Genomic DNA, 60,948 nt, shown 5'->3' on the forward strand with positions numbered 1-60,948 from the left:
TTTGTACAAAGGTGAGAAAGAGGAGCCGGAAAAGCGTGCGGTGGTTCTCCGCAAATCCAGCTACGTGTACCAGCAGAAGGGTGGACTCGAGGGCCCTCCCCACGCCGCCCTCCTGCCCCAGAGCCTAGGATGCTACAGGCTGAGCTGGGCTTGCAAGCGCGCGGTGGGCTTTCTTGCCGGCCTCTGGCTGCCGCTGGCCCCAGGGAGGCCCGGGACACGGGCACTGCAGAGGCTGATTACCCCAGAGGAATCTCCCCGACCCGAGAGGCCGAGGACAGAGACCCCGAAGGACTGCGGGGTGAATGTCGGCTGGGCCGAGGGACAGCTGGCTGGTCTGCAGAGGCAGGTAGGTGCAGAAGGAGAAGCAGGGGAGCCGCTGGGCACGCAGCGCCATTACAATTGGGCCCCATATGCGGGGGGGCCTCCGGTTTTGCAGGCCTGTCACTTAGGGAGACTCCTGGGACCATCCGTTCTGGGACTTTGCCCAGCCCGGCCCTCTGCTCTGTGTACCAGAGGTGGGAGGGAAGACCAGTTTGAAGGCCAGGCCATAAGCACCACTGCCCTTGGACATCCTGGCTCCGGAGAGGCTCAGACGGTGCATAACACAGGCAGCCTTCGGGGTCCTGCCCACATGGGGGCCAAACCTGGGGAAGATGTGCTCTCCCGCTTGCAGCCGCCTCTGCAGAGGCCGGGCCGGAGAGGTGGGTTTCTAGAACGCGGGGGCAAGGAGCAAGGGATGTCCCTCTGAGGAATCACCGCCAGCTTCCGTGTCCCCCGAGACCACTCTAAGGCAGAGAGGCCTGGGAGGGGCCGGGAAGGGAAGACTCAGGCCTCAGCACGTGGGGGTCTTGGCAAATTTTTGAGGTTGTGGCCAACATGAAGGGGGCAGGAGGACGTGGGTGGAGAGTCTGAGAGAACAGAGGGAAAGCACACAATTTGAAGACAGTCCCACATAAAACATGAAGGTGTCCGAGAGAGAAAGGGGACTGGGGGGAGGGGGAGCTAGACCAGCACCCGAAGTGATAAAGCAGACCTCTTACTGGGCGTGCCACAGATACACTCAAAATGCAACCTGAAAACCCATTTTGCTGAGTTACATTGAAGCAGAATCATTTTGAATTTGAAGCATTTAACACCGAACACAAGTAAAACGTTTTATATAAAATATTTTATTAGCAGTCTTGCTTTCTTCAAAGCATCTAACTTCACATTCACACACCCTGCACCTCCCCGCCTTGGGCGTTCGGGGACGTGACGAAAGCCTCAGCGGGTTTTAACTACACTCGCAACCATCTGCTCGGCAGGCACAAAGTGAGGGGATTTCTTCTTCTGGGAGTAAAGGGTGACCGAGAATTTAGAGGCGAAGCAAATGCTGCAGAAAAACACTACAAGACCCACACCTGGAGCAAGCCCGCACGTGTGTGTGCACGCGTGTGCACACACGCACACACCGCAGCCCACCCCAGCCCGAGCGAGTCCTCGGGCACGCTGCATTAAGAAGCCAAGACCAGGGGCAGCCCGGGTAGCTCAGCGGTTTAGCACCTGCCTTCAGCCCAGGGCATGATCCTGGAGACCTGGGATCGAGTCCCATGTCGGGCTCCCTGCATGGAGCCTGCTTCTCCCTCTGCCTGTGTCTCTGCCTCTCTCTCTGCATCTCTCTGTGTCTCTCATGGATAAATAAATAAAATCTTTAAAAAAAAAAAAAAAAAAAAAGAAGCCAAGACCAGGCAAGGGCAGAGGGAAGCACCTCTCTGCAAGACGGGAGTCAGTCAGCCTCCAGGCCGGTAGGGACACCCCATGCCAGGTGACTGGGGGCTAGGGGCATGGGCCACCCTCCCACCTCAGCCTTCTGCTTGGTGACAGCAAGTCCGTGATGAGTAGCCACTAAGCTAGTATTGCACTCTATGCTTTACAACATATTTTCATGTGTATTTGGACGTTACAAACAGGAGGCAATAAGGCAAAGTGGAAAAAAAAAAGGCTCTGGGGTCAGACCGTGGCTGAAATTCCAGCTGCGCTCTTCCCTGGGGTGGGACCTGGGACCTCACCTGCCCTCCCGCAGCCCTGGGTTCTGCACCCCTAGAATGAGTACATCCCCTCCTGCCTGCGGCACTGGAGGCCAGGCCACATCTGGGTTCCCTCCTCTGGGTCCCCGGGGCCTGGGACAGCACCACGCATGTGCGGAGCGTCAACCACCGTGTTTGCAGAGTGAGCGGATGAGCAAAGGACCTGGGTGGCCCTGGATGCAGGGCCCGGGACATCTGACGGGGAAACACCACACCTGTCCCTGACCTCACCTGTCCCTGGTAGCGCCCTTCTCAGGGTGGGGCCATGGCCTCTCTGTGGGGCTTTAGGAGGAGCTTTTACCTAAAAGCTTCAGTTCTGTTTGCTGGCCCAGAAGGCCCCTCACCCAAGACGACTTTGGCAGATTCCAGCATCTTCTATGTAAGATGTTTCCCCGGGTTGCTTCCCACGGCACCCACACAGGACCCTTTGAAGAGCTGACCTCTCTGGCTCATACTCAGCGAGGGCAGGAGCAAGGGTGGCAAAACGTGCTCTGAGTGTGGACGCAGGCGGCAGGTCCCAGAGCCCCGGCCCTGCGGCTGGAGCAGGAGCAGGACTGGGAGCAGTGGCAGGTGTCCCGGCTGCCCCCCCGCCTTCTCTCCCGACAAACTTCACTTAAAAGTGATGTCCTTCGGCCTCACTCCCGCCTCCGCTAACAAACACGGGAGAGGCTGCTCGTCGTTCATGCAAGATTTCATTCTTCCTTCTAAACCAAGAACCGCCAGCAGGGATGAAAGGAATATGTTGGGGCGTCACGTTCAGGAACCCGGCGGGCGGCCTGCTGTTCGTCCCTGTGCATGAAAGACAGCGCGCGGCCACCTACCTCTTCACCACGGCGATTTAAAACAACAAATCAGAAGGGTGTTTGGACGTCACCCTAGGCCACTGGAATGAGATGTTTTATCTGACTCCCTGGGGATGCAAACCACACACCTTTGCATCAGTGCCGCCGCCACCGAGGGTTTGTAAGAGAAGGTGACAGCAAGGGGCACTTGCCCATGAAGAGGGAAGAGGGGGCATCCCAGAGCTGACACAGCCTCGCTCCACACCTGAGCACCTGGACCGTCTTTCTAAGCAAATCCTCCTGCCTGGCGACAGGGGCATACTCGCCACACACCAGTCAGCGCCCTTCAAAGGCCACCCTGTTACTTCGCATATGTGTTTCCCTTGAAGCAGCCGACAGCCTCACGTCCCCGCTTGTTCATCTATTAAAAGGGACGAACGCGATTTATCAACCGCGGAAAATTGAAATGCGAGAGGCACGAACTCCTAGGGAAATGATTCCTTCTGAGGGCGCAGGTAGAGTTGGAAACCAGAGCTGCCATCTCGAGCCATCTCACTGTTTGCTTCTGAAATGGCTGAGACGGGACACGGCGGGCTCGGTGCGGGGGGCGAGCTGCCTGTTGGCGGGGATGGCGGCGCGGCTCCAGGCTCTTCCCTCCTTGCAGCCCACGGACCTGCAGCCCACGGGCCCACCCGGAGGGATGGAGGTCCTGACCGCACCTGCTGTGACGCGGAGGGTGGTCGCCACAGTCCCCCTGCGTCCCCCTCCCCATTTCACCAGGCTGTTCCTAGACGGGTCTCCCTACCTGTGACATCTTGCAAGCAAATCTATCGTGCAATTAAATGAAAGCTCTTTATACCCCCTAAATTAGATCGGGGGTAGATGACTTAATCTGGAAGGTAATGCCGCATTTGCGCAGAACACTGAAACCATAGAGGATCGAAGGGTGAAGGAGGGATCGCTAAGCATTTGCCAGTCAGATCTGGATGTGAGTAAAATTCGAACTCTTTCCCTTCTCTTAAAGTGGAAAATAGGAGCTTTGGGAACAAAACCAAGGAGTCGAAGAGCCTCGTAGAGCTGAAAGCGGGCTGTTCAGAGGAGACGGAGACTCAGAGAGGAGACAAGCGCGCCCAGGAAACAGTCCATCGCCAGGAGACCCCAGCCCCCCGGGGGGTGAGTTTCCAAGCGGGAAGCAGCTGTTCCCTCCTTGGCCTTCCCTACCTCTCCCTACGGTCGCCTCTGACAGCTGGCAGGCACACAGGCGCCAGTCAGCAAGCCAGGGGCCGCCGACCTCACGGCTGCACCTGCCACCGCTGCCCCGCAGGGATTTTGCTTCTGTGATTCCATCACCGGGAAGAAGGAGCTTCTGGTCTGTGACATCGACATGAGCGCAGCGCCAACGAGGAGGAGATGTCACGGACACAGGAGCCGGGAGGTGGCACCGCCCAGGACCCTGCGCCCTGTCTGACCAAGCCGCGGGCACCGGGGCCACGCGGTCTATGCCGGTTGCTCCTGAGGCCTCAGATGCCTTCCACCTGCCTCCCCCACCGCAGTGGGCTCCCTCCCCCCACCCCCGCACCCCTGCCGCCCTCCGTGGGCCGCTCCCGGCTTTGCCGCCCACTCAGCTTCCCAGCTCCCGCGGAGGTAGTTGATGTGATACGCGAGCAGAGGGACAGGTGTGTAAAAAAATCAACACGGCTAATCTTCTAGACATTTTTTAGCAAAATTCAGGTGTTCAGAAAGTTAGGAAGAAATAAACGATATATTTTTGCTTAAAATAAGCGGCACGGGGCGGGTGCAGGGGGCAGAAAAGGCTTTGGGAAGGCTGGCCGATGGCACCCTCCAGCTTTCTGTACTTTCGGAAACGCGTGCAGCCCCAGAGCCCCCTCTCTGCTGGGGACCCCGCCTGCGTCTGTCACAAGTCCTGCCTGAACACGAGACCAGCTCCGCGGCTTAGTTACACCCCTCGTATCTCTAAGCAAAGTGTGTTATTTACCCTGAATAATTTCCTTTAACAGGTACTAAAAAGATACAGTTTCTTAAAATGAATGAGAGTTATCGGCTTTTGGCTTGGAAAATGACTTCTCCCCGGAGAAGGAGGCAAACCGTTAGGAGGCCAGGCCGCCACCGGCGTGGGCCTTCCTCCCCGGCCGCCCGGCCTCCGCTCTGCCGCCGGCCCCCGCCTCCCTGGCCGCCGCGGCGTTCAATTCTGCAACGAGGACACGGCATCTTTCTACACCTTCTTCCCAGGTGAAGCCGGAAAGGGAGATGGAGACAGGACCCCAGCCGGCTGGGCGCGGACGGGCAGCACGACACCCGCGGACGGAGCGCGCGGCCGGGGGCTGGGTGGCAGGGGTCCCTGTGGCTCTACAAGTGGCCCTGGGCCGCGATGTCTATGTTCATGTCTCCTGGCACTCGGGTGTTTTACCTCTCCGCCCGGATTTTGTATCTCAGGACGAAATAGGCGATGAGGCGCAGGGAGATGAAGAAAATCCCCAGAACGATGAAGTCCAGGTAGAGCTTGGCATCCTCCACGTCCAGCTCCCTCAGGATGGCTTCCGACTTCTGGAAGTGGCACGTCTCATCGATGCCACAGTGCAGGTCCTCTCGATCCAGGCCGTAGATGGACAGGATGACCCCTTCGAAGCCGTACCTGCGGAGGAAGGCACCGGGCGTGAGCAAGGCCCTCCCGGCGGCCAGCGGACCCTGCGCCCTCGCACCGGCCTCCATCTGCCGAGGGAAACGGGGTCCCCCGCCTTGCCTCCCCAAGACCTGTCTTCACGGAAACACTTCCCAGACTCCCAACAGCCTCTCAAGACAAGCGCATCCAACGGCCTGGCTAAGGTTTTTCCCAATTTTTGTTTCCTCCAGAGCCTCTACCCACCAAGTCAAACTGAACAACAAATAGAAGGTATTTGTTCAGTGGGGAAATGAATCGGAAAGAAAACTCTTTGATCCTCTGATAGAACATATTTATTTTTTTTAAACAGATATAATAAAGGGCCTGAGAGCCTTCAAAGGACTCCGGAGCATTTAAATAAAACCCTTCTGCGCCATCCCATGTCTCATTCTGCTCCAGCCCTACAGTGTCAGAACAAAAACACCAATTTTGAGAAGAAAGACATGGGTGTCTGATTTTCTGGCCCTTGGAACGCGCACGGATTGTTGAAACTCTGTACGAGTGCTTTGTTTTGATCTTGTTTTCCTGAACAATACATCTGGGTCTGAGCTGACATTCTAGAAAAAGGAAGCTTGTTCCTAACTTTGGATTTTATGTGTCACATGGGTCGGCTACAGCTGGGAGCGAAGAGCTCTTGAAGACAGGCGCTGCCCAGTGAGGCCGGCGTGCCAGGACCTGGGGCCGAGAGGATGAGGTCCAAGCGCTGAGGCCCCAAGGGGCCCAGATGGTCTTGTTCAAGGATATTAGGATGTTTAAAGCACGACTGGGTTTCCACTGGATTTATAGTCAGAACCTTGGTGGGAGCACCAGTCACTCCAGAGAGGAATGAGGTTCGTGAGATGGGAACACGCCCCCCCCCACGCAGCCCTCCACAACATGCAGAATGTGGGGGTTCATTGCAGTTTCTTCCAGGTACAAACCACTAGTATTTATTCTATGCTTGGGTGCATGTGTGTGCACGTGAGCATGTGTGCATGTGGGTGTTCGTGAGGGTGGGGACACTCCAGACTTAGGAAAAAATGAAAAGCACCAATGGTCCTGGACTCATGATGCAAGCCGCACACTGGTATTCAGCTGGTGGCTAAGAAGTGGCTTCTTTCCCTTCCCTCCTGTCCACATAGAGCTCCCGGGCCACGAACGCTACCTGACGTAGGAGATATATGACATCCACTGCAGGTAAGTCGGGATGGTGTCGAAGCTGACGAAGAACCCCGAGAAGAGGAGGACGGGGATGGCCGTCACGGGTCCCACGAACGTTGCCACCTGGGGGGACACACACGGGACTTGCTCAGGGGCAGCAAGCGGGAAGTCCAGCCCGGTTTCCTCACGTGGCCCCCGGAGGCTGTATCCCACGTGTCTGGGGAGAGTCCCCAGCAGCTGGGAACAGGCCAGGGCTGCAGGCGGGTCACCCCAGGCCAGGACGCAGCCTGTCCCCGTGCAGGGGGGCGGGGGGATGTTGTGCTCAGAGGTCCCCAGCATAGGGGACGGAAGGTGAAGAGAGAGAGCGCCTCTCACAGGAGGCAGGGACCAAAATGCCCGGATATGAGGCTGCAGCGCAGCCTCTGGAGGGGCGGACAGCCAGGTGCTGTCGCCGTGTCCAAGGGAGGAAGAGGCCATGAACACCATCCCCCAGGCGCTCAGAGAGGCAGGCAGGGCTGCACACTTTCCATGGCGATCAGATGGACACCTCGCTGCGCCTATCCACGGATGAGGGGACCGCCCGGAGGCTAAGCAGTCACTGGTAGAGGGCTCTGGAGACGGAAACGGGGAGTCCATCATACCCAGCGGCTGGGCAGGGGTGTGTGTGTTGGAAGGCCTGGGGTGCACACCAGCTCTGTGGCTTTGCTTTCGGAGGACAGAACTGAACTAAGCACCCCGAGGTGCAGAAGCTGCAAAAGCACACAGGTTTGGCAGGCTGGGGGCAGGACACGTGAAGCCCCAGGGCAGCGTAGGGGCACGGTCTGCATTTGGGGGGCCAAGGGATGGCGGAGTGGATCCCCCAGAGGCAACAAGACATAGGCATCGAGAGCTTGGACTCCCAGCCAGTGGCATGATCCCGACCAGGTCATGCTGCCTCTCTGGGCCTCAGTCTCCCCCACTATGAAATGGGGATAGCACCACGCCGGGCTGGTGGGTGTGCCTGGGGGGTCAGTGAATTAAGACGTGGAAATCCCTGGGAAAGCATGTGGTGGGCAGGAGGTGCCACCCACGGGCACTGTCAGTGCACCAACCCCGACTAGCCACGACAACACGATTCCTTCCCAGGGGATGGATCTGGTGAAGCCAATCTGGGAAGTCAGGGCAGAGCTAGGAGGAGGCGTTTCAGGGAGGAGGGGCCCCGGCGACCCTCGGGTAGAGAAGGACACCCTCCCGTGCTGTGTCCTCAGCTGGTACCTGCAGGGACGTGGATGCAGCTCCGATCAGCAGCCCCAGGGACTGCGCCACCAGGGACGTCATGGTGCCCAGCGCGGCGAACAGGACAAACCTCACGGCGTCAGACGGCTGTGACGTCATCCAGTACACGATGCTGCAGTAGGCCACGGGGAACATGATCTGGAAACACAGGGTCCGTCAGCCCTCGTGGAAATGCGTGTTTCCCACCCCGTCTACGGGGAACGGTGGAGAATTCGTGCCCCTTTGCTAACACACCTGGAAGGGCACGTCGGCCATGGTCTTGGCTAGGTAGTAGGCCTTCAGGCTGTACCAGTAATTCAGGTGTTCCCGAAGAAATACTCCCATCTCCAGGGGAACTAGGAGACAGAAAGAGGGAGAAGGGGTCAGGCTGACACACCCAGGGAGCCGGATATTTGCCCAGGACACCTCGGGCTGAGCTGAGAACGCGGTGTGACCTGCAGAGCGTGCAGCACTCGGGAGACTGAGCTAAAACACAGGAGATGATCTCCCAGCCGGGTGACACCGCCGACCATTCTTGTGACCCAAAGAGTCGCCAAGCGGAAAATCAGTGGAGAACGCCGACATGGGTACTGGGCATTGTTTCAGCGACTCGCACAACTATTTCCTGCCAACCTCAACACTAACCAGTGTGATTCCTTCCACGGGCAAGAGCCCCCAAGCCGGTCCTGAGAATTCAGGGCCATTTAGGGTGGCAGCGCCGGGGGAGTTTAATGCTGGAGTTCACTGTCAGCCGGAAGTGAGCAAGGGCAGCGTGCTCTGCAAACAATCTGGAACCCCATGGACATCCATCTAGAAATAGCTTTATCCACTCGCAAATTCGGCCACGCCAGGCTGGCTTACTAAGCCAATGAGGTGACATTTAAACAACAAGACGCGAGGGATTTCTGATTAGAAAACCTTCGGCCTTCCGCAATGCTCACAGGTCTTCCGTTAGTGATTAATTCCTTTAGCTTAGACATGGGATGCATTTTCTCATCTAAGAGAAAACACGACAGGACCTGTCCACAAAGAAAATGATGGTTCGAGAAACCAAGACGTTATGTGTCAGAAAGCTCATCTATTGGCTGAGCCAGGACCTCAGTGCCCCGTTGATGGGAGGGTGTGCAGGGCCAGGCACTCACACGTGAGAACGGTGGGCATGAGGGCCGCAAACATGAGGAAGAGCATGGAGAAGAAGAGGAAGCCGGAGTTACTCAAGACCTTCTTGGCCTCGTTCCCAATCCCCAGGTACAGCAGGCCGATGAGGAGGCCGATGCCAATGTGAGACGTGATCCGCAGGTGCGTCAGGACCTGGGGGCACACACGGTTCTCGCTGATGTGCGTTGGGGTCGGGCAAAGACCGCGGGGCCGAGGCCTTCCGAGGCATCGGTCCCCGATTTCTCCTCCCGAAGAATAAACCCGAACCCTAAGCCAACTCTCTCTCTCTCACACACACACACATGCACACACACACACACGCACACATGCACACAGCAGTTTACTGCTGTTCAAACAGAAGCAATTGGCATCCTCTGTTCAATCCCCTTCACAAATGGCACGACGGGCAGTCTGCCTTCAGAGGAGGGAGCAGGTGAAACAGTGCTGGGGGGGCGGGGGGATGGATACATCCTGGCCCCTCCTCGGACGGCTCTGGCCCGGCCAGCCTCAAGCCCTCCAACTTTCAAAGTAGGTCCCAGAGGCCCCACTGGGCACACTCAGCCCTTCCTGGCAGGTAGCCTGCCAGGTTGTCCGCTGTGACGGGTGGATGTGATCACAGCTCCTGGTCACTGGCCACCTCCTGCTCGACCACGCTCTGGGCCCCTGGGCCCTCAGAGCCTCCCGGAGTGACGAGCACACTCCCACTTGGGCTTGGCCAGAGGAATGCAAGCACAGGAGACGTTTGCCGCCTCCAGCAGGAGGTTTTACAGGCTGGCCCCTGCCATGTTCCAGGAAAGGAGCTGTGTCTCCATGCTGGGTCCCAGGATGAGACGTGTGGGGCAGGGCCACAAGCCACAGCTGCCAACACACAGCACCAGTGCAACGTATGTATTTACTGTCATAGCCACCGGCGCCTGGGGAGTGTTTGTTGAGCAGCATCGAGGACGGAAGGCTGACCGATGCAAATGCAGGGAAAACAGCCTGAAAGTTCCGTCGGGGTGAATAAACCAGAAAGTGATCCCACAGCTTCCTTTGCCATGAAAAAGTGCTTGCAAACAGCCTTACCGAATCCCTCATGATACTGAGGAAAGTCCTTTTGAAGAGGATGCAGAACTGGGTGAGGCAGCTGGCCGAGAAGCTGTGGCAGCCCTCCATGGAGGTGGAGTCCTGCGGGCGCACACGGGAAGGGGCGAGGTGAGCCGCCAGCCCTGGCCGCATCTCCCCTTGGCTAAGAGAAAGCCCCCATGCAGCAGGGTGCAAGATGCAGCATGCAGCTGTCCCGCGGGGGGCCGGGGGTTTGCATTACCTTTCTCAACCCCTGCAATCGTTTTGTCTGCTTTACCTCTTCAGAGGGCCGGTGCCAAAGAAAAGGGTTCACCTCGGCATCCCCCCCAGGCTCTCTCCTGTGCTCAGAGTCACACATGCCCTCCCGGACGGCTCTCACCAGGCGGCTGTTCTGGTCGCCGTATTCGCCGGATGCGACCTCCATGACTGCGGGAGACACAGACGGGTGAGCCCCGGGCTCCGGGGAGGAGCCCCCGTGTTGCTAACGTGAACCCGGGCCTTGTTCATTCGGTGACAACACAGCCTCGAGCCTCGCGGGAGTACTTTTAGTGGGTTATGGGGATGTCGCATGATAGGATAAGATCATTCCACCACCAATATTTCTTCAGCTCTAGGGCCCCCAGGGAGGGCATTTATCACATCAGGATCCTAGAAATGCAAATTCAGACGGAGACGCCAGGGAGCCCGAGAGGTAACCAGCTCATGCGTCTACTAACTTATTCACCCACTGATGTCTCTTGGGTGCCTGCCTCAGGCATTCAAGCCCCGGGACTGGAGCCAGGAGATGCGTGGAAGGGGGTTTGCGTGTCACTACGGGCTCAGGTGGGAAGGATGGGAGCAGTGACCGTCCTTCAGCACCACGGACAGCCCTTCAGGCCCACCAGCCTGCTTGGGCCCCTCGGCCCCCCTCCTGGTCCCCGAGGACTATGTCCTCCACTGCCCCTGCCCCTCACTCCCACGGCCTCTCTGTGGCCCCTGGTTCCACACCCCACACGAGGGCTGCTCCTTCCCACTCGTGACCTGCGGTCTCCCATGCTGCCTTCCCATGGCCCCTTCCCTCACTGACGTCCTTGAGGAAGCCCAAAGTCCCCGGCCTTCATCTTTTGGCCCCCGCCCTCTGGCCACACCAGCTATCTGCCTTCCCTGAGCCTGAACCAGGGCAGCCAAGCCCTCTTAGATCCTATCATAAACCAGGACATGTTGCCACAAGAGAATGTCATCATCAGTGACGCCACATGAACCCAGCACGGCCGGCTCACGTCGCCACTCACACTCGCCATGCTCCAGATTGCCACTCTCCCCTCCTTCCATCCTCTCTCTGGTGATGCACAGGGAAGAGAAGCTGCCAGAAGAGAACGCTCTCACCTTCCCGAGACCTTTCCCACAGTCCCATGTGCCCAATTTCCTACCCCCTAGGTTCTCTCCTCTTTGCAGATGCTGGACCTCCCCACTCTGCCCCTGCTCCGTGGCCCCTGTCCCCACCTGCCTTCTCTCTCCGGGGAACACGGGTGTGATGGTCATGGGCACCGGCCACTACCTTCACAACACACTGAAGCCTCCATTCAGGTGAAGCTCCCCTGCCCCTCAGCCCCTTCCATCACAGCCCACTTCTCAGAAGACAGAAGCTTGGCCTGGGAACCATGTCTCATGGAACACAATTTGGGGGATGACGTTGTAGAGATATGGAATCCTAGCAGTGCTGTGGGGGAAAACATCTGGATGGGAAAGGCTGACGGCTGGGACAGAGAAGGAGGGTCACCAGGTTGAGAACATCCTTCCTCACACACCAAATTCACATTCACCTGGAACCTCAGAATGTGGCTTTATTTGGAAAATGCTCTTTGCAGATGTAATTGGTTATGGATCTTGAGATGAAATCATCCTGGATTTAGGGTGAGCCCTGAGTCTCATGACTGGTGTCCTTATAAGAGTAGGAGAGGACACCCAGAGACACAGAGAAAAAAGCCATGTGAGGACAAGAGCAGAGTATGGAGTGACCCAACCACAAGCCCAGGAACGCTAGGGCCTGCAGGAGCTGTAAGAGGCAGGAAGGACTCTCCTCTGAGCCTTCTGAGCCAGCATAGCCCTGCCCACACCTTGACTTTCAGCCCAGAACTGCAAGAGGATGAGTTTCTGCTTTTCAGGCCACCCAGTCTGTGGGGCTTCCTTGCAAAAGCCATGGGCAGGATATACCTGCAAAGACTAGACCCCAACACAGGGACCAAGGTGGGGGAACGGGACTGAGTAGGGGGTGTCAAGCACTTGGCGGTCTAGTAAATATGAGGCTCGGGAGAAAAGGAAGGCAAGAGGGATGCCAGGCTCTGTGGCTTGCAGAGTGGGATGGTGGGGGAAGAATTGGTTTTGGAGATGCGGCCTGGAGAGGCTGTGGGGTTCGCTGACAGACGTGCAGGGTATGGTGTGCAGGAAGGGTGCTGGGCCCAGAGACCCAGTAGGGGAAATGTGATGACCGGCAGGGGCGTCATGGCCCTGGAGCGCATGGCTGAGAGGAGAAGCCAGGGGAGGCACCTGGAAGCAACGCCAGCGTGCAGGCTCCTACATCTCAAGGCCCGAGACACGGCACACTTGGCTGCCAAGCTCGGGACCAAGCTCAGGAGAAGGAACTCGGACCATCAGCTTGGTCTCTTGGTCTCTGGACTCTGAGCATCACCTTTTTGTTATGTTTGGTAGAAATCTAAATCAGCATTTTAACAACTTGGTGAATCAATGTAAAAGGGTCGTTTTTTAAAATTTTTAAATGTTATTTATTTTCAGAAATAACTTCGTTTAAATCAGAAACCTAACACAGCACAGCATTAGGAAAACCAGCTCCTAACAACAGCATCCTTGTTCTAGTTCCCAGATATCTTCTCTGGAGGAAGGAAAACCTCTTCACTGTTCTTAAAAGCTCCACCACAGGACAGCGGTCGAACCATGTGTGGAATATGAAAGGAATTTCTGATTTGGGGGCTTCAGGTAAAAGTAGAAACCCACTGAGTGTGGAACAGAGCTCCCTTCTTTCCCCTCCAGCTGGTCAAGGCTCTACTTACCAAAATCAGCTGGGTTGTGATAGGTTGGGCAGTTCAGACCTAAATCCCTCAAGTACGGTACAAGATTTGAGACTTTTCCCCGGTACACACATTGTCCTTGACTAAGGACATAAAGCTGGAAAAAAAGAGAGAGGGAGAACATCGACCTTGTCCCACCTTGTAAAGCAACAGGAGCCGTCAATCCATATACCCCTTGATCCACTGCCCATTCAACCTCCACCCATCCATCCATCCATCCACCATCTTTCCACCCACCCATCCATCCACCCTCTCACTTATCCACCCATCCACTACCCATTCAACCTTCTATCCAACTACCTATCTACTCATTAATCTATCCATCTACCCATCCATCCATCACCCATTCCAGCTTCCATCCATCCATCCACCCACCCACCCTTTACCCATTCAGCCTTCCATCCATCCATCCATCCATCCATCCACCCATTCATCCATCCACCCACCTACTTATCTACCCATTCATCTACCACCCACTCAACTATCCATCTACCCATCCTACATCCATCTACTTATCTACCCACTCACCCACCCACTCATCCATCAGCCAATTTCTCTCACTTTCAGGAGAGCTTTCCATTACATCCCCAAAATGTGAAAGTTCAATGGGAACTTTAAGTCAGGAAAGATATCAAATGGACAGGCATTACTTTATTATATTGCTTTTCTTCCCCTTCACACTAACCACCTGCTAGGAAAGATTTTGAAACTATACACATTTCATCCCTGGGCCTGTGCGTGTGTGTGTGTGTGTGTGTGTGTGTGTGTGTGTTTTGCTTACAATATCAAAACCTAAGATTTATAATAAAAGAAATGATGTTGCACACATAGGATAACCTATCATTTAATTCTGTAAAACAGGTGTCCCCCATTGTTACAAGGGCAGGGAAAATGAAGCTTTAGCAATGTCTGACCCTGTGGCTGGATACCAGCCCCAGAGGGAGAACACTGGCCAGCTCTTTCTACCCACTACCGCCCTGCCGCCTTAGCTGCTTATGACTCTAAAGTCTTCTGGAACATAATATTTAAGGCCACTCAGAAATGAAGACACCCCTGGGAACTTACAAGAAGCTGTGAGTCCCTGGGATTTGGTGTCACTTGGGCTGTCACCACACGTACCTGGTCAAAGAGTTCGAAGAGCTTGGCGCTGGGCTGGTGGATGGTGCAGATGATGGACCTCCCTCCTTGAGCCAGTCCTTTCATCAGGGAGACCACCTGGAAGCAGGATGCGCTGTCCAGGCCACTGCAAGGCAAGGGGCACCGTGAGACGCCTGTGGGACCCCCCCCCCCAAACTTTAGCCCACATTCAAAGCACAGGGAGGAGGTCTATCCTGCAGCCTGAGCCGTCTTGTCTTCTAGAGTCAGACAGGGAGAGAGGGAGGGGAGTCAGGTGGGACAACGGATAGGACAAAAAGGGGCAGGCAGAGCTTGTGCCTCCCCCTCCTGGGGCGACTCAAGGGGCCCCTATAAGAACCCTGGCGGAGAGCGCAGGGCTCTTCCCTCCACTGCCCTTGAGTACCTGGTGGGCTCATCGAAGAACATGACGGGAGGGTTGTTCACCAGCTCCAGGGCGATGGCCAGGCGCTTCCGCTGGCCACCAGAGAGGCTTCCGGTCCGCGTGTTGGCGCAAGACAACAAGCCCAGAGCCGTCAGGATCTCCTTGACCTGCAGGAGCAGCAGAGCCAGAGTGGCCGTCAGGGCCTGCCTGCCACACCTCACCACCTCCAGGCTCACGCGGAAACACCTGCTGCCGCCCCCAACCTGCTCGTGGACACACGTGGATGGGATTGCATATCAGGGCCCTTCGCAGGCTGCCCGCTGCCAAGTGGGCAGGTGTCTTTCCAAGTCCGAGGTCCTGGTTTGGGCCCCAGGGGCTGGGAAGGGGCACTGGAGTCCCAGGTCAGCCTCCTGCTGGTGACGCTCCAGGCTTCCTCCCTTGTAAGCCCCGCTCAAGGCCAGGGTTCTCGGAAGGCGCTCGATCGCCAAGTGTAGAGTGGCGGGATTGACAGACACACAGACAGGATGATCAAGCATCTTCCTTCTTTTTTTTTTAAGATTTTATTTATTCATGAGAGACACACAGAGAGAGGCAGAGACACAGGCAGAGGGAGAAGCAGGCTCCCTGCGGGGAGCCCGGTGCAGGACTCGATCCCAGGACCTCGGGGTCACACCTGAGCCGGAGGAAGACGCTCAACCACTGAGCCATCAGGCTTCTGGCAGCACAAAGGGGAGGGCCATCGTGGCGGTGCAATGGGAGACGCAGTGAAAACAGCCAGCGCAGCGCTTGGCACGGAGGCAGCAGTGTGATCCATGCAGCTGCTGAGGGCCCGGGAGCTCCTGCACACACACACCACACAGGCCTCTCGGGAAGAAGGAAAGCCGCCCCGTTGGCACCTGTCATGGCAGAGCCAGGTCTCTGAGGTGGCAGCAAGGCCAGGAAAGGGCTTGAAACAGTCACTGCCTGCACGGGCCCTGCCGATGCCTGTCCCCACCCCGGGCACCGGGATACAAACAGTCCGCTGTGACTAAGCTTCCGTGTCCGCTCCAGATTATCGGCCTCGTATCGACTCGGGGAGCAGAAAGTCAGCAGACTGGAGCGCAGCGGTCAGGTGTCTTCCTGGAGGCAGCCCTCGGGGCGCTGGGGGTGGGTGGCCACCCGCCCTGCCTCCACCCCAGGCTCACCTCCCAGGGCCGGCCCTCCTGGAGGTCCCACGAGAACGTGCCCGGTCCCCATCTCGGCCTCTGGTGGCGGACCCCAGGCCAGTGGCTTCTCTGGGGAGATGAGGTCATCCAAGAGGAGAAGGAGCTCACAGGGAAGAAAATTTCCACTCCAGCTCTTGAGTTACTGACGTATGGTCGGGACAAAATGCAGCCCCGGTGACAGGATGAGCCAGGACACTACTCCGCAGGCCAGGAGTCGGGTCAGATGGACCCAGGTCCGAATCCACTAGGCATCTTTCTTATTGATCTGTAAACCCAACGCCCTGCCCTTCTAGAATGCACGCATTTGAGGGATCCCAACCGGGAAAGAAGGTCAGAGAGGTTGCCCGGGAAGGGCCATCAAGGCGGGGCAGGTGCGGAGGGCTCTTGGCACACCTTCCCTCCCCTGCTGACAGCATCTGTTGGTCTTCCCAGAACCACCAAGCTTGCGCGGAACCACAGGCCGAACCCCAGGTTCTTCTGGAACCACAGGCCAAACTTGCAGAATGAGGGGTCGCTCCGCTCACTTCAGGCTTGCCTTTGGGGCCCCCCGCGGCTCAGCACGGCACATGCCGGCTCCTTTCCACCATCTGTCCTCGCAGGGCCCCTCTTTGTGGCTGGGGGTGCCCCGCCCCACATGCCCTCGGCCCCCATGGACGGGATGCAGGAGGTGGAGGCAAATGTCGGCACCAGCCCTTCTGCTGCCCTGTCCAGCCCATTTCTCCAATGTTCTCTCAAGAGTGATGCTCCGCAGGTTGGTTCTGTTTTAAAACTAGTCAGAAAGAACAACGTCCCAGCCCTGGGAGATGTCGCTCCAAAGCAAGCCCCTTGCTGGGGACCCTCAAGGGTGGAGGCCGCTTTTCTGGGAACCGAGGCAGGCTGTGGACCACATTCCATTACCTACTAGAACATTCCATTCTATTGTTTCCATGAGACACAAACAACCGCAGCCTGGGTTGGAGGGAAATGAGTCAGGGCAGGCACTCGGCCGCTGTTTCATCCTTGAAATAACCGCTCAATCCTGCGGATGCTTTCTGGGGGGAGGCAGGACCTACGCTTGGCTGAGGACCGGAATGGGGGCTTCCGGACAGCGTGCGCAGGACCCAAGACCAGCGCTAAGCCCCACAGGGAGGGCTCACCGCCTTCTCCACCCAGCAGGGGACGAATCTGAAGAGGGAGGCAAGGCTCCGGCTCCTTCGGGAGGACTCGGCCACACAGACGGCAGTGAAGCCCTCGCTGACTTGACGTCGTTGCTCCTGTAGAGCCAGCTGAGAACGCATGTGGCTGTCCTCACGTCCTTGACTTAGGCCAGGCATACGGAGGACGTGCACACGGGCATGGCCGGCCGGGAGACGCCTCCTCGCCCTACCGAGAAGGCCACCTTGCCCCATCCCTTCTGCTATAGCAGGAGGAGTGGGCCGCCGTGGGGCTCCCCCAAGACCCTGAGCGGCGACGGGGGCCCCGTGATGTAACAGGCAAAGCTGGCGCAGGGGACGAAAGGCCTGGCTGCCTGTGTCTGTCACTACAGCACCCGTTGCCCTCCGAGCCCTTCAGTGAGAGCTACGTCTGTGTTCCCCTTCCACGTGGAAAGGACGGTCCACGCGGGTCACGCTGCAGGAAAATCACCCCATGTCTGTTCTGCGGGGTCATTATCTAAGCTTCACTGCGCCCCGGAAGGCAGGTGCAGCCTGGCCTCTCAGCCCTTGCTATGGCCGGAGGTCCAGAGCGCTGCGGACAGTGGCCCGAGGTTACCCAGCGGGTCCCAGGGGCCAGGCCTGGTGGGGTTCCCCTGTGGACCTCGCTCCGCTTCTCTGTGTCAGCAAGACCCTCGGCCTGCCTCGTGCACTCAGCACCGAATTGTGCAGCTGGGAGTGGGACCCTAACTCAGCCCCCATTGCTGCGAGGGGTGTTCCCGTTGCTGTTGTGGCTGCTTCCTCCCAACCCCACCCCCACCCCAGCCCCACCACCCCGGGTCAAGGTGGCTGCTTGGGAGGGACTAGGGTCCTGCAGGCTTTACCCACTCGACCTGCACCAACGTCACAGCCCCCTCCCCACCATCCAAAAGGGACTCAGCGTGCATGACCCCCACATTTGCATGTCTACGTTCTGGGTTCTAGCAATCATTTCGTTCCTCTGGAATCAGAATAAAAGCTCCCCAGGAAGCACCCCCGACAGCACAGGGGTCGTGTGTCCTTCTCCTGCCTGCATGGGAGGCTGACTCTGGGCTCCCGGGCTGATCCTGAGGGTTCCAAAGGCTGCAGTCTGGGCCGGGGGCCATGGGGTGAGGTGGGGGGCGGAGAGGATGAGCCCCAGTGATGCCCGGCATTGTTTTCATGACACATTTATGTAACGTTAACTATTATGCACCACCCAAAAGGAACAGGCACGGTAAATAGAATTTCTGTTAAAATATTTCCCGGGACGCCCGGGTGGCTCAGTGGTGAGCGTCTGCCTTCGGCTCAGGGCGTGATCCTGGGGTCCTGGGATCGAGTCCCGCATCGGGCTCCCTGCGTGGAGCCTGCTTCTCCCTCTCCCTGTGCCTCTGCCTCTCTCTCTGCATCTCTCATGAATAAATAAAGTCTTTTTTTAAAAAAAAATTTCCTGTGTCTGATGCATCACTCTGGTTTACAGCAAATGTGAAGCCAAGGTGCACCACCAGTGCTCGCCCTGCAGATCCTACCCATTACGCTGCTGGACCATTGTCTTCCAAGAAGACAAGATAGTATTGCATAAGTGCGATTTCGCCCAATTTTACTCTTCCATGGAAACCCCACCAGCGCCAGGCTAGCCCTGCAGCGGAGGAGGGAAGCTGAGTTTCCCCCAGATGATGTGTAAACATAAACTGGTCACACCTGCTGAGTGGGGCTTCCCGGCTCCCAGGGGCTCCCAGGGACTGCTTCCCTGGCACCCTCCCTGGGCCCTGGGTTTTGGGGGAGCGGGGAAAGGGGGATGAAGAGGATTAGAAGGTCTCTGGCATCCTGGAAACTTGAAACTTGTTTATTTAATTTTTTTTAAGGCCGCTTAATAACGGGTAAGAACCTAATTTCTTCTTGTGAGTGCGTGTGGGTGGAGGCTGGTTATTTTTAAGCGAATGACTAACCATGTTCGTTGTGTTTTATAAAAAAGCAATGGAGTATAAAGCATGTTGAGCACCAGAAGGGGCAGGCGCTTGCTCTAATGTTGAGGCTGGTGTGCTCTGGCCACCTAAGCTTTCCTGCCGTGTCCTTGCTGGTTGGTGGCCTCACCGAGATCTGGACGTCTCATGGCAAGGAGGCCACTCCTGGACCCCCAGCTGCCAGGCCGGAGCACACACCGAGATGTCACCGTCCCCACACCCAACACTAGGTGACAAACCAGCAAACAGAACCAGTGCCAAGAAGTCCCTCCCCACACGTTTGCCAAATGGATTACGTGAACTTTCTGGACTGTCTGTGGCCCAGGCACACACTTACCATCTCCCTCCTGCCCTCGTCCTTCTCTTGGAGCTTCAGATGTGCAGATACCTGCAGGGGGAGGAATCAGAACAGATGGCAAGCCTCACTCTCACGGAGGGGAGCCCGGAAACCCCTCGGAGGTCTTGGCGCCCACCCCCCTTGGTTTAACAAACGGAGGGCCCAGGAGAGCACTGCACAGCTGGGAAGCTTCCTGTTATCTCCGAGGGCTCCCCTGCTGCGCCTGCCACAGACGGGAGGTGTGGGCAACTGACAGGCCAAGGGGCTCCGGGCTCAGGGGCCTGAAGATCCCTGTTGTATGTCTAGGAAGCTCACGGGCCATCTGTCAAACCACCGACAGATTAAAATGCTCCGCAGTGGAGGGTTTACACCACACAAATAGGCCAGTGCTAAATATAAGGACTCCAGCTTTGTTGCTGTTTTGTTTTGGGTGAGATCCTGAGGAGCCGTCAGCACTCAGTACTGTTACCGGCTAACCAGACGCTTAGGTGGTCAGGGCCAGAGTCCCCCACAGGGAAACAGGGAGCAGGGCAGTGAAGACAGGACCACACTAGCATCCTGATTGACAGCTTAGACAGGACCACAAGAGCCTCCTGTCTAGCAGCCTCTGCAAGAGTGACATTTGCAAAACATCCTGAAACAACACAATTAACCATAAAACACTGGCCACTGTCACGAGTTGGGGCAGCTAGTCTCCAGCCGTTAGCCTAACACACCAGCAACACGTGAACCATAACCCACCAGGTAGACAGGTGTGTGACCGAAGTCCCGATCGGCGCACCTCAGCGGCCAACCCACAGGGGCCACACTCAGGATGCTTCAGAGAGTTCCCCGAAAGAGCTCGTAAAAACCCCTAGATTTAAACGCCAAAACAGCCACCCTCCTGGGCCCCTCCCTCTCTGGGAACTTTGTTCTATCACCAAATAAACCTCACTTTGCTGCCCACCACCCTTCGTCTGGTCTACGTCCTCATTCTTCAATATGGTACAACCAAGAACCCGGGCAGTAAAGGGCCCCAAACCCTGTGGCAGCATCAGCCCTGGTCCTGCCCTGTCCGGTTGTGTGGGTGACCTTGGCGCACATGGAGACTGTTTCCTCATGGGCACACTTCCCCAGCTGGTGAGCTGGGGAAGAGGCCCGGCCTGGGTGGCTCTCGGGGCAACACCCAAGGTCACTTGACCATCCACCTTGTGGTCATGAGGATCAGAGGCAGCACGTGGAAAAGCACAGCCATCCTGACACGGGACTGGGGTCGGGGGCAGGTGCCCAGTGTCATCCCTACGCCTGTGGCAGGACCTTCAGAAGTAAAAAACAAAAAAGCAAACAAACAAAAAAATGACTCCCTCAAGTGAGGGATGATTTTCAAGGGTTTCATAAAAATTCTCAAAGTCAGAATCTAATTTAATTTCACTCTGAAAAGGAATTTGACAGCGGAGACTGGTGACAGGTTGGGGACAGTCACTGGTCTTGTCTGCACAAGAAAGCAGTGATGGGGCTGGAAGTCATCGGTCAAGAAACCCAATGAGTAGTTCAACAAGCGGCCCAGAAGCTGAACTCTGGTCACCCAAGAGGAAGGAGAAGTAGCAACTGAAGAATTCACCAAGCTCGAATTTTCTAAATTTGCTGTTCTATTGGCAACTCCTCCTAAGCTCCCGGTGCCCCCGTCAGAATGGCTGTTTGGAGGCAGGATAAGTTCCCAGGGGCTCCGAGTGCAGGTGCCAGGCCCGGCGGAGAGCTCTCCCCGTACAGGACACTCGGTACCAGGGAGGACGTGAATGAGGACACCCTGCGGAGCAGGTCAAGGGGGCAGATGGCATATCCGACATCTTACGCTGCTTCCCTTTGCCCAGATAAGAACCCCTTGGGGTTGGCCTTCAGATGAAACGCCAGGCAGCTACTCTCCATCTCCAGCCCCGCAGAGAGGAAGCTTTGCCCCCTCCGAGTCGGAAGCACAGGGCAAGACCTCGCTTGGCAGGAAAACCAAGGCAAACACCCGCTCATCGACCAGAGGGAGCAGCTGAGAACGCTCCCCGGGGTGCCAGGGGGGCCTGGAGGCCGGGCGCCGTCTTCTGCAGCGGGCCAGGGGAGGGCAGAGAAGCAAGCAGCCCCAAGCACAAAAACGTGTGGGCTGCTCCAGACCCCGTCGTGCAGGCGCCCGGGGCTCACTGCCTAACCCTGGGAGGTGCCCTTTCCCCTGTGCTTTGCATATTTGGTGACTGCGTGGGCCTTTGTGCATACGGGGCCCGGGATGCAGGGTGTGCAGCCAAGGCTGGTTCCACTCCCCACCGACCCCAGCCGGCAGGGGGTACCGAAGACCAGACCCTCGGGGCCCTAACCCAGGCGCCAGACGAAGGGTGGTGGGCAGCAAAGTGAGGTTTATTGGGTGATAGAACAAAGTTCCCAGAGAGGGAGGGGCCCAGGAGGGTGGCTGTTTTGGTGTTTAAATCTAGGGGTTTTTACGAGCTCTTTCGGGGAACTCTCTGAATGTGGCCCCTGTGGGTTGGCCGCTGAGGTGCGCCGATCGGGACTTCGGTCACACACCTGTCTACCTGGTGGGTTATGGTTCACGTGTTGCTGGTGTGTTAGGCTAACGGCTGGAGACTAGCTGCCCCAACTCGTGACAGGGGCCAATGTTTTACGGTTAATTGTGTTGTTTCAGGATGTTTTGCAAATGTCACTCTTGCAGAGGCTGCTAGACAGGAGGCTCTTGTGGTCCTGTCTAAGCTGTCAATCAGGATGCTAGTGTGGTCCTGTCTTCACTCAGGCCCAAAGCCACAAATAAGCGAGGACACCTGATGGCCCACAGCAGAAGGGCTGCGGCCACCTCGAAGGAGTCGCCCACACAAGGTCTCACACACTTGACCACGATTTTGCCATCCAGAGTCTATGAGAACTCAGGGTCTTGGGAGTTTGTTGTCGATGACGCTGTCCTAACAGCGTGCCTGGCGTCGGAGCCCCACCTGACTGTGCTCGGGTGACCCGCAGCGCCCCCAGCCCCACGCCGGGCACTGGTCGGTCGCATGCGGGCGGAAGGGAGGCCTGCCCGGGGCGGGCACGGGCCAGCGGGAGGCTCACCATCATGGCCTCCTGCACCGTGAGGTGTGGCAGCAGCATGTCGTCCTGCATGATGTAACAGGACACTTTCCGGAAGCAGCGCAGGTCCCGGGGCAGGCCGTTGATGAGCACGGCCCCCTTCATGCCGGTCTCCCTGCAAAGCCAAGAGAGCGCATGGTCAGTGCCTCCTCCGGGGCCTCAGGGAGGGAGGAGGCCCCTCCCAGCATCTTCCCAGATGAACCCATTATCGATTATCGATTATGGCAGGGACGTCAAGGGACAGGAAGGGATGGGGACCCAGAACAGCACCGGGGCTCCCGGAAAGGAGCTGTGTGGAGAGCGTGCTCAGGATGGAACCAGTAAGGAACAAGTGCTAGTAAGCGAAGATATGTGTGGGTGTTCCCACCTGCCAGCGCGTCACTCAGCCCGGGGTGTCCCCCTAAGGACCTGCCTCCAGCCCGGGGTGTCCCCCTAAGGACCTGCCTCCTGGACGTCACGGAGTGCAGAAACACCAAGGGGCTGTGGAGACCAGTGAACTAACAGCTGGTTTCTCACTTCATCCCGGCCAGTACTGCAACCTTGGGCTCTTTCCTCCTGGGGATGGGCTGGGATCCCCCGGCCGCCGTGGGGCCCAGGCGTGGGGCCCAGGCACCTGCAGGCAGCGGTCAGCAGCCCCAGGCTGCCCCAGGCAGGACATCAAGGGCTAACACAGGCCCAGGCTGGAGCCCGTGAGCCCTAGGCCCCACCTGATGCTGGTCTTCATTTTTTTTTTTAAATCTTTTGGGGTTTTTTTGAGAGAGAGAGCAGGAGTGGGGAGGATGGCTAGAGGGAGAGAGAGAGAACCTCCAAACTCCCCGCAGAGCAGAGAACCTGACACGCTCAATCTCAGGACCCTGAGATCATGACCTGAACCGAAGCCAAGAGTTGGGTTCTCAACTGACTGAGCCACCCTGGAGCCTCCATCCTAAGCCTCTTACTGCTCAACCCTGAAGGCCTCACCAGTGTCTGTATGGAACCTTCAGAAGTGACAGGACAGAGGGAGGTGGCCTCACTTTTTCTGAACGCTGCCCCAGGCCAACAATGGGACAAGAACCCCGTTCTCCGCGGCAGGTGTACTCACCTGTATCCAGCCAGGATGTTCATGAGCGTGGACTTCCCAGCCCCGGACGGCCCCATGATGGCCACCAGCTCCCCGCTGTTGAACTTCCCGGAAATCCCTTTCAGGAGGGTCTTGTATCCTGCAGAAAGCACATCACGTTCATTCTCGGCCTTTGCATGCTCCGTGGGCTGGGCCGCACACTGTAGGGGCAAACCCACCCTTGATGATACAACCAACAGCCAAAACTTCTCATGTGGGGCATAAAATGCTGAGTTCTGGGTGAGAACGTCGGCCCCCCATGTGTCTTCGCGTCCTGCCTCGACTGCATCTCCCAGGTTCCGTCAGCAGCACCAGCACGCGTGTGCCTCTGCAGGGTGCACAAGGCGCTTGCACGCACGTTTTCTGGCCTACAAGGAATCCCCCACCCCATCGTGGGATGAGGAACCAGGTGTCTGGAAGCGGAAGGGGGGGCCTCCAGGACCCCACAACCAGTGTGAACAGATCTTAACACGCGGCCACCCACCGGCCACGCTGACGGTGAAGCAAATGTTTTCCTTAATTGCATGATTATCATTTCACTTACTTATAACGTAAATAGATCTAAATTATTCACGTAAAATGTATTCAGAAATCATTATCTTGTCATTAAGTAAAACAGCATTAATTAATTAATAATGAGGAGTTTATCATTTTGCAGCCACACCAGGTCGCTTCGGAGTTCCTGCCAAGTCTCCATCCGGGAGTTTCATGAAAGGAAAACACCCCCGTGGCGCGCAGAGCCACGTTCGTCTTTCAGGTGGACCGTTCCACGTGCTGCGAACGACGGAATAGAAGCGACCGGACTCCCAGGGGAAGACGCCCCATCTGCACACATTTTCTCCCTTCCTGAGAAACATCCTCAGAGCAGACCCTTCAACGATCACAACCACGCAAATGAAGCTTCTTACCTCCCGCAGCCAGTGGTTAGAGGGGCCCGAGAGGCACTCTGCGGACCCCTGGCTCTGGCCTTCCTCCCCGGGGGACTGGCTGCATGCTCCCGGCACCCCCAAACCTGCAGGGCCCTGGGGCGTTCTTGCCGGGCCATTGATGCGTCTCTCACAGATGGGCCGCCTCCACGCCCCACCTGTCACCAGGTGCCACCTCGATTGGGACAGGGAGTCCCCGAGGATGCATTTCATCAGACAGAGCAGCGGAAGCAAAAGGCAGGAAGCCTGTGGCCCCGCGATCTGCCTCATTACGGAGAGCGGAGCGCAGCCGTCGCCTGGGGAGGGCTGACTGTCACCGGGTGGGAAGGGGCAGAGGAGCAAAGCACGCACAAGGTCTGGGGGAGGAGCTCACGTTCCTACCCCTGGGACGCGGGTGACTTAGGTCAGCAAACATGCACCAGAGCCCAGGGAGACCAGTGCATGGGGGGTTGGGACCCTAAACGACAGCATCTGGGTCTGCCCCGTGGGGGACAGACACACGGGCAAGTTAGGGAACGGCAGGGGCTTCTTTGCAAGCTCAAGCTCCCGGCGCGAGGGCCGTCGTCAGGGCCCTCGGGACCCGCATGACATCACCGAGGGAGCGCTAACGCTGGGCGGGCATCCGTTTGCTCCTGGCCTCCTGGAGGCTCAGGTCAGGATCCGGGGTTGCTCCCGAGCAAACCCTCCCTGAGGCTGTTCTCCTGAGAACCAGGGACCGCCTGAGGACGTGGGTGGGTCCCTGGGATGACCACAAGATGACCACTGGCCACCTGGAGGCCGAGGGCAGTCTGCTGGCCTGGTGGCCCTGCACCCCCGGGTTCTGAGAGGCTGTTTCCTCTCTGGGCAGCACCTCGGGGCATCCCCTGACAGCACCTGGGCTGTCCCCTGGTGTTGGGGTGCACACGGCTCCTCACACAGGCTGCGATGCCCAGGGCCAGCACACCAGGGTGTGCATCAGGCATCTGGGAGTGGTGGGGGCATCGAGCCCTTTCAAGGGGGATGTAGAGCCAGCGGCTGGGACTGTGCATCTGCCCATGAACCCCCGTGCTGGCCGCATAGAAGCACCATGAGGTCCGGCGAGGCTTGTGAGGCTCAAGACTCGTGTCCCAGGGAGGGACGCGGGCTCCCAGCATAACCTGAAAGGACAGGTGGCATGCGGTGGGCTGGCCGGCGGGGGGAGGGGGGACCTCCCATGAGGGGCCTGTGTGGGGTCGGGCAGCGGACAGAGAAGGCCCAAGACCCGGCTCGGGGCTGTGCCTTCTAATATCAGAGGCCTGTTTTTCTTTAGAAACAGCAAACACGCATTTGGGATAGAAGGATCACAAAAGTGACGGCGGAAACAAGTCACCTGTCTGTCCCACTTCTGGACCTGGAGAAGTCCAAGTGCATACTCGGCAGTGGGGCGCTGGGTGTGGGGCTGGGGGACCCGGACCCGTTACGGTGGGTTTCATGGGTGTCCCACACGTGCACGATGCCCTGTTTATGTAACAAAATCGTCCTTGGCAGCAGAGCCCTGCGCTTGTCCCGTTCTAGAAATTCGAAAGGGAGATGCGGCGTCCCAACCCCCCGCCCTACTTCCCGCTCATGAGCTCGCCCAGCCCAGTTGGTGGCATCACGGAGGGGCTGCCTCTTTCCTCCTTCGGGTGCCCTGGGCGCGTGTTCACGTGGGTGCTTGTCCTGCTCCTGCCGGTCGGGGTGGTGATGCTCGCGGGGGCGGGGGTGGGGGGTCCCAAGCACGGAAACCACAGGGAGGCAGGGCCCCGCAAGGCCCGTCAGCAGCCCTGGGGGGTGCAGGCAGCCGTCTCTACAACAGCCAGGTCAGAAGCCAAATCAAAACCCAGACAAGAGAGGGGAGGAGAGACAGACAGAGAGGACAGTGCCCCAGGTCACTTCATCATGGGGTGGAACCTGCTCAGACACTGAGTCCTCCCATCTCAGAGGATGTTGGCAGGCTCTGTCGCTGCGACCCAGGTTAGCCAACAGTGCTTTAGGGACACATAGTGTCTGTCACCACCTACAAGGTTCAGGGGACACACAGCAGCCTAACTTCAGTTGAGTGGCAACGGCGGTGGGGGATGGGAGGGGAGTATAGAGGGAGGCAGGGATGGAGGGATGGGGTGAGGGGATGGGAGGGAGGGAGGCAAGGATGGAGGTGTGGATCTGGAGAGGGAGGGAGGAAGGAGATCTAGGGTGGAGGGGGTGGGAGGGAGGGACTAGCGGGTTTGCGCTCTACCTCTGCAGTGAACAAAATACCAGCCCCCAAAGATGTCCCCGTCCTAATCCTTAGACTCTGTAGACTCTGTGTTACCTTGCAGACGGGATTAAGTTAAGGATCTTGAGAGGGAGGCACAATCCTGGATTATCCAGCCGGGCTCAAACAATCACAGGGGTCTCTCTAAGGGAAAGAGGGCGGGCAGGCGGGGCAGAGGCGGCACAGGGATGCAGAGGTGGGGCTCAGGGATGCAGAGGTGGGGGGCACAGGGATGCAGAGGTGGGGGGGCACAGGGATGCAGAGGTGGGGGCCCAGGGATGCAGAGGTGGGGGGCCGCAGGGATGTAGAGGTGGGGGGTGCAGGGATGCAGAGGTGGGGGGCGCAGGGATGCAGAGGTGGGGGGCGCAGGGATGCAGAGGTGGGGGGTGCAGGGATGGAGAGGTAGGGGCGCAGGGATGCAGAGGTGGGGGCGCAGGGATGCAGAGGTGGGGGGCACAGGGATGCAGAGGTGGGGGCCCAGGGATGCAGAGGTGGGGGCGCAGGGATGCAGAGGTGGGGGCACAGGGATGCAGAGGTGGGGGGCGCAGGGATGCAGAGGTGGGGGGCACAGGGATGCAGAGGTGGGGGCGCAGAGGTGGGGGGGCACAGGGATGCAGAGGTGGGGGCACAGGGATGCAGATGTGGGGGGGCTCAGGGATGCAGAGGTGGGGGGCACAGGGATGCAGAGGTGGGGGAGAGAGAGAAATCCGGGGATGCGGCAGGAGCCAGAGGCGAGGAGCGCAGGCACTGGAAGCTGGGAAAGGCCAGGAAAAGAGTCTTCCTTGAAGCCTCCAGAAGGAACGCAGCCGTGACTTGGGACTCCTGACACCCCAAACTTGAAGACAATCTGGGTGTGTTGTCTGGAGCCCCCCAGTCTGTAGCACGGACACCCCTACACTCAGCCCGGCCCTGCTCACCCCAGCTCGCGCCCCACCTGTGCCGGGGTGCTCCCTGGGGGGCCAGGTCCCTGGACGACGGGGGTGGGGGGGATGACGGGGCTCCCCTCGTCGGTGCTGTGATGGAAACGCCAGCGAGCCTCGGCGAGGGGCAGCTTGGCGGCCGGCCTGCAGGGGGAGAAGGAAGCCCCAGGCTGTTCTAGAAGAGAGGAAGCCATTCTGACTCTCGTGGGTAGTCCGCGCGGCACAAAGCCTGGTTAGCGCACGTCCCCGGCGTAGACTCTTCGCAGCGAGGTCGAAGGAGCAGATTAGACGCTGCGCCATTAGATGCAAACAGGAAAACGAGGAGAGGGCAGAGCGAGGCGCCAGGAGGCAGCCCGGGGCCTCATCCCGCTGCGCTCACCGCTGGGGAGCGGCCGCGGACAGGCGGCCCACTATTCTGGCCTCAGTTTCCCCAGGACGAAACCTCCCTCCGGCCCCAGAATCCTCTGGATGGGAGTCGCACGCAGCTTTCTTCCGCTGCACCACCGATGGCAGCTGAGGTTCGCGCGCAGTTCCCACTGAAGCGGCCCCGGGGTCCCGAGGCAGGGGACCCCCTGTGCACCCACCATGCGCCCCAGGGTGGGGGTGGGGTGTCTGCTACTGCGCCAGACCCAGGTCACCATGGTGCAGGGCCTGACGCAGCATCTTCCCTCAAGCTGAGCGGGGGTCTCATTTCACACAGACGTTCTCGGCCCCAAGCAAATTAAGGAGCCAGGTCATTAAGCAGATGACTATTTTGAAATACACGTGATTTTACTCTATTTCCCGGGGTGACGTTTTGCGCAGCTGTCCCACGGGATCCTAGAGCCGGGGGCACGTTTTCCCGCTCTGCGAGGCAGGACTCGGGGAGCCCTGGTGAACGGCCCCTCGGGCCACATGCCACGCGATCCCCCATCACGCGGAACGGCGCTCCGGGGACACTTGGTCTTCTCTGCCACGAGGCAGAAAGGCGGTCAGAAGCTCCCACCCCCCTGATGAAGACCAGCGCCGAGTCCGAGAACACGAAAAGGACCCCGATCAGAAGATTGTGTGAGCTGGTGACACCGAGACGCTCCAGATCCTTCTCGATGTTTGGAAATAAGGAACAGCATGTCAGTGGAGAGGTGCGGGGCGGGGCACGGAGCGGTCATGTGGCTCCCGTGGCTCAGGTGTGGGTCCCGTGTTCCGATTGCTCCCGTCACCCCCAAAGCGTCAATGTGCCCCGTGCACGCCAATGCTGTGCATTTTTATCCGGTCTGCACGGAGCCGGTTTCGCCCGTGGGCGGCCTCAGTACGAAGCTCTAGTCTCAAGAACTCCTTGGGTAGCACGGTGGCCGGGGCCTGGCGCCCCCTCGGCGGGGACGCACCTCTGGACCTGGCACATTTCATGGCCGGTTTAATCACATCCTAAAGTATATGCAAGTCTCCTTTGCCCTGAATTTAAACCCATTCCCATGAGGTCAGCGTCAGAGCGGTGGAGCGCCCCGCCGGGTAGTGCTGACTACAGGCGCTGGTGGCCCCGGGTGACCCGCATGACCTGGGTGACGGGAAGTGGTGCCAGAGTTAGCATCCCCTCGGGGTTCTCCGGGATGCTGACCTGCCCTGCCGTCCGTCCTCTGTGGACTCGTGTCCAGCAGCTGAAGACCCCACTGGCCCGGAGGGGGAGACCCTGTCCTGCCAGCAACACTGTCAGCATCTTTCCGTGTAGCTGCCACGGGCCATTTGGGGACTAAGCCCTCCGCACGTCACCAAGTCTGCCTCGGTGGCCACAGCAGCCCTGGGAGGGAGGTCCTGGCACAGGCCGAGGGACTCACCCAGGACACCCAGGGAGGAAGCGTCCATGTCCACACCCGGGCCAGGTCAGGGCCAGCCCATCCCCCAGGGTTGCTACCTCTCCGGAGGGGCAGGGGGCACCCGGGCGCCCAGGTCCCTGCCAGCGCACCTTGGGGGCCGCGGCACATGGGCCAGAGGACAAACTTGCCGTATGACCCAAGTTCTCAAAGACTGACTGTGATCCTTCCCTCAAATCCTCTGCAGAATCAGTCAGGCTACGGACGCAGCACGCAAGGAGGAGACCAGTGGGAAGCACCGTTTCTGTGACGCTGAAGAGCAGGAATTGGGGGAACGTGGAGGCTTTTAGGTGAAAGTGGGGCCACCCCCTCCCCAAAGCGGGGAGGAGCTCGAGCCACGATTAGAAGGAAAGCACAGCACAGGACAAACAGGAACAGAGGTCAGAGTCCCTGAGCGTCCCCCTGGGTCTCCTGTGAGACCCCGGCGCCGGGTGGGGGGCACAGGGGCTCACACAGCAATTCTGACCCCGGCTCAACTTCCTGGGCCCTCTCTACCGTCCCCATAATTCCCATCGGCAAGAGCCCTCACGGCGAGGACCTGCCACGCACGCTGGGCACGCACCCTGCAGGCACGTGCACCATACACACACATACCATGTACATGCACACCATGCATGCACACCGCATACACACACACCACGCATGCACGCACCATGTACACACACACCATGCATGCACACACTATACACACACGCACACACCACGCATGCACGCACTGTGTACACACACGCACACACCATGCATGCACGCACCATGTACACACACACCATGCATGCACACACTGCGTATACACACACCATGCATACACACGCCTTGTACACACATGCACACACCATGCATGCACACACTGTGTACATACACGCACACACCATGCATGAACACACCGTGTGCACACATGCATACACCATGCACACACGCACCATGTACACACACACACACACCATGCATGCATGCACCATGTACATACAGCACACACCATGCATGAACACACCATGTACACACACACACACACCATGCATGCATGCACCATGTACATACAGCACACACCATGCATACACGCACCATGTACACACACGCACACACTATCCATTCATGCATCATGTACTCACGTGTGCACACCACACATACACATGCCCCAAGGCCCACCACACACACACACATGCACACGCACATCCCACCACGTACACACTGCACACTCACACACTCCGCACCCACGCCAGCCAGTTAATTAGACCGCTGGCAGCACGGCAGCCCTGCCCCAGCGCGGGGACTAAAAACATAGCTGGGAGTCATTTACATCTGCCTGTCAGGCCTGAAGCAGTTTTTGTCACCATGTTATTTTTATACTTCTAAAAGCAGAACTGGTCTTTTTCACACGCTTCTAAACCTGGCTAGAACAATGAAGAAAAAAAACCCTTCTGATTATTCAAATGATGCCAAAAGTGCCAGTAACGGTGCCAAATAATCTCCAAGTGTCACATCATGCTCCGCTGAAAACACAGCAGTACCTGGTTTCTGCACCCACTTCTCTCTGGAGGACGATGTTTGTAAGATAAGCCTTGCTGCACACCTCCCTCCTCCTCCTCCCCTCCCCCCTCCCTCCTCCCCTCCCCTCTCTCCCTCCTCCCCCTCCCTTCTCCCTCCTCCCCCTCTGCTTCCTCTCCCTCCTTTCCTTCCCTCCTCTCCTTCCCTCCTCCCCTACCTGCTCCCCTCCCCCTTCCTCTCCCTCTTCCCCTCCCTCTCCCTCCTCTTCCCCTCCCTCTCCCTCCCCTTTCCTCTCCCTCCTCCCCCCTCTCCTCTCTCCCTCCCTCTTCCTCTCCCTCCCCCTTCCTCTCCCTCCCCTTCCCTCCTCCTCTCTCCCTTCCCCTTCCTTTCCCACCCCGTCCCCTCCTCCCCTTCTCCACCTCTCTCCCCCTTCTCCCCACAACTACTCTTGGCCCCAGAGCTAAAAGCACCTCTTCTTGAAAACTGACTCTCACTCTCCAGACCCCTTCCTCTTCCACCTCCAAGAGTAACCTCAAGGCAAAAAGGACAAAAGTCCATATTCCTACACATCCGGCCACATCGTTTCTACCCTACCTGCTTCTTTCCTCAATCCCAAGGGCCTTCACACCCATGACTCAGTTTTCCTTATTAAGTGGCAAAGCCACACCCACAGATCAGACTTCTTTCCCCTTTTCTGTGCACCTTTGGAAACACTAAGGGGGCTTTTGAGTTGAGAGCAGGAGCAGGGGCCGGGCCAGGGCAGCTGGGCTTAGTAATAGGAACAAGGGAGACGAGCAAGAGCCCCTCATAAAATGAGGACGTGACCACGTGTCCCTAAACCATGCAAGCGGCATGTCACCCCCTCTGCCACCCCCGTGAGTGCTGGGGCAGCAGGTCCAGTTCCACTTCAGAACAGCACAGCGACCTGTGTTCCACTGGACTAGGACCATCTAACACCAACACCAGACTCACAACCGTCTCGCGAGCGATAGCAGCCAAAGCTAGCGGAGGCCTGGCCCCTGGGTGCGACTTGAATGGGCTCCAAGGGTCGCCAGGCCACAGTTCAGGATGCCTCTCCACCCTTTCTTCCTTAGGGCCTCTCTGCGTCATCATCTGGGTTCTGTGGTCTCCCTCACAGTCCACGTCTGTCCGTCTGCCACCCCAGCCCCGGGCCCTCCCAGGTGCCCCGTCTCCCCGTCTTCTCGTTCTTTCTGCCTGCTTGGGCCTAAGTATTTGAAACTGCGATGCCAGCAAATTCCATGGGAGACGGTGCTCAGTGTCCCGCAAGCGCCCCGGGGGATCACATGCCATCACCCTCCGCACTCCCCCGGTCTCCTGCCCCATCGGTAAGGCGGGCGGCAAGCCCATCCTCTTGAAACATTCCTGCACAACCAGGGTCCCGGCCGGCCCCTCAAAGCCAAGTTACTCTGCAGCCTCAGAGGAAGCAGAGCATCTGGGGCCACTCGGCAGAGTCGCTAAAATGCCGGTTCCCTGTCCTGCCCTGGAAGCCCGTCATGGCACCAAGGGTGTTGGACCGGGTCTCTACAGCTTTATAGCATCCACATTCTCTGCCGACAGGCCCCACTTCTGACCCCAGCGTCTCCCACGGGAGTAGCGACCGGCCCTTGACTCAGGGCAGACTGGATGCACTCCCTGGGGACCGGCCTCCCCAAGGCTGGGACCTGGACTTTAGATGCCCCAACTGCATCCTGAGGCCCCTGCTCCATCCATCCCTGTGTGACGCTGCTGCACGCGGGCATGCAGGGACTGCGGGAGACGGAGCGTCACCGGGCAGCCCACCGTGAATTACTCAGGATGGGGAACGTAATTACGAAAATCACTCAGATGGGGAAAGAAGCAAACTCATGCAAAGTTCTTCCTTGCACGGCCCCACCAAATAGCGGATTCCCAGCCTCTGAACCTCGCTGGCTGCCACCACCACCCGCCTCGGATGACATGGGGAAGAGGGCTTCCCTCCAAATGACTTCCCAGGCCCTTCCCCAAAGTGGGTTAAGACCCAAGTGATGAACCTCAAAGCCCTGAAGAAAGGCCCTCTCGAGGCCCATGAAGGGGCGGCGGTGGGGAGGACGGTGCTCACGGCAATGGCCCGCGCTTACACGGGCCTGCTGGGCCCCGCATCCTGCTACCCTCCCACCCGTACTAACTTACCTGATTCCTACACCACCCGGCATGGGACGTGCTTTAAAGCCCCCATTTCATGGATGAGAAAATTGAGCCGGGGAGAGCTAAATGACTTGCCCTGGGCTCCGCAGCCAGCAGGGGGGAAGCCAGAGCTTAAACCACACAAGTACGCAGCCTGGTCCAGAGTCCACCCAGGATGCAACCCTCACTCCCCAATGCAGATGGCGCATTTGTGAGGTGCTGGGAGGATAGAGAAATAAATACACGTGCACCCACCCCCCAGCCGAGGAAACAAGCACAGCGCCAGCCATATCCCCGGCCTGCCTGGTGCCCCCACACTCTCTGTGGGGCCACATCCACCCCGCTACCCCGAGATCTAAACACTGTGGGAGCTCAGGGGGCTGTCCAGGCGGCTCCGACCCCTTTCTTTTCTGGGGATGTGGCCTCATTACACATCTGTCCTCCACCCCTGCTTCTTCACCTGGTACAGACGCCCACCCCGCTGTGCTCCCGCTTCCCAGAACCCTTCCTGGGCATCACTCCTGCCTCCCACGACCCCCTGCCCTGGGTCAATGTAAACTCCCCCAGGACCATGCTTTATTTACTTTTTTCCCCCTCAAGACCAAGAAAAATAGTTTGCTCATAACAGATCATTAATAAGAAATTTGTTCAGTGATGAGTAGATGCTTTATCCCCCCATCATGAAAAGGGGGGGGGGAATTCACGCATTCTCTACCCTGAAAATTACTCAGATGGGGAAAAAAACAAACTCATCGAGAAGCAGAAAAAGTGTTGGCCAGAAATTGTTTCTTAAGTGTATAACACTTCACATTTCTTCCCGTGGACATTCCTGTCTAATTTGAGGTAGAACAGGGTTTTCCTCATGTAGTTTAAATATACATATATATTTTTAGATTTTATTCATTTATGCATGAGAGACACACAGAGAGAGAGAGGCACAGAGACACAGGCAGAGGGAGAAGCAGGCTCCATGCAGGGAGCCCGACAACCTTGTGTAGTTTAAAAATCATGGTCAAGGGACACCTGAGTGGCTCAGTGGTTGAGCATCTGCCTTTGGCTCAGGGCGTGACCCCAGGGTCCTGGGATCGAGTCCCGCATCAGGTTCCCCGCAGGGAGGCTGCTTCTCCCTCTGCCTGTGTCTCTCATGAACAGATAATTAATATCTTTTTTTAAAAAATCATGGTCAAGTTCCCCATCTTGCAATCCTAGACTTTTGCTTATTTATTATTTGAAAAAAAAAATTTTTTTTTTCTTATCCTAAGCTTGTTACATGAGGCTTTGGTGCTGAAAGTAGAGTCAATGATGTCTCACTTTCTCACTCAGAACAAAAGAAATGAAGGGATGAGATATAAATACAGATGTGGCAGGGATAGTGTTTGATCTCAAAGGCTGATTTATCTTTAATCAAGCTGTGCCAGCCCAGGCCTTGTTTTCTAGAAGACTGGATTCCGCGAATCTTCACAGATTCTTCCCCTGGCTTAAGAAGAAACACATACAAACACAACCATCTATGGACGTGTTACACACACCAGCACGAATGCCACCGCGTGCCACTGGGTCTTGAAATGACATCTCTTACTTTCTGTAAGGCAAAATTACAAAAAAGAAACTGAAAAAAACCTCATGAGACAGTTTATTCCTTTACATCAGGGAGTTTACGCCGTGAGTGACCATCTTCTCCTGACCCCACAGCTCTGTGTATGCTTTTTTGCAGGGAACTGAGGTTACTTTATGAAAATATTCATTAACGGGTAATTCATTAGCGCGGCTTTATTGTTTTGCCAGTATCAAGAGTGAAAACAGTCTCAAGAGCAATAAATCCTTTTAAAAGCTATTTTATATCTATTGAAGGCTCCTAAGGAACTGCCTTATACTACAGACTCTGTAAAAATCTCCCGTATTTAGTCCTGAAGTGCGTGGATGGCCAGTCACACCTCAAAGCTGACACCTGCAATACCTTCAGGTGTCAGAGTCCTTGTGAATGGAGCAGTGACCTATCCCCACCCCCCTCACCTCCAGTCTGCTGCCTCCCCAGCCTACCTGGGGCTCTGTGGGGTCTCCTGCCAGGACTACCATTCCTGACCAACTTCCAGAATGTTCCCAGGGAGAAAAGGTGTGGCCATGGATCCCCCCCACCTTGTGATGTGCATCTGAGTTCCACCACGACACTTGCCGTGGGGGTGAGCCCAGGAACAGGTAGGAAAACGCTTGAATTATCTGGTTTTCCCCACATGTTGGCCCACCCGGCCTGGCCTCATCCCACCCTTGAGCTGCTCCCTCTTCTCTGCCTCTAGTGAGGCCTCCATCCACCTGCCAGCCACGTGGGCCTCTCCATGCCTCCCCCACAGCCTTTGTTTGGGCTCTGTCATCTGCCCTGACCTCCTCCGGTGCCCTGGTTGGCCTCTCCTCTGTGCCATGTTGCGGGAGACAAGGCAAGCCCCACTGTCCATGAGAGAGCTCTCGTAGGCCGAATGGGGAAACAAACTGGAGTTAAGTTCTGTCCTCCCCCCTTGGTAATCCCTTTATCTACACAGAATGCCTAGAGGCAGCTGGAGAAGACCACAACTTCCCACTCCCTTCTAATCCTTAGGATTTTAAAACCCCAATGCAACAGCTTCTTTATAAGTCAAGCTTATCCACAAGCCAACGGAAAGGCTCAAGTTTTCACGTAAATCCCATTTCCTTTGGTTCTTCCATCTACGAAAAGTCTTCCGAAAGTCTTTGGGTCCTAAAGGTTTGCTCCATCCTACATACTCTGGCATAAAGCACAGGGTGTCCAAAGCACGGGGTGTCCAGAATGGACTAGAGGAGGCTCCAGAGGCAGCCCTGGGGATGCAGGTTCAACAAATACAGCTCCTAGGACAAGTCCCACTTGCATCTGGAGCGGGGGGAGCTGGACCAAAGATTGGGGAGACCCAGGACCCCGCCGGGCACAGGTCTTCTCACTTGGAAGTCACCGCAGTTGGGAAGTGAGGGAACTCACACTCGTTTCTACTCATCCCTCCTGCTGACTCTCCCCAAATCAACCACCCTCTCTGAACCTCCAGGGCTGCCAGGAGGCCTGGGGTTTTCTCTGGCTACCGTCTCCCTGTGTGCAACGGTGCTTCCCCGGTGCTAAAGGTCACGGCCAGCTCTCTGCAAGTTTTTTCCAACGGAGATACTTTGGTTGCGGCATCAACTATTCTGTGGCAGGGAAGCAGCTGCCATGCGAACAGCCCCTGCCCTTCAGCACAGAGGCAAGAAGCCTTGGGATCGCCCCGCTCACGCTCCAACCATTAGGACCACTTCTGTGCTCCAAGGATAATTTTTAAAATTCATGAATTACAATCCTGCGATTCAGAATCCGCCATCTGTGAGACGAGGAAGATGCTCAGGTTCTTTGCCAAAAAGGGAGCGGGGATTGCAGAGTAAGGCAGCAGTCTACGGGGAATGCAGTGCAGACGAGAACAAGGTTTGGAGGGCTTGTAGATGCGCCGATTTATTGGCAAAGCAATGACGGTGGCAGCCGTGTTTCTTCTCGGGTCCCTAGAGCTGGTGCGGAGGATTTTGGAAATGTGACCTTATTCTGATCCAGTATTACCAAATACTGACAAATTGCTCAGGTAGCCTGGTGTTGGAGCCCTGCAAGGGGTGGGGGGCAAGGAGCCGCTTGGAGTCCCATGGCCCATCCTGTAGACCCACCAACCCCCCATATCTACTCTGGCCTCGTTTCTCCCAAGCAGGCCAAGCTCAGGCTCCAGCCGCTGCAAACGATTTTTCTGCTCACAGGGATGTTTTAGCCAGAAGAGAACAAATTTTTCCACCGGGTGTTATACTATATGTTGGCAAATTGAATTTAAATTTTGAAAAATATGCAAAAAAATAAAAAATAAAATAAAATCCAAAAAAAAAAAAAGGCATTTTTTTCCATGAGTCAAGGATAAAGCAGATTTACAGACAAAGAAAGAGAACGGGCAGGTTGGAAGCATGCTCCTCTGGGCTCTCCCACAGCCTCGGGCCAGGGCCTGAGGTCCTGCGGCAGACCCAGGTCCCAGGTCCCTTCGCGTGGCCCTCTTCCCAGATTTCACGGTGGAACTGGCCCCGTGGAGAAATCCAACAGTGATAGAGATCGAAACAGCCTTATCTGGGGGCTTGAACAGATTTTACAAATAAGCAGGACAAAACTCTTCTTTATCTCACACAGCGAGCACGTGTGCACTTGCGCACTTGCACGGGTGCGCACACGGTATCTAAACTATCGTTCTCTGGATCAGATGGAGATAAAAACACAGCGTGCATTCTCTTAAATAGGAAAAATAAAAATTGCTGAATCCAGGCATTCCTGCCCTGTCACCCGGCATCCAGAAGCCTGCTGTGCCTGCAGAGATGTCTGGGAGGACGGTGAGTTTTACTCCCTAGTGGAAGGGAGGGGACGGACAGGCTCCCTCAGGCCACATGGGGCTCAGAAGCCTGGGCACCTACACCTGCACACCTCCCACCCTCCTCGGTCCCCAGGGAGGCCGAGCGGGTGCTCTGGAGCTGCTGAGATCCTGACAGCCCCTGAGCCTGGCCGCCTCGGCCTCCCCGACCCCCTCGGGCCTCCAGCGGAAGTGTGGCCAAGGCCATTCCCTGTGCCCGCCTCACAGGTCAGTGTGGCTCTCCAGCGGCAAACGGCTCCTCTGTGTTTTAATTCAACGGTTCTCAAAGTGAGGTCCCTGGGTCAGCAGTTATCGGCGTCACCCACATTCACGGGACATGTCGGTTCTCGCCTGCCACCACGTTGCATCATTCTCTCTGATGGGGATGGGCCACCTGCGTTCCCTGAGCCTGGGGACACTCTGGTGCTCACTCAGGTTTGGGGCCCCTGCTCTGACGGCCTCACGTCACATCAGCTCCTGGAGACGTGAACAAACACAGGCTGCCCCGTGTGTCAGCTCTGGGCTGTGGGCCGTGTGGATAACAAAAGAGCTAGAGAAACCCCAGATGGGGGCATTCTTCATAAAAAGAAAAATAAAGATTTTAATGGCCAAAAAGGAAAAGAAAAAAAGAGCTGGGGAAAAGGAAGAAGCCCGGAACGGTCGGTGTTCTCACAGCACCCCCCACACCCCGTTTACGTGCATCCTTAGTTCCCCCGCCCGGTCCTGGGAGGCAGACATCCATGCTCTTACCCACCACACACCCTGCCTCTTGCACTGCAGCTTTTAAAAAGCCAACATGCCCTAATGGAAACCCAGAAAGTCAAAATAGAGTAGTAAGACCAGCACACGCTTTGATCATTTTGCTTAAAAGGAAATGCACCCGCGTCTGCCTCCACACTGGCCCCGTGTTTCTTAGAAATTCATCTCATCCTTCTGGGCTTCCAACCACAGGTGAGCCAGGGAAACCCGTAACCGAGCACCACGGGGCATTCTTAATGCAGCGGGATTTCCTAAGAAACAGGGCACCGTGACGGAAGCCCTACAGATTTTCAAAGCCCCACCAGAAACACAGGCCGACTCGTCCTCCCTCTTCGGGTAACAAACAAGCTCACTGAGGTGAGAACGAAGAATGTCCAGGTTGCACCCTGAAAACAGGGCTTTAGGGCACAGGTGTGGGGGAGGTGAACATTTGGATGTAGAGAGCTGGCGAAACATGGCCATGGCCGTGGGCCTGGGCGGTCGCAGGATCTGCTTACGTGATGAAGGGTGAAGAGGAGGAGCATGGGGATCAGCCAGGCTGGCCTTGATGCCGGGGTCTCAGTGGTCCCCGCCGGAGCATCGAGGGAATGTGGACTCGGTGCCCCACATGGTATTGGGGACATGGCAAGGCAGATCCTGCCACCACCCTCCTGTTGTACCCACACCGCGTGCCTTGCCGCCCAAGGGGGGGTACACGGTGCTCCCAGCCTCCCTCTGAGACAAGACCTACACCCTGTGACCCCGCTGTCCCTCGTGGCTCCCCTCCCCTCTCCCGAGCTCGCGGGTGTGACATGTCCTGTACCGTGACCACGAACCAGTTCTCCTGCTCTTATTTTATTTTATTTTATTTTATTTATTTATTTTTTTAATTTTTATTTATTTATTATAGTCACAGAGAGAGAGAGAGAGGCAGAGACACAGGCAGAGGGAGAAGCAGGCTCCATGCACCGGGAGCCCGACGTGGGATTCGATCCCGGGTCTCCAGGATCGCGCCCCGGGCCAAAGGCAGGTGCCAAACCGCTGCGCCACCCAGGGATCCCTCCTGCTCTTATTTTAAAGCCTAAGATTTTACCCCAAACTTACTTTTAGAATGATAACCAAATGGCTTTGATCCATCCTACGGATTCTAGGCTACTATGATTATTTTATTATATCACATAAAAAACCATTTGTAAGGCAGCCTGGGTGGCTCAGTGGTTTACTGCTGCCTTTGGCCCAGGGCATGATCCTGGGGACCCAGGATTGAGTCCTACATCAGGCTCCCTGCGTGGAGCCTGCTTCTCCCTCTGCCTATCTACCTGCCTCTCTCTCTGTGTGTGTGTCTCTTATGAATAAATAAATAAAATCCTAAATAAGAAAATTTGTAAAGATCGTAGCTACTATTTATTGAACATTGCATGTTTGCGGGGGCGCCTGAGGGGACTCAACCAGTCACGCATCCGACTCAGTTTCAGCTCAGGTCACAATCTCAGGGTCATGGGATCGAGCCCAGTGTGGGGCTCCGTGCTCAGCGGGGAGTCTGCTTGGGATTCTCTCTCCCCTCCCCCCCAGTAAAAAAAAAATCTTAAAAAAAAAAAACCAAAACACTGCATGTTGGGCACAGCGCTTCCTATACATAAAGTTATTGGCTCCAATGACATGGACATGACGATGGTGGTGGTAATGACGGCCTTTTACAGAGAAGCCAAGTAAGTCGCCCAGCTGCCCAGGCGGTAGGGAGCAGAGCCCGGCCTCAGACACACACTTGCTTATTCTGGAGTCTGCATTCCCAAGCCCATCCTCCTCCACAGAGTACGTGTGGCTAGAAGGTGCTGGATCTGCAGTCCTTTTATTAAAAGAAAGAGAAAGAGAATGAAAGAAGATTCTAACTAAGCCCCGTGTATAATTCAATTCATCTTAAACTTCGCCTTGTTCCACATTCCCTTATGACTCAAAGGAAAGAATATGCTTTTTTTTTTTTTTTAACAAAACCAACGTGACAGGATTTCACATTTAATATCTACAAATCCAAGAACAAGATCCACATGCTGGTGATGTAACCGCCACGCTGAGACCCTGGCCCATCACCAGCCTGAGAGGCCGCCGGCCCGCCACGGCTGCCTGTGCGCGAGCAGTGGGCACGACGTCCTTAATTTGCAGCCATGAAAACCTAGCCACAGACTAACACGCACAGCGCCTGATAGCATCTCACACTCTCCTAAGATAACCCACATGAACCTCGCCCCTGAGCCAAATTCTGAAGTGTAATGTTGCTGGGAACATGGTTCCTACGGTGGAAATTTCCATCCAGTCACTACAGTGTAGACGCTTTGATGTCAACAGTCTCAGCGAGGCAACCCGCATCAGCCGGCGAGCTGGAAGTTCTTGAAAGACTCCCCCCCACCCCAGAAATAGTGGAACCTCTGCCTATCTCATCCATGGAAGCGCACAAGCCTAATTAAACAAGCTATTTATCCACATCCCTGAAATGGTGGGGTCAGTCCTGATAGTAACGATGAGCGGGAAGCCCGGGACACCTTAGAGAGGGAACAGTATAAATTCCCTGGGAGCACAACTCCGGGATGCTTGTCAACCGTCTTCCTTGGACAGGGCAGAGTCCAGGGCGTCGGGACACGAGATCGTGGGTCCCCGGGGAAGGGAGGGCTCTCTGTGCTGCCGGGCCAGGGGACCTCGCCGCTCCAAGCCACAAGAGAACGGTAAGGAGAGCTTCCGTGTGGATGCTGGGAAGACAACACGCTGGTATCCCTGTTCCCATGTCTGAGTAACGTCCTCCAGGAAGCCAAGAACGCAAAAGCCAGCACCAGGGCAAAGCCTGACCCACAGCATGAAATGCACTCTGCCCTACTGGGTGCCGCTCCTGGCGTGGGGCGAGCCTCAGCCACCCCCTACTCCAACCTCCTGAGGATGGTACACCCTCAGCCCATTCTGCAGATGTGCAAACTGAGGCCCAGAGCTACAGGCTCATAAGGGGTGGAGCCAGGGTCCAAGGGCAGGCTTCCCGCCCCAGAATCCAGACTTACCACCACCGAGTCCTCCACCACCTGCCAGCCTCCCCATCTGGGATGCTATTGGGTGAGGCCCGGGCCTGGGCTGACCCAAGGAAACGACAGGCAGCCCCTCCTCCTGGGTGGGTCGGCCAGAGGTGGCTCATGGGCTCCACACGGCAAGGGAAGATCCAAGTTTTCCATCTCCTCGAGGCTCCTGCCTTCCTGAGATCTCTTCCAGGGTGAACGCATGCTCCTCTACTGTGACCTAGGCCTTTTTGCCCTTCCATTCATTCCATTGGCAGTGGGTGCCCAGTGTGCCGGGCCCCGGGCAGGACCACAGGGATAAGGGGTAACGACATAGCTCCTGTCCAGAAGCTGAGAAAAAGAAAACCACAAAGTCATGCGCTGAGTGCCAGACCACGGGGGCAGATGGGTATGGAGACGCGAGCCGCAGAGGTAAGGATGGGTGAAGAAGGAACGCCTTCACCCGGGGTCCTGGCAGGGCGCGCGGTGCAGGAAAAGACCACGCAAACACCGTGAGCAGTTCTGCGCCTGCAGGGTGGCTTCAGAGGAAAGAGGCTGGAGACAAGCAGGAGGGGGCCCAGGGAGAGCCCTTTCAGGGCCCAGCCAATACCCAAATCGAGAAGCACAGAACATTCCTACGAAGAGAGAAAGAGACAAGATGATGGCGATCGTCCTCCTCTCCGAGCCAGATAGAGATGAGAGGCCCGAAAAGTTGGGATGCGCGCAGGGCACGTGGCACATTCCCAACAACTTGAGGGAGGCAGGATCAGACGCCCCTGGTTAGAAGGCTCACTGCTGGCACCACTGAAGACGTAACCACTTTCTGGACCGTCCGCTATGCAGGTCTCAGAAAGAGGAAACCCGCGAGCTGCCTCTGCAAGGACAATGGGGGTTCTGATATGTGGGCTCCCCGCCTTCCAAGCAGACGTTTGTGTACGGTGTGATCTTACGTCCCCAACACGCGCTGCTCCTGTTCGTAATAACGGCACGTCCCAGTAATCATGAATGTGCACCTTGCTTCTGTTTGCAAATCCTCAAGAAGAGGAGAAACTAGGGTAATGAAACTTCCCCACCACCGCCTCTTACTTCCGTATTCCGTCTTCAGCTCAGAGAACCTCGGAGACTTGGCAACTCTGGAGGCCTCTATGCAAGTTTACAAAAATGTCAACGCCAGTGTCACAAAACCAAACAGGCGACCTGGTAAAACCCAAGACTGTGAAGAAAATCGTGAATCCTTGGCCTCCTCCCATTGGGTCGAGAACCCAAAAGGTTGACTAAAGCATCAAGTGATGGTGTTTAATGGCTCATAACACACGGAAATGAAGCCCGAAGGAACCAGAGCAGCCCGCGTCTGGAGGAGGCCCCGGTCCCCGGGGAGGGTGAAGCCCGGCACCCAGTTCCACTGGGGCGTTCCCAGGTCCACCTGTGGAATTAGGTCTATCATCACATTTGTGGGGTCACCAAAAAGCGTGCACTAGATGCCCCAGAATACACACGGCCACTTGGGCTATTTTCTCCTTGCCTCAGTGACACGCCGGGGATGGAAGTGACTCAGCAGGGCAGCAGCCGCCTGGCAGCCTGGCCCTCGGGATTCCAGCCGGCTTACTGCATCCCCGCTTCTTTGGATTCCTGAGGGGGAATTCCAGGATTCCAAAGGCCGCCCTGGTCATTTTTAAATGCTGACTGACCTAGGGAGGGCGCCAGGGTGTCAGGGTGTCAGGGCTGGGGCTGGGTGCTTCCTCGCCCAACCTGCTGGGCCCCACCCTGAGCACTTCACCCCGCAGGTGAGCCTCAAACAAAAGGAGCCAGAGAACCTTTTATAGGGATTCAGAAGTCTGTTGTCTCCAAGGGGACGACCTCCTGGCGCCACCTTCCACTTTAAATAGAAGTCTGGAAAATTCGTGAGCCCTGGCCAGGCTGATGAAAGCTCACAAGGGCGTAGACAGGACGCGGGACGCCCGCGGGTTCCCTGTGGATGGCCTTCCTGAAGGTCCCTGTGCTGTCCCCACTCCGGAGAAGCCTCCCGGTTAGGCTTAGCCGGGCACCAAAATCATAATCATCGGGTAAAGATTCTCTGCATTCACCAGGTGCATTTTGGTGCATTTTGGCTCCGGAGTAAAATCAGGCTCCCGGGCAGGAGCGCGCGCTGCCCGGGTGCAGGGGGAGCCAGCCCCGGGGTCCCGGGAGCACCAGCCGCCGGGCCGGGGTGGGGTGCAGGGAGCCCCGGGCGCCCCAGGGCCGCAGCATCCCACCCGCGCCCCCTCCGCCCGCGCTTAGCAACAGCGCCCGGCGCGCAGCCAATCGCGCGGCGCCGCCGAGGTTACCCGCGAGCGTTGACCGCGAGTAACCCCGGCGCGGGCGGCGGCGGCGGCGGCGGCGGCGGGGCGGCCACTGCGCACGCGCGGCGGCGCGCACCTGCCCAGCCCGCATCCGCGCGCGCCCGCGCCTGTTAGGGACCCGGGCCGCGCTGCTCTAACGGCCGTGCAGAATTCAGGGCTCCCGAGGAGCACGAAAACCCTCGGGGCAGCCTGCACCCAACCCGTTTCCAGATCTGCAGGTGGGAGCAGGTGCCTCCGGGCCTCCTGGAGGGGACCTGGCCCCCCGGGGGCGGGGGGTGCAGGCCCAGCACCGCCCGGGAGAGGGCTGGGTTTTCACTCCGTATTTAAAGCCGGCTGCAGAGCCTCTGCTAGGCCCTGGGCCAGAACCTTGCTTCCCGGAGAACGTGCAGGTGAAAATTGCCCAGAATGAGTCCGTTCAGTGCCAGTGGAGGGCAGGGGCCCTGAGTACCCCCATTCTGGACGGTGAGGGCAGGCAGAGGTGCTCAGCACACCCCCAGCCAGGTGGGCCCCACCGAGATCCTACACAGGACAGAGAAATTGCCCCCGCCCCATTCCCAGCCTAGCCCATGTAGGAAATCTGGGAGCCCCCTCCCCAGGGAGGCGGGAAGGCCTTCCCTGGCATCTCAGCCGCCCCCAGGGCCTGGGTTGTGTATGTCACAGGCAAAGAACGCTTAACACGGCCTAGGACATGACAAAAGGAGGTGAGTTCTCACCGGGGCGTGTTGGCAGGCAGGTAGTTAAGACTGAGGTTTAAGCGGGAATCCAACATCTGCCTCCCTGGAAACCTCCTTTACTTCCTGGGTGAGATGTCCCAACTGATAGGTCCCTGTGACACCGCCCCCCTCCCCCCCTCCGTGATCCCCTCAGGATGCTGTGAGCTAAAGCCAACAGCGTTTGCTTAGTGGTTATTTTATATTAAAAAAATAAACACTTCTCTCCCCCCCCCAAAAAAGTGGGAGGGCAGAAATAATAACTGAGAAATCCCATAAAACTCCTGCTAAAAAGATTCAGTTTCAAAAAAAAAAAAAAAAGATTCAGTTTCAACATGGGCTACTGAGCTACGAAGGCGAGGGGCTTTTCGTAGGAGCATACCAGCTTGCCTTATGACAATAAAAGAAACAGGAAGACGGCCTCACATTCTCCTCGGCTGTGAGGCTCCACTCATCAGTTTAGGAGCAAGAGCTCCTGCTCTGCTCACTGCCCTGCCCGCAGCGCCGCTGCCGTGCTGCCCACGCCCAGAGCAAGACAGGAGCCTCATTTCCTCCAGGGGCCACATGCTTCAGTTCCTGCCTTCTCAGGTCGCCCTTGGTCTTGATGCATTGGTTATTTTTTTTGTGCTTGGTTAGGCTTTTCTGTTCCCAAATCGTGAGCTCATTTCAAGACCAAAAGTGTGCGTGTTCTGCAAAGTTCCAAAAAGCAGAACTTGGATCAACAGATGAATGCAAATGTGGGTTCCAGCTCAATTGCAGACAGATGCCTTTTCTAAGAATTACGTTGTGCAAGCAAGGACCCGGCCACCCCGGGGGGGGATGGCAGCCCCTGGATGCTGCAAGTGTTCAGACGGAGGCCGGCCACCCAGTGGTGGGGATGCAACCAGAAGAGTTGCTCCACCGGTGGGAGGTCAGACGAAAGGAGTTTTGAGGCCCCTCTGGGCCTCCAAGATTCGGACTCTAAATATAGGTCTCAGTTGGACATAATAAGTCCTGAAGTCACTCTGGTGTGTCTTGATTTTGACATGGAACGCCACTTGCCCCACAGAGGACCAGGTGGCTGGCAACACAGCTGAAGAGTGAGAAGTGAAGCTAATGGCCAGGGCCAGCCCGGCTCCCTGCAGGCCCGTCAGCCTCTGCCCTCCACTCGGAGGGCTCCTCTTGATGCCTTTTCTCATACTGTGAGCAAAACGCTCAGTATTAGATATATTTCATCTGAAGGTAAGCTTTCCTACAGAGGTTTTGGAAGCCCGTCAGCACGGATTTGATAGGGAACACACCTCCACTCTACAAAGCCCCGGATGGGACAGGTCAGATTTACTCTCACCACGTGGTTCCCTTTGTTCCTTCAATAAGCAAATCTGTTGATTCCAGAACTGAACTCAGAAGAGCAGGTGTATGGTTACTAAACATTGTTTTCTGCCAGTTTATAAACAACAGAAATGGTTTCGTGTTCAGCGCAATGTCACCTTGGGTGATTTCTTTGCCCTGGCAGATCAGGTTCTGGTTTACAACAGAGGACGTTAGTTCAGGAATGTGAAGTTCTCAAGATACGAGCGTATTTGGGGTGTTAGAGGGAGGCAGGAGGGCACCCACCCGGCAGGTGAAAACATGGGTGGCAAGAATGTCTTCAGAAAGTGAGACAAGGACACCAGCACCCCGCTGAGCAGAGCACAGCCCGGCAAAGTCTCATGGAAGAGACCAGATGGCTCAAGAACAAGCAGACTCTTTGGGAAAATGACAAAAGGTTAGCGTGCCCGAATAAAGAACCTGCACAAGGGAAGGTGACCGGGTGGCCGGATATGGAAACCTCAAGGAGAAAAGGAAGCCTCAAGGCCAGTGTTGGCTGGCCTTGTCTGCAGGGGCCATCAGTCCCTTTGCATTGTGCACCCCTGATTCCAGGTCCCAGCTGAGGATGTTTTGGCTTCCCTGCAGGGTGCTCAAAGGGAGAGGATGTGTTGGCTGGAGAAGGGGAGCATCCAGACGCCTGGACGTTAAACGTTCTCCTTGTAAACGGGCAAGCCCTCTGGTTCGGGCATGGTCCCTACACATTCATCTGTCATGATTCTGCGTGAGAGCTGGCCCATCCTCAACACGATTTCAAAGCCTCTTTCAAAGCCTATGAAACAGAGGATCAAAACTGTTCCAGAAGACCTCATCACCAAAGGACCTGAGTGGGTGGCCTGCCTGCCTGCCCCAGGGAGCCAGCGAGTACTGAGGACCTAAGAACTGGCCCCAGAGGGGAAGGGAAGAGCTCTCGGGTGTCTGGGCTCACCTCGGCAACAGAGGGCCATGGGGCTTCCTTTGTAAACGCCCCAGCCTCGAGCGAGGAGCCCTGGTGAGCAAGGCTTCGGTTCACCACACTGCACTAGAGGACTATTATGGCCTCAAATAAAGACAAAAGGCAGAGTATTAGGGCACCTTGGTGGCTCAGCGGTTGAGCATCTGCCTTTGGCTCAGTTCAAGATCCCGGGGTCCTGAGATCAAGTCCCGCATCGGGCTCCCCACAGGGAGCCTGCTTCTCCCTCTGCTGTGTCTCTGCCTCTCTCTTTCTCGTGTCTCTCATGAATTAAAAACAAAACAAAAACAAAGTCAGAGTATCAAAAACAATTTTCTTTCGTACCCAAAAGAAAATCCACCCTCGCTTGATGGTTCCCAAGAAGCACAGAAGTCATGCATTCATGCTGGGGAATATAAACCCTTTTGCACCTGAGCAGCCCACCCCTCCTGCAAACCCACAGCTGCCGTGGGATCCCCACGTCCTCCTCTCGAGGCCTTGCCTCCCCATCCCTGCTCCTGTGGGCTACAGCGAGCCAGCCAGTCCTTGGTTGGAATCCAGTCTTCCCTTAATGGAATTCCTGAAAGGGATTTATTCGTGACACATTCCACTCATTTCAGCCAGCCTGTCGTTGCAGGCCCTGGGAGGTAGCTTTGGAAATTAAGAGAAAGCAAACTTTAATTTGAGAAGTGCATTTTTGGAGCTTAGGTGCAAACCAGGACAGATAATCTGATGTGGATCCACCCAGAAAGTTTTAATTCCTTCCTGCTGTTTAGCAAGGCCGAGGCTGGGAGGGAGGGTTTCAGAGGAGGCCATGCTATTCCATTCCATCGGAGTCACCATGCTGAGACAAGTGCCGGGCTGAAGGTGGTCAAGAAAACTCTCTAAAGCCGCAGATATGATTACTTTCGTTCTCAACCTGCACTTTGTCACCAGGTAATCATGGAGGTGTATCTAATTTCTCAGAATCGTGTCACCTGTTTGTGTGACAGCATGCCATACACATCAGCTCACCTCCCTGGCGAAGAGACAGGACAGCTGGAGCCTCTCCCAAGGCCTAGGAGATCCTTTATGGGTCCTCATGTATGGCAAAGGGGACCGACATCCCCACTGATCAGTGGAAAGGGAACTATATTGGCGTTAAGTGGCAAGGCAGGGCAGCCTGGGTGGCCCGGCGGTTTAGCACTGCTCTCGGCCCAGGGTGTGGTCCTTGGGTCCCGGGATCGAGTCCCGCATTGGGCTCCCTGCATGGAGCCTGCTCCTCCCTCTGCCTGTGTCTCTGCCTCTCTCTCTTTGACTCTCATGAATAAATAAAATCTTAAAAAGGGGTGGGGGCAAGACAGCACCTCATGGTTTCGTCAAACAGGATGCAGCACATCAGGCCACCTTGGGACCAGGAGTTCACCAGATGCCTCATTGGGTCTCGGCCTCAAATCGTACAGACCTGCTTTCCATTGCCATCTTCTGTGCTCCTGGACCCAGCCCGGTCTCTGAACCTCCGTAGCCCACGAGGAGAAAGGGGAGAATTGGCCCCGGACACTGCCTTCCTTCTACAAATGGAAACTCCCCTGGTGTCTTTGGGGAGCAGCATTACCCGGGACCCCAAGTACTCCTCTTGTTCATTGTGACGGGTCACATCCTGATGAGAGGCGCCTGTGTGAGCCAGGAAGTGCTATTAACTGTGACATGCCATGTCCCACACAACCCCCCTCCCCCCGCCCCCACTCGGGTGGCCTGTTCACCTAAGAATTTCATGATGTGGATTCTGTTCTTCATTGGGTCCTAAATACTCCCCACACTTCTTTACAGGAACCAAAGCCACTTTCAAAGTAAGTCAGCCTGAGGGTGAATGAGGACCTCCGGACCGCACAGTCCGGACACATCCCCGACACAGTGGCGTGTGTGACGGTGGGTGCCCACGTCCACGCTCCTCCAAATCAGTTGTCCCACCAACTGGTGCTACGCGAGTGAATTCCTTGGGGGAGAGTAATTACTGCATCAGAAGCCGGCGAGATTATCCTTGGGGTGTACCCTGTTCTCCCGAGAACACTTCCTTTCACAATTATGTTCTCTACTAGGAATCTATTACATGATCTAGTTTTTCCTCCAAAGACATCATTAATCATATGGTGAAAACGTTACTACAATTGAAAATGTAGAGGTGTTTGTTAAACGCCGTGTTCGACGCTTGGCAATCTCACGCTCAAGGATCTTAAAGAACCAGCGCCTGACAGCTTACGATCGATGTCACTGATTCACCTGCCGCCTCTCTTCCAAGGATGAGGATGCTGTCTTGCTTTAAAACGATCACGTAGGAGTTTAGGATATAGTCTAATCCCACCCCAAGCTTTGCTACGGCATTCCGTGTCGAGTCGTGTCCCAGCACACGGGGCGTCCCAGCCCAGGTGATGGCTGCAGGCAGCTCAACACGGAGCGCTGAATTTTAAACAATTAACAACAGTCCGCAAGGGTGCCTGGTGTTGCTTAAGAGTCTGACTTGGTTTTGGCTCAGGTCGTGATCTGAGGGTCATGAGATCGAGCCCCACGTTGACTTTCCAGCTTAGCTTACTCATGGCTTGGGGCTGAGGCAATCGGCAGCAATCAGAGGCAAAAGCAGGAAAGGCAGGATCCCACACTGAGGGCAAAGGAGAGGGACCCCAGGAAGGAGGGGGCTCGCCGATGAGGATGTGGAGAACTGGGTGGGAAAGGTACAGGCAGATTCAGGGGTACCAGCCCAGGGATCTGCCCGAGGGCAGCCTTGATGCCTAGTTCCAGATCTAATGCCGACTTTTTTTTTTTTTTTTTTAAAGATTTTACCCATTTATTCATGAGAGACACAGAGAGAGAGGCAGAGACACAGGCAGAGGGAGAAGCAGGCTCCATGCAGGGAGCCCGATGTGGGACTTCATCCCAGGACTCCAAGATCACGCCCCGGGCCAGAGGCAGGCACTAAATCGCTGAGCCACCCAGGGATCTCCTAATGCCTACTTTTATGATTTGTCCTGGGGGTCTCTTAGTTGGGGAGATAGTGTCCCCAAGTTCTGAGCCCACTTAGGGCTCAAAAGCCTGTTGGTGATGACGCAGCGAGTGCTCACTTCCCTCGTTCTGGAAGCTCTGGGTTTCCCTGGCTGCAGCTTGCAGCCTAATGGGGCAGCCAACCCGCCAAGCCGCAGCAGTGAGGCGCCGTGGGCACCACGCCTGGAGGAGCAGCCCTGCTTCCACATGGCTACACTGGGGCACCCCTGAGGCCCTGCACCAGGCAAGGCCCTGGGCACCCGGGCGGGCTACACAGTAAGAAACTGCCTCAGGTTCCTGGGCAAGCCCCTTAACCACTCAGTTTCCTTTCTGTTCAACAAGTATTTCCCACCCTAAATTTATGGGGACTGGAAAGCCATCTAAGTTCTGGGTGGTAAGGTATGCCAAAAACAAAGGAAATGATGCTGCGCACAGTGGGGCGCTGGGCTGGGGGAGCGGAAACAGGTGCCTCCGAGGGGGGCGGGGGAGGAAGCCTGACAGAGAGAAGCCAGCAACTGGGACACACCAGACTGATCATGCCCATCTTCGCTCCTGGCCCTAACCATCTCTGACTCACCCACAGGTCCCTTGGGGCACACTTCCTGCCCCTCCCCTCCGGAGCCCACACAGGTTACTGTAGGGCAAGTGTCTGTCTGGAGGCCACCTGGGCGGAGCTTCTGAGGAGGCCGCTGGGAATGGGCAGTGGGGGCCCCTCCCTCACTAATTAAGGAGCCATCACCACTGGCTAACGTGGACAATTAGGGTGACTGGTCCTAACACGTGGAGAATACAGGACTAACGAGCCCCTTACCTAAACAGGAAATGCTGTTTGAACACTGCAGACATTGAACACTTGCTGTGTTGGCTGACAAACCAAGGTTCTGCCACAGTTTGCACAGGTTTGCAGGTCTGCACCACAAGCCACCTTCACAAGACACCCATCGAAGCATCGTGACGTTTCCGCGGCCACACATAACAGACGAACCGAAATCGACCTCTGCCACTCACAGGTTTGCCACAGTTTGTCTCTATAGACCAATCAAGCCAAGACAACAAGACCCTCCTGGGGGTCGGCGAGTTTTCCCCTAAAGTTGTTGTTGTTTCCCCAGTAAGAAGGAAAAGGTTGTAACCCTGTGTTGAAATCTCAATGGGCTCACAGGAATGGACCCAACGGTGAGCCTGCCATAGACTTTCTTTCCAACACTGGCTGGCAAACTCTGATAATGTTAAGTATCAAATAGCAATGTACAGTCGGCCAGTGATAAGGCTCAGGATGGGTTCCTAGTTGTACAAACAGATACAAAGTCATCCAACGACCAGCGTGGCGTGTGGGGTCCCAGGGGCCAGTCAGTCAAGGGTCCAACACCGTGGTCACAAGGAAGCCCAGAGTGTCCACACCAACAATCTCAACAGTTTGGCTTCAAGGAAATAGCGAGGAAAGACAGGAAAATGAAAGCCAGAAAAGTCTTGGTGGATCTTCCTCAAAAAGAAGGAAGGGTTGACTGTGGACTTCGGTTGAGAGTCCTAAAATACAACAATCTAGTGGTACCTGAGTCCCTGTCATTGTTCCAGATTCCTCACAGATTTCCACGTCATTGTAAACGGCTCATTAGAAGCCACGGGCTCTTGTTCCTGGGTGACGTGGGGCATGTCCTCTCCCAACCGGCCCCCCCACCCGCCTGAACGAGGGGTGCAGGATGAGCCCACGGTGCACAGTGACATGCGGAATAAGTTCCACGGGAAGAAATAGGTCAGGCTGGAAAAAGAAACACCAACCCAGGGAAGCATTAACTCTACACACGTTGAAAATCTAGAGCTAGCACCGGAGCACCTAGATCACTAAGAAAACTCAAAATCCCTCACTGGTCACCGAATCTCCTTAACGTGCAACAAGCCGCGGCACATTCCAGAGCCTCCGAGTCCCCCTCTCTCTCTTCTATTTTTATTTCTGTGGCTCAGTTGACAACAGTTTATTTATAGCCCCACCCGTACCCCTATAATATAGATGACTGGTTGCCAACGAGGCCATTCTAGGTCACCACCAGCTACCTTGGACCACTTCAGACTTGGAAGGGAGCCACCTGCCTTCCTTTTGCCTCCCAAACAGTAAGAAATAGTCCCCTCCCGAAAGGCTCACGTGAAGGGCTTCCAGCGAGGAAGGCCAAGCACCCATGGGAAACCAGCACCCAAGGACACTGGCCGGCCTTTGTGATCGTATCAGAATTGAAGAGCCACCATAAATCTAGAGTCTTCTAATCCAGAGTGTTTGTATTAGAAGTGAAGAGAAGTCAGGGCATCAAGCCTTTAAAGAACTTGGTCGCAGCAGCTGACCACGACGATGAAATAGGAAAACTCCCCGTCTCCCCACTTCCAGACCCCGATGGTCCCAGACGATCGACCCATGGACAGGTGGCCTCCCTCGCAGGCTCCGCCCAGCCCCAGCACACACAGCAGCCCCCCTACCTTTCTTCCTCCACCAGGGTCCTTCGGGGACTGAGTAGGAGAGGTCCTTGAACTCAATGTTCACGGCCGCCCTGCGGGGCAGGGACGAGAAGCGCTGGGCCTCTGTGAGGTTGTTATCCACCTTTTTCAGGTGTCCATTCAGCAGATCCGTCTCAGTAGCTTCCATGTTGCCGGAGACCACCTCATCCACGGAGACACACACGGACTTGGGCTCCGTCATCGCTGTGGAGTAGCTGCTGGCATTCTAGAAAAATCGGGGAGGAAGCACCAAGAAAGCTTAGGAGCCCCACGAAGGGAAGGGCACCAGGGACTGGCTGTCGGGCTGCGGGTCATCTATTATCCGTGGCAACACTTGTTGCCTTACTGAGGGGTGCTTACCCGGAGGGATCTGTCATCTCTAGCCATCTCCCTGCTTCTTCTATTAAAAAAAAATATATGCTTAAGAAAGGATATTAAACTGTTCTACCAAAGTCTCACTTTGGAATCACAAAATCGACTCACAAAACTATAAAAAAACAAATCCCTTGACTCAAAGAGTCAAACACCGGCCACTGTAAAAGGCCTATTTACAGCAAGTACACTCATTAAAAGACCCAGTGAAGACGCACGGGGTCTCTAAGAAATGCATAATTGAAGGAGGTTTACTTAAAAATGAGCTGTTTTAGTGCCTTCCTGTGGAAGCTCATAAACATTTCCCAAGAGCCATGACTCCACTAGAACTGCTGGGTTTCGTGGGAGTCAGCCTTGTGTCCTCTTTGTGAATTTTCCAATTCACTTCCAACTCTCTCTCTCTCACTGTCTCTTTATAATAGCCCCGGAAAGCTGGGAAGTTTGATTTTTTTTCTCTCTCTCTCTGTAAGATACAGATGGAGACACAGACAGTCTAGGGAGCTTGCTCCGAGCCCTACAACCAGGTGAGGGGCCAAACTGATCCAAACTGAGTCCTCAAGAGAAGAGCTGTTCCTCTCCCTGCAACACCAAGAGGACCTGATATTTTGTAGCTACACTGGCTTATGAAGCTTCCACTGGGAGTCCACCGAACTGTCATACAGATACGCCAAGAACCAAAAGTATTTACGCAAAGAAAGGGATATCTAATGGTTTGGCAACGCAGAACGGATCAATGTGCTTCAGGTACCTCTAAAATGCAGAAGAATCCTGGGGTGGACAAATTTTATGCTGTGCTTTTCCTGGCTGTCTCTTGAATCCAAAGAGAACATTCCACGGTGCCAAAAGTGTGGGCCTTTGGCACCTCTCCTCCATACAGTGGAGGACCGCCTGCCTGATTGCGAGAGCCCATCGATAACCATCTCTGATGATGCGGGCCCTTCTCGCTGCCATGGGACTGGAGAGACACACTGCCACGTCATCATTTGTTCTGAGGCGGAACAACCATACTGTTATTTTTCCATAGGTTTGCTAGGTGTTCCTTTAGCGTTGATAGCTTCTTGATCACTAGTATGTCCAATCAAAAACCCAAAACAAAACCAGAAAGTGGATCATCCATAAATATACCCACAAACCCTAGCAATTCTAGTGGCCCCAACCCAGGCTCTTTTGCCCTCTCTGGGGTCCATGACTGTACCACTGAAGAGCTGGGTTTTTTTCCATCAAGGTATTGAAAGGCTCAAAAACCTCAGAGGACTGGGGCACCTGAGTAGCTCCGTTGGTTGAGTGAGAGACTCTTGATTTCAGCTCAGATCATGATATCAGAGTGGTGGGATCAAGCCCCACATTGGACCCCACAGTTGGTGGGGAGTCTGCTTGAGATTCCCACCCCCCTCTGTCTCCCTCTCTGCCTCTGCCCCCCACCTCACAATAATAAATATTTTTTAAAAATCTTGGAGGGCTTGGCAGCCTGGGTGGCTCAGCAGTTTAGCGCCACCTTCAGTCCAGGGCCTGATCCTGGAGACCCGGGATCGAGTCCCACATCGTGCTCCCTGCATGGGGCCTGCTTCTCCCTCTGCCTGTGGCCCTGCCTCTCTCTCTCTCTCTCTCTCTGTGTCTCTCATGAATAAACAAATAAAGTCTTTTGAAAAATAAAATAAAATAAAATATTGAAGGTTTTGAATATTTGAAGCATACACAGGGCAAGGAGAGATGTGGATTTCTAGTTCTCCTGATGTTTGAAAATGTTGCTTTGCTGCTTCAGTAAAAGACAAACACACAACAGTCCTCCCAGGCATCTCCTACCTCTGAAAAGCTTAACCAAATCAAAACTGAGCTCACTGACTATAACATTCTGTGGATAAAAATTAAAGTGCAAAGTAAAACTGAGAAAATTAAGCTTGGTTTGCTGCTGGCACCGAGCATGTGAAACATTTCACATGCAAACATAAGTAGGTTCCTACATTCCCGATGCAGAGGCAGGGAAGGCTTGTGTCTGTCTGGCCATGGACGACCCCGAGCCTTGGCGTGAGAATGGGCCTCTCCGGATCCCCGGAGGGACTGCGGGACCCCGCCTCTGCCGTGGGCTTGCCCAGTGCCTTCCGTGGCTGGCGCCTCTCGAAGGAACAATGGCACAGCCTGCCCTAGCTCGGCGCACTCTTGGCTTTGGCCGCTGGGAAGACATGTGCGGCGCCACTGCAGCACCTACGGCAGCACCAAGCACCACCCCTTTGCCCACCCATCCTGAGCTGCTGGGATACCTGCTGCTGTTCCATTTTCTCAGCCGACTTTGACACCGTAGGTGCGCCGGGGGTTAGTGGGGAAGACAGCGAGCTCCGGGCCTGGTCCCCAAAGCCCATTCTCCCTCCAGCTGCCACTTCCCTGGGAAGGCTAAATGTCGGGTTCCAGACCCACATCCTGCGGGCAGACTCGCCTCCAACCCTGGGGCTCCCCAGGGACCGTGTGTTCAGCCGGGAGCAAGAGCATCCCGCAGCTCCTCTCCCGCCTGGCATCCGGGCTGCCACGGCGCATCCAGACCGCACCCTCTCCCTGGCACCCACCACAGGGGTCACCCCCGAGGAAGGCCAGGGACCAGTGACAGCTCTCCTCTGGATGAAACCCACAGGGATATAAGGGACGAACAGCCAGGACTCCACTCACGGGCCGACTGACGCAGATGCCCAGCCCGTGTCAGGATGCGGGTCTGACTTCCCCTCTCGACTCCAAGCTTATCTCTTCTCCTGCTCACTCGCTCACTCAGGAATGAGAGCCCCCAGCAAAGCCCTGGGGCTCGGCAGGCAGCCAGGCCGTGGCCTCAGCAAGCTCCCAGTCAAGGTTGGGCCCCAGGCAAGAATGCGGGGCAGTCACAATGCCCCGAGGCAAGAGCTAGACCCACACCTCTCCAGACAATCAGAGGCACATCCAAAGCAACACGGACCCTGGGGTGCGGTGCGAGGCGGGGGTTGGGGGGCACTCAGCACAAAGTTTTTCTGAGGAAATCAAGTCTCTACTAAGACTCGCCAGGTGGGGCAGGAGGAGGGTGCTGGCTCACTCTGCAGGCGGCCTGCAAGGGAGAGGAAGACCTGGAGATCCGAGACAAATTCAGAGGCTGGAGCTCCAATTCCGGGGTGGCGAGGAAGGGAGGATCAGATGAAACTGGAGACGCACACGGGGTCTGCGCGTGAAGCGCTTGCAAACCCCGTGAAGGGTTTTGCACTTTATCTGAAATGGGGGTAACGGACCAGAAAGTGTCACCAAAAGCCATTTCCTTCAGCAGCCTGCATATAGGAGGGTGACAGTGGCCTTCCCCGGCCAGTGGCCGTGCAAGCGGACAGGCCAATGGGACAAAGCTGGGTGACAAAACTCATCTGGGACAGAGAGAGGGGAAGGAGAGAGGGGCAGACTGAAGTATTAAATGTTGCCTCCTGCCTGCCAGACAAGTGGTCATAAACAACAGAGGCTATTGATTCAGCGATTACGTGTGCCCAGTAAACTCCAGGCTGCAGCCAGGATGCCTCTTACTATCTCTGCACCAAAGGGGGGATCACCGTCTCCCCCTCATCCAGAGTTGGGCTCTGAGGCACAGAGGCTGCCTCCTGCCCAAGACCCCGCGGTTAATGAGTAGCCAAGCCAAGGCAGCTCTGTGTGGCTTCCGCTCTGCGCCCCGTTGTCCCAACCAGTGTCCTTAACAGCACTCCAGCGTTGCTTAGCTCTCTCGAGGCAGGTTGTAAGTGACCTTGGGTCATCCCGGCCCCTGCCCATGGGAGGAAAACCCACAAGAAACTGAGGAAACCATATAATCCTGCCCCCACAAAAAAACTTGACACCCAAGCGGTGCGTGCCATCACCCACCTTTCTTCCACGGGCGTCCAATGACCTTGCCCAATTAATAAAATCATGAAACGCTGTATGATGGGAGGCAGTGGCTGTCATTCTGAAATAGACCAGCTCTCTGGAAACATCCTCAGATGAGAGCGGCCGGCAATGTAGGTTACAGCTAGCTTGTCCTTAGCCTCCTGAGCTCATTAAAAATGAAACAAATACATCTTCCCTCCCCATTTGTTCCCTTTCGTTGTATGCTTCTCTATCCTGTCCAAGCATTGTCTTTGACCTCTCCATCTACACTCAATTTGTGCTGCATAATAAATGATAAATAATAGTAAGTCCATTCTTGGGTGTTGAATGCCGAAGGGACCCTATTTGGATGGTTGCCACCTGCCATACCTGAGAATATTTTCTCGGGTGCTGATTTCAACTGAAATGCAAACATACAGAGATGCCGGTTTAAGCTGGGGAGGGTCTCTAACAGTCCCCCAGGCCACTGTGAGGTTGGTTCAGGCTATTTACCCAGGGACACACAGTGAGAGAGGAGAGAGAAACGTCTTCCCACAGCCCATGGGGAAGGGAGGAAAAGGAAGAGGAAGGCGCAGGCACCAGGCATTGGCACAAACTTCTCTCTCAATTCTCTCCCCCATGTGTCACTGCCGGGCTTGGTGCCCACCTAGACCAGTGGACCCTTTGATCGGAGGGCAGGTCCCTCCCGGGTACCCTGGACAGATAAGGGGAAAACACTAGCCAAGAGTCCTTGAGGTCACTGCCCTGGGGAAAACAATCCAAATGTCACACCCTTAACTAAGCAAAAGGCAGGTGCCACTTGTGTGGTCACTGAGACTGTTGACCTCACCATCACCACACCCCACTTCAAACAGCCCCAAATACCACCATCCCATTGGGCCCTCGTGCCTGTCCCTCCCAGCCCTGCTCAGGGACAGGTGTGTTGCCCATCCTCCAAGTCAGCTTCTCCAGATTCACACCTGGCAGTCAGTCCTAGGTGGGACCCCAGAGCAGGGGGCGAGGAAAGAGCTCAGGATCCTGGGGCTCTCTCAAGGGCTCTTTGTTTACGACTTGGGTAGAATTTTTTAAATTAAAAAAAAAAAGTACAAGATTTTCTGGGAGGAGCATGATTTTTCAAACAAAACAATGTTCCCTGAAAAAAAAAAAAAAAAAAAAAAAAAAAAAGGAGCCCAGCCATCGGTGTCTCCACATGAGTACAGAACACTAACGAGTGCTGGGTCTGTATCAAACTACGACCTAAAGATTTTTTAAAATCCTGACGTACAAACATCTACACTTTAAAACATTCTGATTCGTTATTTTCCCACATGTACAAGCCCCTTTTGCAGCTTTGAAAGGACTTGGGGAGTCACCTGGCATCTAAAAGATCTGAAGCATTCCTTACCGACAGCTAACAATACTAATCTCCTGAGTTTTCCGTTATCAGCATAATTTAGGAATCCCAAAGAGATGGACAAACGTAAAAGGAAGAATTGCCAAGTGTTACCCAAACATTCAATCAGATCAAAGCAAATGTCACGAGGAGAGGCTGCCTTTTCTGTGTCCATTTCCCCTCTTACGTGAGAAGCCAAGTAATGAAGGCAGGGCACTGGCGGAGAGTGGACCTGGTCATCGAGGCCCCCTGCCACCGGCCCCTGCTCCACCAACCTCCTAAACATGTCTGCGGCCCCATTCTATCGGTTTACACAAAATCATTATATAATGAGCTGGCGACACTCGGTATGTGTTCTACAGTAACCTGTTTGGAGGCATAGGATGCAGTCGTGAGACAGAGCATGCGCAGACAGCCAGCTATGCTTTTTTTTTTTTTTTTCTTGGGCTCAAGGCAAGAGGTAACTGTCGGTCAAATCCTGCTGAGCCCTGCTGACTTCAAACACAGGATGCTAAAAATGAAATAAGGCGAGGGGGTGGGGGTGAAACCCCTGTGCGTGCTGTGCACTGTGGGCTTACAGCCTATGGAGACTAATTAGCAGGATAGTAAATCCATAGACAGAGGATAGAGAGGGATGGATAGGGAGGGCGAGGTGGGTTGGAATAGGGAACACTTTCCATTTGTACTTTAGATGACCTGAAATCTAGCCTGTAAGTACCTAACTGCAATGTCGCTGTGCTAGGCCTAAGAATGAAAGGCCCTGGGATGGACTGGTCCATGGTTAGCTTGTTGTTTGTTTGGGGTTTTCCCCCCGCCCCTAATATGAGTTTATGGAGCTCTTACAAAAGAGCGAGGGGAGACTTTGGACCACCCCTGGGAATAGCACTTGATTCACTGTCTAGCACTGACTCTAGCGGCACCCGGGGGTCCCCCTACGGGGCTGGCGCCCTCGGGAACGGGAAATCTGCGTCCCTGTCCCCACCCTGGTGTCTGTCCGGGGTGCGGAGAAGGTGGCCTGCAGGCGCCCGGGCTCGCCCCCGGGCTGCCTCCCGGGAATCCGCCGCCCCCTCCCGAGCAGGTCCGGGGAGCGCATCAGCGCATCTCGGGTCCCGGGGAGCAGCTCCCTCCTTTGTTCCCCCAGACCGTGCCCGGCGCTCCGGAGGGGGCGCGAGAAGTGCAGGCTCCCCGAGCCCCGGCGCGCACCGGCAGGGAGGGAGGACCCCCACCCCTCCACCCCTCCACCCCTCCACCCCTTCCTGGGGCCCAGGCTGCCACCGCCCCCAGTGCGCCCGCTCGGGAGCCCAGGCCCCAGGCCCTGCCCGGAGGGGCCGAGGCGGGGCCACCGGTGCGCTCGTGGGGCTGCTGGCCCCTCGGGTGGCCCCGCGGCCCCGGCGGGTGCAAGGAGCATCCCGGGGCGCCAGGTGGCCGGGGCGGGGATGGGGGGCAGGGGGGCCGGGCCTCTCCCCGGGGACCCAGGGACGGCTCTGGGGGGGGGGGTGCGCGGGTCTTTGTGCGCTGCTCGCTCCGCTGGAAAACTGAAGCGAGCCCCGGGGGCGAAGGATGCGCTCACTCACCAAGGCGGTGCCGACCGAGAAAGCGGCCATCAGACAGGCCATGCCCCGGGGGCGGCGGGCTCGGGCAGCGCACGGCGGGCACGGGCGGCGGCGGCGGGCACGGGCGGCGGGCACGAGGCTGCGCTCGCTCCAGGCTGGGCCGCTGCGCCGCGCTCGGGCTCGGGCTCGGGCTCCGGCTCCCGCTCCGGCTCCGGCTCCGGCTGCAGCTGGGGCTCCGGCCCCGCCCCGCCCCCGCCCCGCCCACATCCCCGCCCTGGCCACGCCCATAGCCCCGCCCCCGCCCCGTGATTGGTCGGCGCGCGGGGCGGGGCGGGGCCGGCAGGTGCGCGTGCTCTTGTTTTGCTCCCGCGGAGGGCGGCTGCCCGGCCCCGCGAGTCCCGCAGCCCCCGCCTCCCTCCCTCCGGAGCCCGCGGCCTGGCAGGTGCCGCGCGCCCCCCCCGCCCCGGCCCCGGAGCCCCCGCGGCCAGAAGCTCGAGCAGGACGGGCCAGCGGCCCTGGGCGCCCGCCGGACAGCGGGGCCTCCCTCCGGGACCGCAGCCTCCCAGCCAGCGCGGCTGTGTGCATGGGGCCAAGGGAGGCTGGAAGGGAACAGCGTCTTGCCTTTTCTCCTTATTGGGCACCTTTCTAGGGGCGTGAGGACTCAACACGACATGGGCTCTCCAACACCCCCCTAGTCCAGCTCCGTACCTGGGGTGACCTCCCCCCACACACACTGAGACGTGCAAACACTCATTCCTACACCACTGTTGTGGCCAGTTGCAGGACTACCGTGCTGGGTGACAAAAAGGCCCCGCCCCACCCCAATTAAAAAAAGAAAAGGGGATCCCTGGGTGGCGCAGCGGTTTAGCGCCTGCCTTTGGCCCAGGGCACCATCCTGGAGACCCGGGATCGAATCCCACGTCGGGCTCCTGGTGCATGGAGCCTGCTTCTTCCTCTGCCTATGTCTCTGCCTCTCTCTCTCTCTCTCTCTCTGTGTGACTATCATAAATAAATAAAAATTAAAAAAAAAAAAAAGAAAAGAAAGGGCTCATTTCCGGTGCCTGGCTCAGTCCCCGGCCCACCGCCATGTTCAGGTACCTGCATAAAGACTGGCCCTTCAGACACCGTCTCATCTGGCCCCAGACTGGAATATCAGATGGCCTGGCTTCTGCTAATGCCCTTATTATACAGAAGTGGGACTATTTCCTGGTAATCATGGTGACAAGACTTCCTTACTCCCAACTCAGAGGCTAATGCTTTTTGTTCAGTGGTTTGCATGTTGGGACGCAGGTAGGAATGCGTCTCTCCTCACCTCCAGCACACCTGGCTCACCCCTCCCGCCTGACCTCAAATGAGCAAAGCCCCTGTCTTGCTGCTCACCTAGAAAGAAGGCACAGGTTTCAGGCAGGCAGGTGGACTTCACACACAGAGGTCTGACAACCACAACCAAATTCTCCTCCCAAGTCAAAGGAGGGGAAGGGGGTAGAATGTAGAGTTCAGAAGGAGGACAACCTGGCTTTTATCTGAATAGTTTTGCATGAAGCTCAATGCATTACCTTTATTCTATCTTTGCTAAGAGGAAGGAAATATGACCACTGTATTTTCAGGTGTCACTCTGCACGCCCGGCCTATCAGGCTGTGTGGTGCCATAAATGTACTGAAC

The 60,948-nt window shown here is 56.4% G+C and overlaps 1 protein-coding gene across 2 annotated transcripts; it reads right to left on the minus strand.

Annotated features, from left to right (window-relative positions):
- Positions 1-4,547: 4,547 nt before the first annotated feature.
- On the minus strand, positions 4,548-59,493 carry ABCG1 (ATP binding cassette subfamily G member 1). 2 transcript variants are annotated; one of them, XM_072739831.1, is made up of 15 exons: positions 59,307-59,493; positions 52,119-52,362; positions 23,537-23,654; positions 22,438-22,570; positions 19,363-19,413; positions 14,730-14,875; positions 14,330-14,453; positions 13,193-13,307; positions 10,387-10,571; positions 10,146-10,247; positions 9,065-9,233; positions 8,178-8,278; positions 7,923-8,081; positions 6,673-6,791; positions 4,548-5,501 (listed from the first exon to the last, which is right to left on the minus strand). In XM_072739831.1, the coding sequence occupies exons 1-15, from the start codon at positions 59,346-59,348 to the stop codon at positions 5,273-5,275; spliced, it is 2,037 nt and encodes a 678-aa protein (XP_072595932.1). In that variant the 5' UTR covers positions 59,349-59,493; the 3' UTR covers positions 4,548-5,272. The 2 variants fall into 2 exon arrangements, with proteins under 2 accessions (XP_072595932.1, XP_072595931.1); XM_072739830.1 differs by having other exon boundaries at positions 10,423-10,571; positions 59,307-59,492.
- Positions 59,494-60,948: the final 1,455 nt, after the last annotated feature.

Source organism: Vulpes vulpes, chromosome 15, assembly GCF_048418805.1.
Source record: "Vulpes vulpes isolate BD-2025 chromosome 15, VulVul3, whole genome shotgun sequence".
NCBI classification, from domain to species: Eukaryota; Metazoa; Chordata; class Mammalia; order Carnivora; family Canidae; genus Vulpes; species Vulpes vulpes.

Coding starts and splice junctions, on each gene's coding strand:
- ABCG1 (XM_072739831.1), bottom strand. CDS start 59,348: ATGGCCTGTCTGATGGCCGCTTTCTCGGTCGGCACCGCCTTG. Junction 52,363..59,306: donor TCTCGGTCGGCACCGCCTTG/GTGAGTGAGCGC, acceptor CGATTTTTCTAG/AATGCCAGCAGCTACTCCAC. Junction 5,502..6,672: donor TCATATATCTCCTACGTCAG/GTAGCGTTCGTG, acceptor CTTCCTCCGCAG/GTACGGCTTCGAAGGGGTCA.